The sequence below is a fragment of the Bombus affinis genome, unplaced genomic scaffold, assembly GCF_024516045.1.
Source record: "Bombus affinis isolate iyBomAffi1 unplaced genomic scaffold, iyBomAffi1.2 ctg00000522.1, whole genome shotgun sequence".
NCBI lineage: Eukaryota > Metazoa > Arthropoda > Insecta > Hymenoptera > Apidae > Bombus > Bombus affinis.
Genome location: NW_026109163.1, coordinates 8,429 through 80,517, shown reverse-complemented (window position 1 = coordinate 80,517; position 72,089 = coordinate 8,429). Strand labels below are relative to the sequence as shown.

The following is a 72,089-nucleotide window of genomic DNA, read 5'->3' as shown; positions in this document are numbered from 1 at the left end:
TATATGACGAATAACGTCATATACTGTTACGTTATAACGGATAACGATATAGTTCATAACTACGTGACGTATAACGTTATATACTATTACGTTACTACCTATAACGTTACACTGCATCACTATATGACGTATAACGTCATATAATGTTATAACGTATAACGTTTATTGCCTTACTATATGACGTATAACGTTATGGAGTATTACGTTACAACCTATAACGTTATACTGCGTCACTATATGACGTATAACGTTATATACCATTACGTTATAAGGTATAACGATATATTGCAGCACTATATGAATTATAACCTTATATACTATTACGTTATAAGATATGTCGATTTATTGCATCGCTATATGAAGTATAACCTTATATACTATTAGGTTATAAGGTATAACGTTATATTGCACCACTATATGACGTACAACGTCATATACTATTACGTTATAACATATAACGTTGTACTGCATCACTATATGAAGTATATCGTTATATACTACTACGTTATTACCTATAACGTTATGCTGCATCACTAATAAACGTATAACGTCGTATAGTTTTATAACGTATAACGTTATATTGCATTACTATATGACGTACAACGTTATGGAGTATTATGTTACAATCTATAACGTTATACTGCGTCACTATATGACGTATAACGTCATATAATGTTATAACGTATAACGTTATATTGCCTTACTATATGACGTATAAAGTTATGGAGTATTACGTTACAACCTATAACGTTATACTGCATCACTATATGAAGTATAACCTTATATACTATTACGTTATAAGGTATAACGATATATTGCACCTCTATATTACTTATAACGTTATATTGCATCACTATATGAAGTATAACGTTATATACTAGTACGTTATAACGTATAACGTTATATTGCATCACTATATCACGCATAACGTCATATACTATTACATTATATCGTATAACGTTATAGAGTATTACGCCATAATGTATGACTACATATTGCATCACTATATGACGAATAACGTCATATACTGTTACTTTATAACGTATAACGTTATAATGCATTACTGTAGGACGCATAACGTTATGGAGGGTTACGTTACAACGTATAACGACATATTGCATTACTATGTGACGTATAACGTTACATACTATTACATCATAATGCATAACGTTATATTGCACCACTATATGACTTATAACGTTATATACTATTACGTTATAACGGATAACGATATATTTCATCACTATGTGATATATAACGTTATATACTATTACGTTGTTACCTATAACGTTATACTGCATCACTATATGACGTATAACGTCATATACTGTTATAACGTATAACGTTATATTGCATTACTATATGACGCATAACGTATTGGAGCATTACGTTACAACGTATAACGACATATTGCATTACTATGTGACGTATAACGTTATACTGCATCACTATATGACGTATAACGTTATGTACTATTACGATATAAGGTATAACGTTATATAACATCACTATATCACTTATAACGTTATATTTCGTCACTATATGAAGTATAACGTTATATACTAGTACGCTATAACGCGTAACGCTATATTGCATCACTATATCACTTATAACGTTATACTGCATCACTAATTGACGTATACCGTCATATACTTTTATAACGTATAACGTTATATTGCATTACTATATGACGAATAACGTTATGAAGTATTACGTTACAACCTACAACGTTATACTGCGTCACTATATGACGTATAACGTTGTATACTATTACGTTATAAGGTATATCGATATATTGCCTCACTATATGAAGTATAACCTTATATACTATTACGTTATAAGGTATAACGATATATTGCACCACTATATGACGTATAACGTCATATACTATTACGTTATAACCTATAACGTTGTACTGCACCACTATATGACGTATAACGTTATATACTATTACGTTATAAGGTATAACGTTACATTGCATCACTAAATCACTTATAACGTTATATAGCATCCCTATATGACGTATAACGTTATGAACTATTACGTTATGACGTATAGCGTTATAGAGTATTACCTCATATCGTATAACGATTTATACTATTACGTTATAACGCATAACGTTACATTGCATCACTATATCACTTATAACGTTATATTTCATCACTATATGATGTATAACGTTTATACTATTAGGATATAACTTATAACGTTATATTGCATCACTATATGACGCATAACGTTATGGAGTATTACGTTTTAACGTATAACCTTATATTACATTACTATATGACGTATAACGTTATGGAGTATTACGTTACAACGTCTAACGATATATTGCAACACTATGTGACGTATAACGTTATATACTGTTACGTTATAACATACAACGTTATATTGCATTACTATATGACGCATAACGTTATGGAGCATTACGTTACAACGTATAATGACATATTGCATCACTATGTGATGTATATCGTTATATACTATTGCATTATAACGTATAACGATATATTGCATCACTATGTGACGCACATCGTTATATTGCACCACTATATGACGTATATCGTTATATACTATTACGTTATAACGCATAACGTTATATTGCATCACTATATCACTTATAACGTTATATTGCACCACTATATGACGTATAACGTTATATACTATTGCGTTATAACGTATAGCGATATATTGCATCACTATGTGACGTATAACGTTATATACTATTACGTTTTAATGCATAACGTTATATTGCATCACTATATCACTTATAACGTTATATTGCACCACTATATGACGTATAACGTTATATACAGTTGCGTTATAACCTATAACGTTATATTGCATCACTATATGATGTATAACATTATATACTATTACGTTATAACGTATAACGATATATTGCATCACTATGTGACGTATAACGTTATATACTATTACGTTTTAATGCATAACGTTATATTGCATTACTATATGACGTATAACGTTATGGAGCATTACGTTACAACGTATACCGACATATTGCATAACAATGTGACGTATAACGATATATACTATTGCGTTATAACCTATAACGTTATACTGCATTACTATATGACGTATAACGTTATATACTAATACGCTATTACGTATAACGATATATTGCATCACTTTGTGGCGTATATCGTTATATTGCACCACTATATGACGTATATCGTTATATTCTATTACGTTATAACGGATAACGATATATTTCATCACTATGTGACGTATAACGTTATATACTATTACGTTATGACGCATAACGTTATATTGCATCACTATATCACTTATAACGTTATATTGCACTACTATATGATGTATAACTTCATATAATATTACGTTATAACCTATAACGTTTACTGCATCACTATATGACGTATAACGTTATATACTATTACGTTATACGGTATAACGTTATAAACCATCACTATATCACTTATAACGTTATATTGCATCACTATATGAAGCATAACGTTATATACTAGTACGTTATAACGTATAACGTTATATTGCATCACTATATCACGCATAACGTCATATACTATTACATTATATCGTATAACGTTATAGAGTATTACGCCATAACGTATGACTACATATTATATCACTATACGACGAATAGCGTCATATACTGTTACGTTATAACGTATAACGTTATATTGCATTACTATAGGACGCATAACGTTATGGAGCGATACGTTACAACATATAACGACATATTGCATTACTATGTGACGTATAACGTTATATACTATTGCGTTATAACCTATAACGCTATACTGCATCACTATATGACGAATAACGTCATATACTGTTACGTTATAACGGATAACGATATATTTCATAACTACGTGACGTATAACGTTATATACTATTACGTTACTACCTATAACGTTACACTGCATCACTATATGACGTATAACGTCATATAATGTTATAACCTATAACGTTATATTGCCTTACTATATGACGTATAACGTTATGGAGTATTACGTTACAACCTATAACGTTATACTGCGTCACTATATGACGTATAACGTTATATACTATTACGTTTTAACGCATAACGTTATATTGCATCACTATATCACTTATAACGTTATATTGCACCACTATATGACGTGTAACGTCATATACTATTACGTTATAACCTATAACGGTGCACTGCATCACTATATGACGTATAACGTTATATACTATTACGATATAAGGTAAAACGTTATATTGCACATCAATATCACTTATAACTTTATATTGTATCACTATATGACGCATAACGTCATATACTATTACATTATATCGTATAACGTAATAGAGTATTACGCTATAACGTATGACAACATATTGCATCATTATATGACGAATAACGTCATATACTGTTACGTTATAACGTATAACGTTATATTGCATTACTATATGACGCATAACGTTATGGAGCATTACGTTACAACGTGTAACGACATATTGCATTACTATGTGACGTCTAACGTTATATACCATTGCGTTATAACCTATAACTTTATACTGCATCACTATATGACGCATAACGTTATATACTATTACGTTATAACGTATAACGATATATTGCATCACTATGTGACGTATAACGTTATATACTATTACGTTATAACGCATAACGTTATATTGCATCACGATATCACTTATAACGTTATATTGCACCACTATATGATGTATAACGTTTATACTATTACGTTATAACTTATAACGTTATATTGCATCACTATATGACGTATAACGTTATGGAGTATTACGTTTTAACGTATAACGTTATATTGCATTACTATATGACGTATAACGGTATGGAGTATTACGTTACAACGTATAACGATATATTGCATCACTATGTGACATATAACGTTATATACTATTACGTTTTAACGCATAACGTTATATTGCATCACTATATCACTTATAACGTTATATTGCACCACTATATGACGTATAACGTCAGATACTATTCCGTTATAACCTATAACGTTGTACTGCATCACTATATGACGTATAACGTTATATACTATTACGATATAAGGTAAAACGTTATATTGCACAACTATATCACTTATAACTCTATATTGTATCACTATATGACGCATAACGTCATATACTATCACATTATAACGTATAACGTAATAGAGTATTACGCTATAACGTATGACTACATATTGCATCACTATATGACGAATAACGTCATATAGTGTTACGTTATAACTTATAACGTTATATTGCATTACTATATGACGCATAACGTTATGGCGCATTACGTTACAACGTGTAACGACATATTGCATAACAATGTGACGTATAACGATATATACTATTGCGTTATAACCTATAAGGTTATTCTGCATCACTATATCACTTTTAACGTTATATTGCACCACTATATGACGTACAACGTTATATACTATTACGTTATAACGTATAACGATATATTGCATCACTATGTGACGTATAACGTTATATACTATTACGTTTTAATGCATAACGTTATATTGCATTACTATATGACGTATAACGTTATGGAGCATTACGTTACAACGTATACCGACATATTGCATAACAATGTGACGTATAACGATATATACTATTGCGTTATAACCTATAACGTTATTCTGCATCACTATATCACTTTGAACGTTATATTGCACCACTATATGATGTATAACTTCATATACTATTACGTTATATCCTATAACGTTGTACTGCATCACTATATGACGTATAACGTTATATACTATTACGTTATACGGTATAACGTTATATACCATCACTATATCACTTATAACGTTATATTGCATCACTATATGAAGTATAACGTTATATACTAGTACGTTATAACGTATAACGTTATATTGCATCACTATATCACGCATAACGTCATATACTATTACATTATATCGTATGACGTTATAGAGTATTACGCCATAACGTATGACTACATATTATATCACTATACGACGAATAGCGTCATATACTGTTACGTTATAACTTATAACGTTATATTGCATCACTATATGACGTATAACGTTATGGAGTATTACGTTTTAACGTATAACGTTATATTGCATTACTATATGACGTATAACGGTATGGAGTATTACGTTACAACGTATAACGATATATTGCATCACTATGTGACATATAACGTTATATACTATTACGTTTTAACGCATAACGTTATATTGCATCACTATATCACTTATAACGTTATATTGCACCACTATATGACGTATAACGTCAGATACTATTCCGTTATAACCTATAACGTTGTACTGCATCACTATATGACGTATAACGTTATATACTATTTCGATATAAGGTAAAACGTTATATTGCACAACTATATCACTTATAACTTTATATTGTATCACTATATGACGCATAACGTCATATACTATCACATTATAACGTATAACGTAATAGAGTATTACGCTATAACGTATGACTACATATTGCATCACTATATGACGAATAACGTCATATAGTGTTACGTTATAACTTATAACGTTATATTGCATTACTATATGACGCATAACGTTATGGCGTATTACGTTAGAACGTGCAACGACATATTGCATTACTATATGACGTACAACTTTATATACTATTACTTTATAAGGTATAACGATATATTGCATCACTATATCACTTATAACGTTATATTGCATTACTATATGACGCATAACATTATGGCGCATTACGTTACAACGTGCAACGACATATTGCATTACTATATGACGTACAACTTTATATACTATTACGTTATAAGGTATAACGATATATTGCATCACTATATCACTTATAACGTTATATTGCATTACTATATGACGCATAACGTTATGGCGCATTACGTTACAACGTGTAACGACATATTGCATTACTATATGACGTACAACTTTATATACTATTAGGTTATAACGCATAACGTTATATTGCATCACTATATCACTTATAACGTTATATTGCACCACTATATGACGTATAACGTTATATACTATTGCGTTATAACCTATAACGTTATATTGCATCACTATATGACGTACAACGTTATATACTATTACGTTATAACGTATAACGATATATTGCATCACTATGTGACGTATAACGTTATATACTATTACGTTTTAATGCATAACGTTATATTGCATTACTATATGACGTATAACGTTATGGAGCATTACGTTACAACGTATACCGACATATTGCATAACAATGTGACGTATAACGATATATACTATTGCGTTATAACCTATAACGTTATTCTGCATCACTATATCACTTTTAACGTTATATTGCACCACTATATGATGTATAACTTCATATACTATTACGTTATAACCTATAACGTTGTACTGCATCACTATATGACGTATAACGTTATATACTATTACGTTATACGGTATAACGTTATATACCATCACTATATCACTTATAACGTTATATTGCATCACTATATGAAGTATAACGTTATATACTAGTACGTTATAACGTATAACGTTATATTGCATCACTATATCACGCATAACGTCATATACTATTACATTATATCGTATGACGTTATAGAGTATTACGCCATAACGTATGACTACATATTATATCACTATACGACGAATAGCGTCATATACTGTTACGTTATAACGTATAACGTTATATTGCATTACTATAGGACGCATAACGTTATGGAGCGTTACGTTACAACATATAACGACATATTGCATTACTATATGACGCATAACGTCATATACTATTACCTTATAACGTATAATGTTATAGTGTATTATGCCATAACGTATGACTACATATTGCATCACTATATGACGATTATCGTGATATACTGTTACTTTATAACGTATAACGTTATATTGCACTACTATAGGACGCATAACGTTATGGAGCGTTACGTTACATCGTATAACGACATATTGCATTACTATGTGACGTATAACGTTACATACTATTACGTCATAATGCATAACGTTATATTGCACGACTATATGACGTATAACGTTATATACTATTACGTTATAACGGATAACGATATATTTCATCACTATGTGATGTATAACGTTATATACTATTACGTTGTTACCTATAACGTTATACTGCATCACTATATGACGTATAACATCATATACTGTTATAACGTATAACGTTATATTGCATTACTATATGACGCATAACGTATTGGAGCATTACGTTACAACGTATAACGACATATTGCATTACTATGTGACGTACAACGTTATACTGCATCACTATATGACGTATAACGTTATATACTATTACGATATAAGTTATAACGTTATATAACATCACTATATCACTTATAACGTTATATAACGTCACTATATCACTTATAACGTTATATTTCATCACTATATGAAGTATAACGTTATATACTAGAACGCTATAACGCGTAACGTTATATTGCATCACTATATCTCTTATAACGTTATACTGCATAACTAATTGACGTATAACGTCATATACTTTTATAACGTATAACGTTATATTGCATTACTATATGACGTATAACGTTATGGAGTATTACGTTACAACCTATAACGTTATACTGCGTCACTATATGACGTATAACGTTATATACTATTACGTTATAAGGTATATCGATATATTGCATCACTATATGAAGTATAACCTTATGTACTATTACGTTATAACGTATAACGCTATATTGCATCACTATATGACGTATAACGATATAGACTATTACGTTATATCCTATAACGCTATACTGCATCACTATATGACGTATAACGTTATATACTATTATGTTATAAGGTATAACTATATATTCCATCACTATGTGAAATATAACGTTATATACTTTTAGTTTATAACGCATAACGATATATTGCACCACTATATGACGTATAACTTTATATTGCATCCCTATATCACGTATAACGTTATGGAGCATTACGTTATAACGTATAACGACATAATGCATTACTATGTGACGTATAACGTTATGTGCTATTACGTTATTACCTATAACTTTATACTGCATCACTATATGATGTATAACGTCATATACTGTTATAACGTATAACGTTATATTGCATTTGTTACGTTTCGCTATCCAAATTTTGAAATTTTAAACAATGGAGTAGTTGCTGCCACCAGAAACAGTCTAAGGACTGTTTCAATTAGATATTTCTTGTTAGATTATGTAGCGTTGATTGGAGTTTAGGCCACTGGTCAACAATCTCCACGTTTCGGCTAACCTGCTATGCGCAGGAATACTAGCACGGGAGAGGATTGTTTGGAATAAACAATTATATTATAAATAATTATTAATGGCGGAATTAATGACGAATTATACTAATTATTGATATTATTTATTATTTTAATTATTAATTAATACTAATAATTTAAAGTTGACTCACCTGACGTTGGCCTCCGCTGATGAACGGGCAGACTGCTGGGTGAGTCCGGTTTTCTAAAGATTGACACTTCTATAATTTTTTGTTTTATTCTTTATTTAACTTGAACAGTGTAAACAACAGTGTGTCCGGACGTGTTTAACAATTCGAAATACTAACACAAAACTTGAGCCAACTATTGTTTTAATTCTAACAGACTAATAACAATTATTTTATAATTCGAACTGACTAATAACATTTATATCTCGTAACTCTTAAACTCGATCTGGAACGAACAATTATTCTCTAATCCTAACTTAAATTCTAATTAAATCAACTGAACGAACTGATATCAGACTCACTCAAATTCAATTGAACGACTAACAATTACTCTCCTTATTTTCGCTAAATTCTCCTGAACCAACTAATCACAATTGCTCTATCCTATTTCTTTATTCTAACTGAATTACTCTTCTTTAATTTCGTTAAATTTTCCCGAACGCTAACAATTTCTCTGACTATATTCTAACTGAACCAACTAATGGCAGTTACTCTCTTTTCACAATTACTCTGATTGTTCTAACTGAACCACTGACAATTAATCGCTAACGCTAACGCTAACAATTAATCTGACTCTTCTTTATTTTTCGCTAAATTCTCCCGAACGCTATCAATTACTCTCTCTATTTTATTTTTCGCTAAATTCTCCCGAACGCTAACAATTACTCTCTTACTCTTTTATTCAACTGACCCGCTAACAATTACTCTCTTTTATTCTAACTGGTAACGATTATTCCGATTTGAATTGTGTCGCTACGCTTTTTATAATGACATCCCCAATGGGATGACAGTCACGTGACAGTTCGTTCCGGTGGGAATCGCAATGCTGCAGGTTTCTAGAGTTTCCATGAGAGAACGTGGAGTTTGATGATTACAGGTTATGTTGAGTCATGGACACAAAAGCGTCCGCGCCTGTGCGAACTGTGTGAGTGTGTTTTTAGTATTCTGTCTCATTTCGCATGTTGTTTGTTTCCTTAAACTTGTGAATTTGTATTAGCGCAAGAGGAAGAAGATATGTGAATGGTACGAGATGACGTGATCGACGTGCGTGTGTGAATATGTGCGAGGGATGATGCTGAAGTGGCGGTTTTCCATCCAAATAGGCACAGTGGCACCTTCGTTGGCGTCGTGTCCTGATGATCTTTTGACAATTTGGTTTTATTTGACAATATGAGATATATTTTGCTCCTTGTGGATTTATATGTCCATATTTGCTATATATTAAATCGTGTATATTTTATATTACTTTCTTGTTATTAGGTTATTAGTTGTGTAACTCCAGTTTCTGATCTATGGAAAATGGTGAAACGTCTTCACGAAATACAATTTCATTCGTTTTCCTCCCTTGCATTGGCACGCTGTGAGTGGTGTCGACTTCCAAATGAGGTTTGTGCATCTTGATTATTATGCGTTTAATGATAGATACGGAGGTATCTTTGTCAGAGGTTCCCATGCGGACTGTCTCTGTGTGTATCTTGTTATGATTTCTTTTATTTAGTTCATTCTGTTTCTTTCGTATTTTATTCACTGCATATGATATTTCAGTGCAAGAAGAAGAAGAATTATAAAGAATCCGTAAGTGGCCCTAGAAGACGCAGTCATCGTGTGAGGTGTTGTCGGCAGGAACGAAGAGTCGAAGTTGTTGAAGAAGTCGTGTGACATTTGTATTGTTTCTGGTTATATACAACGCTGATATTTCACATTTCTATGTATATATATATTATTATATTATTATATATTATTATATTAAATCTTCAGTTGGTTTAGTTGAATGTTCAGAAATGTAATTTTTACAAGGTGGTTTTGTATATTGGATGAGTAGTTGTTCGATATAATAATATTTGTATATATATATATACATTTCACAATGTAATTTTCCATTATGTAAAATATATATATGCATATGTATATGTGCGTGTATTGTTATTCTCATTGTTTCTCAGATCGTTAATTGGTTGAATATTCCATAATGTGGATTTCGTATATAATTCTCTAGGTCCGTAGAAATGTAATTCTATATATTTATTTCATTGCGTTTTAATGGTTTAATAACGTATACATACATACATACATATATATATATATATATATATATATATATATATATATATATATATATATATTATGAATTTTTTTCCAAAGATACGCGTACGCATGTGTATATCTATATATGTGTGTGTCGCAGAGTAATCTTGTATACAATTTTCACTTTTATTAGAATGCTGATGTAGTGTAGTATATTTTATTTCTTTTATATTATATTAGATTACCAATTATTCAGATTCACGAAGTAGGTCACACAACAGATATGCATACACGTGTGTGTATATACATGTGTTTTCGCAGACAAAACTCATACATTTGAATCGCGGCTTGTTTTATTCATTGGTTCATTTAATTATTTCATTTTATTTGTATTTTATATGTCATTGCTGATTGGTTGCAGTGTTTCTTCTTATTGATTCATTTATTTCATTTTGATTGTCTGTCGTATAATTCTTTTTATTTTGATTGATTAGTTATTAGTTAATTTATTATTATTGGCCGTGTTTAATTATTCATAAGTTATTGGTTCGTGGCGTCACGTGCGGAACGCGGGACGTGAAACATTACTATATGACGTATAACGTTATGGAATATTACGTTACAACCTATCACGTTATACTGCATCACTATTTGACGTATAACGTCATATACTATTACGTTATAACGTATAACGTTGTACTGCATCACTATATGACGGATAACGTTTTATACTATTACGTTATAAGGTATAACGATATATTGCATCACTATATGAAGTATAACCTTATATACTATTACGTTATAAGGTATAACGATATATTGCACCACTATATGACGTATAACGTATATACTATTACGATATAACGCATAACGTTATATTGCATCACTATATCACTTATAACGTTATATTGCATCACTATATGACGTATAACGTTATGGAGTATTACGTTTTAACGTATAACGTTATATTGCATTACTATATGACCTAAAATGTTATGGAGTATTACGTTACAACGTATAATGATATATTGCATCACTATGTGACGTATAACGTTATATCCTATTACGTCATAACGCATAACGTTATATTGCATCACTATATCACTTATAACGTTACATTGCACCACTATATGACGTATAACGTCATATACTATTACGTTATAACCTACAACGTTGTACTGCATCACTATATGAATTATAACGTTATATCCTATTACGTTATAAGGTATAACGTTATATTGCATCACTATATCACTTATAACGTTATATAGCATCCCTATATGACGTATAACGATATGAACTATTACGAAATAACGTACTTACATAGAAATACTTATAACGTTATATTGCACCACTATATGACGTATAGCGTTATATACTATTGCGTTATAACCTATAACGTTATATTGCATCACTATATGACGTACAACGTTATATTCTATTACGTTATAACGTATAACGATATATTGCATCACTATGTGACGTATAACGTTATATACTACTACGTTTTAATGCATAACGTTATATTGCATTACTATATGACGTATAACGTTATGGAGCATTACGTTACAACGTATACCGACATATTGCATAACAATGTGACGTATAACGATATATACTATTGCGTTATAACCTATAACGTTATTCTGCATCACTATGTGACGTATAACGTTATATACTATTACGCTATAACGTGTAACGATATATTGCATCACTATGTGGCGTATATCGTTATATTGCACCACTATATGACGTATATCGTTATATTCTATTACGTTATAACGGATAACGATATATTTCATCACTATGTGACGTATAACGTTGTATACTATTACGTTATGACGCATAACGTTATATTGCATCACTATATCACTTTTAACGTTATATTGCACCACTATATGATGTATAACTTCATATACTATTACGTTATAACCTATAACGTTGTACTGCATCACTATATGACGTATAACGTTATATACTATTACGTTATACGGTATAACGTTATATACCATCACTATATCACTTATAACGTTATATTGCATCACTATATGAAGTGTAACGTTATATACTAGTACGTTATAACGTATAACGTTATATTGCATCACTATATCACGCATAACGTCATATACTATTACATTATATCGTATAACGTTATAGAGTATTACGCCATAATGTATGACTACATATTGCATCACTATATGACGAATAACGTCATATACTGTTACTTTATAACGTATAACGTTATATTGCATTACTGTAGGACGCATAACGTTATGGAGCGTTACGTTACAACGTATAACGACATATTGCATTACTATGTGACGTATAACGTTACATATTATTACATCATAATGCATAACGTTATATTGCACCACTATATGACTTATAACGTTATATACTATTACGTTATAACGGATAACGATATATTTCATCACTATGTGATGTATAACGTTATATACTATTACGTTGTTACCAATAACGTTATACTGCATCACTATATGACGTATAACGTCATATACTGTTATAACGTATAACGTTATATTGCATTACTATATGACGCATAACGTATTGGAGCATTACGTTACAACGTATAACGACATATTGCATTACTATGTGACGTATAACGTTATACTGCATCACTATATGACGTATAACGTTATATACTATTACGATATAAGGTATAACGTTATATAACATCACTATATCACTTATAACGTTATATTTCATCACTATATGAAGTATAACGTTATATACTAGTACGCTATAACGCGTAACGCTATATTGCATCACTATATCACTTATAACGTTATACTGCATCACTAATTGACGTATACCGTCATATACTTTTATAACGTATAAAGTTATATTGCATTACTATATGACGTATAACGTTATGGAGTATTACGTTACAACCTATAACGTTATACTGCGTCACTATATGACGTATAACGTTATATACTATTACGTTATAAGTTATATCGATATATTGCATCACTATATGAAGTATAACTTTATGTACTCTTACGTTATAAGGTATAACGATATATTGCATCACTATATGAAGTATAACCTTATATACTATTACGTTATAAGGTATAACTATATATTGCACCACTATATGACGTATAACGTCATATACTATTACGTTATAACCTATAACGATGTACTGCATCACTATGTGACGTATAACGTTATATACTATTACGTTATAACGGATAACGATATATTTCCTCACTATGTGGCGTATAACGTTATATACTATTACGTTATTACCTATAACGTTATACTGCATCACTAATTGACGTATAACGTCATATACTTTTATAACGTATAACGCTATATTGCATTACTATATGACGTATAACGTTATATGCTATTACGTTATAAGGTATAACGTTATATTGCATCACTATATGACGTATAACGTTATGGAGTATTACGTTTTAACGTATAACCTTATTTTGCATTACCATATGGCGAATAACGTTATGGAGCATTACGATACAACGTATAACGACATATTGCATTACTATGTGACGTATAACGATATATGCTATTGCGTTATAACCTATAACGTTATACTGCGTCACTATATGACGTATAACGTTATATACTATTACGTTATAAGGTATATCGATATATTTCATCACTATATGAAGTATAACCTTATATAATATTACGTTATAAGGTATAACGATATATTGCACAACTATATGACGTATAACGTCATATACTATTACGTTATAACCTATAACGATGTACTGCATCACTATATGACGTATAACGTTATATAATATTACGTTATAAGGTATAACTATATATTGCATCACTATATGAATAAGCTTATATACTATTACGTTATAAGGTATAACGGTATATTGCACCACTATATGACGTATAACGTCATATACTATTACGTTATAACCTATAACGATGTACTGCATCACTATGTGACGTATAACGTTATATACTATTACGTTATAACGGATAACGATATATTTCCTCACTATGTGGCGTATAACGTTATATACTATTACGTTATTACCTATAACGTTATACTGCATCACTAATTGACGTATAACGTCATATACTTTTATAACGTATAACGCTATATTGCATTACTATATGACGTATAACGTTATGGAGTATTACGTTTTAACGTATGACCTTATATTGCATTACTATATGACGTATAACGTTATGGAGTATTACGTTACAACGTCTAACGATATATTGCAACACTATGTGACGTATAACGTTATATACTATTACGTTATAATGCATAACGTTATATTGCACCACTATATGACGTATAACGTTATGGAGCATTAGGATACAACGTATAACGACATATTGCATTACTATGTGACGTATAACGATATATGCTATTGCGTTATAACCTATAACGTTATACTGCATTACTATATGACGTAAAACGTTATGGATTATTACGTTACAATCTATAACGTTATACTGCGTCACTATATGACGTATAGCGTTATATACTATTACCTTATAAGGTATATCGATATATTGCATCACTGTATGAAGAATAACCTTATATAATCTTACGTTATAAGGTACAACGACATATTGCATCACTATATGAATTATAACCTTATATACTATTATGTTCTAAGGTATAACGATGTACTGCATCACTATGTGACGTATAACGTTATATACTATTGCGTTATAACCTATAACGTTATACTGCACCACTATATGACGTACAACGTCATATACTATTACGTTATAACATATAACGTTGTACTGCATCACTATATGACGTATATCGTTATATACTACTACGTTATTACCAATAACGTTATGCTGCATCACTAATAAACGTATAACGTCGTATAGTTTTATAACGTATAACGTTATATTGCATTACTATATGACGTACAACGTTATGGAGTATTATGTTACAACCTATAACGTTATACTGCGTCACTATATGACGTATAAGGTCATATAATGTTATAACGTATAACGTTATATTGCCTTACTATATGACGTATAACGTTATGGAGTATTACGTTACAACCTATAACGTTATACTGCATCACTATATGAAGTATAACCTTATATACTATTACGTTATAAGGTATAACGATATATTGCATCTCTATATTACTTATAACGTTATGTAGCATCCCTATATGAAGTATAACGTTATGAACTATTACGTTATAACGTATAGTTATAGAGTATTACCTTATATCGTATAACGATTTATACTATTACGTTATAACGCATAACGTTATATTGCATCACTATATCTCTTATAACGTTATATTGCATCACTATATGATATATAACGTTTATACTATTACGTTATAACTTATAACGTTATATTGCATCACTATTTGACGTATAACGTTATGGAGTATTACGTTTTAACGTATAACGTTATATTGCATTACTATATGACGTATAACGTTATGGAGTATTACGTTACAACGCATAACGATATATTGCATCACTATGTGACGTATAACGTTATATACTATTACGTTTTAACGCATAACGTTATATTGCATCACTATACCACTTATAACGTTATATTGCACCACTATATGACGTGTAACGTCATATACTATTACGTTATAACCTATAACGGTGCACTGCATCACTATATGACGTATAACATTATATACTATTACGATATAAGGTAAAACGTTATATTGCACATCAATATCACTTATAACTTTATATTGTATCACTATATGACGCATAACTTCATATACTATTACATTATAACGTATAACGTAATAGAGTATTACGCTATAACGTATGACTACATATTGCATCACTATATGACGAATAACGTCATATACTGTTACGTTATAACGTATAACGTTATATTCCATCACTATATCACTTATACCGTTATATTGCATCACTATGCGACGTATAACGTTATATACTATTACGTTATTACCTATAACGTTATACTGCATCACTATATGACGTATAACGTCATATACTGTTATAACGTATAACGTTATATTGCATTACTATATGACTTGTAACGTTATGGAGTATTACGTTTTAACGTATAACGTTATATTGCATTACTGTATGACGTATAACGTTATGGAGTATTACGTTACAACCTATAACGTTATACTGCGTCACTATATGACGTATAACGTTATATACTATTGCGTTATAAGGTATAACGATATATTGCATCACTATGTGACGTATAATGTTATATACTATTACGTTATAATACATAACGTTATATTGCATCACTATATGACGTATTACGTTATATACTATTACGTAAAAACGGATAACAATATATTTCAACACTATGTGACGTATAAGGTTATATACTATTACGTTATTACCTATAACGTTATGCTGCATCACTATATGACGTATAACGTCATATACTGTTACGTTATAACGTATAACGTTATATTGCATTACTATATGACGCATAACGTTTTGGAGCATTACGTTACAACGTATAACGACATATTGCATGACTATGTGACGTATAACGTTATATACTATTGCGTTGTAACCTATATCGTTATACTGCATCACTATATTACGTATAACGTCATATACTGTTATAACGTATAACGTTAGATTGCTTTACTATATGACATATAACGTTATGTAGTATTAAGTTAAACCTATAACGTTATACTGCGTCACTATATGACGTATAACGTTATATGCTATTACGTTATAAGGTATAACGATATATTGCATCACTATATGACTTTTAACGTCATATACTATTACGTTATAACGTATAACGTTATATTGCATTACTATATGACGCATAACGTTATGGAGCATTACGTTACAAGGTATAACGACATATTGCATTACTATGTGTCGCATAACGATATATACTATTGCGTTATAACCTATAACGTTATACTGCAGTACTATATGACGTATAACGTTATGGAGTATTAAGTAAAACCTATAATGTTATCCTGCGTCACTATATGACGTATAACGTTATATACTATTACGTTATAAGATATAACGACATATTGCATCACTATATGAAGTATAACCTTATATACTATTACGTTATAATGCATAACGTTATATTGCATCACTATATGACGTATAACGTTATATACTATTACGTTATAACGGATATAGGTATATTTCATCACTATGTGACGTATAACATTATATACTATTACGTTATTACCTATAACGTTATACTGCATCACTATATGACGTGTAACGTCAAATACTGTTATAACGTATAATGTTATATTGCATTACTGTATGACGTATAACGTTATGGAGTATTACGTTACAACCTATAACGTTGTACTGCATCACTATATGACGTATAACGTTATATACTACTACGTTATAAGGTATAACGTTATATTGCATCACTATATCACTTATAACGTTATATTGCATCACTATGTAACGTATAACATTATAAACTTTTACGTTAAAATGCATAACGTTACATTTCATCACTTTATGACGTATAACGTTATATAATATTACGTTATAACGGATGACGGTATATTTCATCTATTTGTGACGTATAACCTTATATACTATTACGTTATTACCTATAACGTTATACTGCATCACTATATGATGTATAACGTCATATACTGTTATAACGTATAACGTTAGATGGCATTACTATATGACGTATAACGTTATGGAGTATTAAGTTAAACCTATAACGTTATACTGCGTCACTATATGACGTATAACGTTATATGCTATTACGTTATAACGGATAAAGGTATATTTCATCACTATGTGACGTATAACATTATATACTATTACGTTATTACCTATAACGTTATACTGCGTCACTATATGACGTATAACGTTATATACTATTGCGTTATAAGGTATAACGATATATTGCATCACTATGTGACGTATAATGTTATATAATATTACATTATAATACATAACGTTATATTGCATCACTATATGACGTATTACGTTATATACTATTACGTAAAAACGGATAACAATATATTTCAACACTATGTGACGTATAAGGTTATATACTATTACGTTATTACCTATAACGTTATGCTGCATCACTATATGACGTATAACGTCATATACTGTTACGTTATAACGTATAACGTTATATTGCATTACTATATGACGCATAACGTTTTGGAGCATTACGTTACAACGTATAACGATATATTGCATCACTATGTGACGTATAACGTTATATACTATTACGTTATAAGGTATAACGGTATATTGCATCACTACATGAAGTATAACCTTATATACTATTACGTTACAACGTATAACGAAATATTGCATCGCTATGTGACGTATTACGTTATATACTATTACGTTACAACGCATAACGTTAAATTGCATCACTATATCACTTATAACGTTATATTGCACCACTATATGACGTATAACGTCATATACTATTACGTTAGAACCTATAACGTTGTATTGCATCACTATATGACGTATAACGTTATATACTATTACGTTATTACCTATAACGTTATACTAAAACACTGTATGACGTATTACGTCATATACTGTTATAACGTATAACGTTATATTGCATTACTATATGACGTATAACGTTATATTGCATTACTATATAACTTATGACGTTATAGTGCACCACTATATGACGTATAACGTTATATACTATTACGGTATAACCTATAACGTTGTAAAGCATTACTATATGACGTATAACGTTATATACTATTACGTTATAAGGTATAACGTTATATTGCATCACTATATAACTTATAACGTTATAGTGCACCACTATATGACGTATAACGTCATATACTATTACGTTATAACCTATAACGTTGTACTGCATCACTATATGACGTATAACGTTATATACTATTACGTTATAACGCATAACGTTACATTGCATAACTACATCACTTATAACGTTATATTGCATTACTATGCGACGTATAACGTTATATACTATTACGTTATTACCTATAACGTTATACTGCATCACTATATGACGTATAACGTCATATACTGTTATAACGTATAACGTTATATTGCATTACTATATGACTTGTAACGTTATGGAGTATTACGTTACAACCTATAACGTTATACTGCACCACTATATGACGTATAACGTCATATACTGTTATAACGTATAACGTTATGGAGTATTACGTTACAACCCATAACGTTATACTGCGTCACTATATGACGTATGACGTCATATACTGTTATAACGTATAACGTTATGGAGTATTACGTTACAACCTATAACGTTATACTGCGTCACTATATGACGTATAGCGTTATATACTATTACGTTATAAGGTATAACGATGCACTGCATCACTATATGACATATAACGTTATATACTATTACGTTATAACGGATAACGATATATTTCCTCACTATGTGACGTATAACTTTATATACTATTACGCTATTACCTATAACGTTATATTGCATCACTAATTGACGTATAACGTCATATACTTTTATAACGTATAACGTTATATTGCATTACTATATGACGTATAACGTTATGGAGTATTACGTTACAACCTATAACGTTATACTGCGTCACCATATGACGTATAACGTTATATACTATTACGTTATAAGGTATATCGATATATTGCATCACTATATGAAGTATAACCTTATATACTCTTACGTTATAAGGTATAACGATATATTGCATCATTATATGAAGAATAACCTTATATACTATTACGTTATAAGGTATAACGATATATTGCACCACTATATGACGTATAACGTCATATACTATTACGTTATAACCTATAACGATATACTGCATCACTATATGACGTATAACGTTATATACTATTACGATATAAGGTATGACGTTATATAGCACCTCTATATCACTTATAACGTTATATTGCATCACTATATGAAGTATAACGTTATATACTAGTACGTTATAACCCATAACTTTATATTGCATCACTATAACACTTATAACGTTATATTGCATCACTATATGACGCATAACGTCATATACTATTACATTATAACGTATAGCGTTATAGAGTATTACCAGATATCGTATAACGATTTATACTATTACGTTATAACGCATAACGTTATATTGCATCACTATACCACTTAAAACGTTATATTGCATCACTATATGAAGTATAACGTGTTATACTAGTACGTTATAACGCATAACGTTATATTGTATCACTATATCACTTATAACGTTATATTGCATCACTATGTGATGAAAACCGTTATATACTATTACGTTATAACGCATAACGTTATATTGCATCACTATATGACGCATATCGTCATATACTATTACATTATAACGTATAGCGTTATAGAGTATTACCAGATATCGTATAACGATTTATACTATTACGTTATAACGCATAACGTTATATTGCATCACTATACCACTTATAACGTTATATTGCATCACTATATGAAGTATAACGTTATATACTATTACGTTATAACGCATAACGTTATATTGCATCACTATATCACTTATAACGTTATATAGCATCCCTATATGACGTATAACGTTATGAACTATTACATTTTAACGTATAGCGTTATAGAGTATTACCTTATATCGTATAACGATTTATACTATTACGTTATAACGCATAACGTTATATTGCATAACTACATCACTTATAACGTTATATTGCATCACTATGTGACGTATAACGTTATATACTATTTCGTTATAATGCATAACGTTATATTGCATTGCTATATGACGTATAACGTTAAATACTATTACGTTATGACGGATAAAGATATATTTTATCACTATGTGACGTATAAGGTTATATGCTATTACGTCATTACCTATAACGCTATACTGCATCACTATATGACGTATAACGTCATATACTGTTATAACTTATAACGTTATATTGCATTACTGTATGACGTATAACGTTATGGAGTATTACGTTACAACCTATAACGTTATACTGCGTCACTATATGACGTATAACGTTATATACTATTGCGTTATAAGGTATAACGATATATTGCATCACTATGTGACGTATAATGTTATATACTATTACGTTATAATACATAACGTTATATTGCATCACTATATGACGTATTACGTTATATACTATTACGTAAAAACGGATAACAATATATTTCAACACTATGTGACGTATAAGGTTATATACTATTACGTTATTACCTATAACGTTATGCTGCATCACTATATGACGTATAACGTCATATACTGTTACGTTATAACGTATAACGTTATATTGCATTACTATATGACGCATAACGTTTTGGAGCATTACGTTACAACGTATAACGACATATTGCATGACTATGTGACGTATAACGTTATATACTATTGCGTTGTAACCTATATCGTTATACTGCATCACTATATTACGTATAACGTCATATACTGTTATAACGTATAACGTTAGATTGCTTTACTATATGACATATAACGTTATGTAGTATTAAGTTAAACCTATAACGTTATACTGCGTCACTATATGACGTATAACGTTATATGCTATTACGTTATAAGGTATAACGATATATTGCATCACTATATGACTTTTAACGTCATATACTATTACGTTATAACGTATAACGTTATATTGCATTACTATATGACGCATAACGTTATGGAGCATTACGTTACAAGGTATAACGACATATTGCATTACTATGTGTCGCATAACGATATATACTATTGCGTTATAACCTATAACGTTATACTGCAGTACTATATGACGTATAACGTTATGGAGTATTAAGTAAAACCTATAATGTTATCCTGCGTCACTATATGACGTATAACGTTATATACTATTACGTTATAAGATATAACGACATATTGCATCACTATATGAAGTATAACCTTATATACTATTACGTTATAATGCATAACGTTATATTGCATCACTATATGACGTATAACGTTATATACTATTACGTTATAACGGATATAGGTATATTTCATCACTATGTGACGTATAACATTATATACTATTACGTTATTACCTATAACGTTATACTGCATCACTATATGACGTGTAACGTCAAATACTGTTATAACGTATAATGTTATATTGCATTACTGTATGACGTATAACGTTATGGAGTATTACGTTACAACCTATAACGTTGTACTGCATCACTATATGACGTATAACGTTATATACTACTACGTTATAAGGTATAACGTTATATTGCATCACTATATCACTTATAACGTTATATTGCATCACTATGTAACGTATAACATTATAAACTTTTACGTTAAAATGCATAACGTTACATTTCATCACTTTATGACGTATAACGTTATATAATATTACGTTATAACGGATGACGGTATATTTCATCTATTTGTGACGTATAACCTTATATACTATTACGTTATTACCTATAACGTTATACTGCATCACTATATGATGTATAACGTCATATACTGTTATAACGTATAACGTTAGATGGCATTACTATATGACGTATAACGTTATGGAGTATTAAGTTAAACCTATAACGTTATACTGCGTCACTATATGACGTATAACGTTATATGCTATTACGTTATAACGGATAAAGGTATATTTCATCACTATGTGACGTATAACATTATATACTATTACGTTATTACCTATAACGTTATACTGCGTCACTATATGACGTATAACGTTATATACTATTGCGTTATAAGGTATAACGATATATTGCATCACTATGTGACGTATAATGTTATATAATATTACATTATAATACATAACGTTATATTGCATCACTATATGACGTATTACGTTATATACTATTACGTAAAAACGGATAACAATATATTTCAACACTATGTGACGTATAAGGTTATATACTATTACGTTATTACCTATAACGTTATGCTGCATCACTATATGACGTATAACGTCATATACTGTTACGTTATAACGTATAACGTTATATTGCATTACTATATGACGCATAACGTTTTGGAGCATTACGTTACAACGTATAACGATATATTGCATCACTATGTGACGTATAACGTTATATACTATTACGTTATAAGGTATAACGGTATATTGCATCACTACATGAAGTATAACCTTATATACTATTACGTTACAACGTATAACGAAATATTGCATCGCTATGTGACGTATTACGTTATATACTATTACGTTACAACGCATAACGTTAAATTGCATCACTATATCACTTATAACGTTATATTGCACCACTATATGACGTATAACGTCATATACTATTACGTTAGAACCTATAACGTTGTATTGCATCACTATATGACGTATAACGTTATATACTATTACGTTATTACCTATAACGTTATACTAAATCACTGTATGACGTATTACGTCATATACTGTTATAACGTATAACGTTATATTGCATTACTATATGGCGTATAACGTTATATTGCATTACTATATAACTTATGACGTTATAGTGCACCACTATACGACGTATAACGTTATATACTATTACGGTATAACCTATAACGTTGTAAAGCATTACTATATGACGTATAACGTTATATACTATTACGTTATAAGGTATAACGTTATATTGCATCACTATATAATTTATAACGTTATAGTGCACCACTATATGACGTATAACGTCATATACTATTACGTTATAACCTATAACGTTGTACTGCATCACTATATGACGTATAACGTTATATACTATTACGTTATAACGCATAACGTTACATTGCATAACTACATCACTTATAACGTTATATTGCATTACTATGCGACGTATAACGTTATATACTATTACGTTATTACCTATAACGTTATACTGCATCACTATATGACGTATAACGTCATATACTGTTATAACGTATAACGTTATATTGCATTACTATATGACTTGTAACGTTATGGAGTATTACGTTACAACCTATAACGTTATACTGCACCACTATATGACGTATAACGTCATATACTGTTATAACGTATAACGTTATGGAGTATTACGTTACAACCTATAACGTTACTCTGCGTCACTATATGACGTATGACGTCATATACTGTTATAACGTATAACGTTATGGAGTATTACGTTACAACCTATAACGTTATACTGCGTCACTATATGACGTATAGCGTTATATACTATTACGTTATAAGGTATAACGATGCACTGCATCACTATATGACATATAACGTTATATACTATTACGTTATAACGGATAACGATATATTTCCTCACTATGTGACGTATAACTTTATATACTATTACGCTATTACCTATAACGTTATATTGCATCACTAATTGACGTATAACGTCATATACTTTTATAACGTATAACGTTATATTGCATTACTATATGACGTATAACGTTATGGAGTATTACGTTACAACCTATAACGTTATACTGCGTCACCATATGACGTATAACGTTATATACTATTACGTTATAAGGTATATCGATATATTGCATCACTATATGAAGTATAACCTTATATACTCTTACGTTATAAGGTATAACGATATATTGCATCATTATATGAAGAATAACCTTATATACTATTATGTTATAAGGTATAACGATATATTGCACCACTATATGACGTATAACGTCATATACTATTACGTTATAACCTATAACGATATACTGCATCACTATATGACGTATAACGTTATATACTATTACGATATAAGGTATGACGTTATATAGCACCACTATATCACTTATAACGTTATATTGCATCACTATATGAAGTATAACGTTATATACTAGTACGTTATAACCCATAACTTTATATTGCATCACTATAACACTTATAACGTTATATTGCATCACTATATGACGCATAACGTCATATACTATTACATTATAACGTATAGCGTTATAGAGTATTACCAGATATCGTATAACGATTTATACTATTACGTTATAACGCATAACGTTATATTGCATCACTATACCACTTAAAACGTTATATTGCATCACTATATGAAGTATAACGTGTTATACTAGTACGTTATAACGCATAACGTTATATTGCATCACTATATCACTTATAACGTTATATTGCATCACAATGTGATGAAAACCGTTATATACTATTACGTTATAACGCATAACGTTATATTGCATCACTATATGACGCATAACGTCATATACTATTACATTATAACGTATAGCGTTATAGAGTATTACCAGATATCGTATAACGATTTATACTATTACGTTATAACGCATAACGTTATATTGCATCACTATACCACTTATAACGTTATATTGCATCACTATATGAAGTATAACGTTATATACTATTACGTTATAACGCATAACGTTATATTGCATCACTATATCACTTATAACGTTATATAGCATCCCTATATGACGTATAACGTTATGAACTATTACATTTTAACGTATAGCGTTATAGAGTATTACCTTATATCGTATAACGATTTATACTATTACGTTATAACGCATAACGTTATATTGCATAACTACATCACTTATAACGTTATATTGCATCACTATGTGACGTATAACGTTATATACTATTTCGTTATAATGCATAACGTTATATTGCATTGCTATATGACGTATAACGTTAAATACTATTACGTTATGACGGATAAAGATATATTTTATCACTATGTGACGTATAAGGTTATATGCTATTACGTCATTACCTATAACGCTATGCTGCATCACTATATGACGTATAACGTCATATACTGGTATAACGTATAACATTATATTGCAATACTATATGACGTATAACGTTATGGAGTATTACGTTACAACCAATAACGTTATACTGCGTCACTATATGACGTATAACGTTATATACTATTGCGTTATAAGATATAACGTTATATTGCATCACTATATCACTTATAACGTTATATTGCTTCACTATATCACTTATAACGTTATATTGCATCACTATGTGATGTATAACGTTTATACTGTTACGTTATAACTTACAACGTTATATTGCATCGCTATATCACTCATAACGTTATATTGCATTAGTATATGACGTATAACGTTATGGAGTATTACGTTTTAACGTATATCGTTATATTGCATTACTGTATAATGTACAACGTTATGGAGTATTACGTTACAACGTACAACGATATACTGCATCACTATGTGACGTATAACGTTATATACTATTACGTTATAACTCATAACATTATATTGCATCACTATATCACTTATAACGTTATATCGAATCACTATATGACGCATAACGTCATATACTATTACATTATAACGTATAACGTTATAGAGTATTACAATATATCGTATAACGATTTATACTATTACGTTATAACGCATAACGCTATATTGCATCGCTATACCACTTCTAACGTTATATTGCATCACTATATGACGCATAACGTCATATACTATTACATTATACTGTATAACGTTATAGAGTATTACAATATATCGTATAACGATTTATACTATTACGTTATAACGCATAACGCTATATTGCATCACTATACCACTTATAACGTTATATTGCATCACTATATGAAGTATAACGTTATATACTAGTACGTTTTCACGCATAACGTTATATAGCACCACTATATCACTTATAACGTTATATTGCATCACTATATGAAGTATAACGTTATATACTAGTACGTTATAACCCATAACTTTATATTGCATCACTATATCACTTATAACGTTATACTGCATCACTATATGACGCATAACGTCATATAATATTATATTATAACGTATAGCGTTATAGAGTATTACCAGATATCGTATAACGATTTATACTATTACGTTATAACGCATAACGTTATATTGCATCACTATATCACTTATAACGTTATATTGCACCACTATATGACGTATAACGTCATATACTATTACGTTATAACGCATAACGTTATATTGCATCACTGTATCACTTATAACGTTATATTGCACCACTATATGACGTATAACGTCATATACTATTACGTTATAACGCATAACATTATATTGCATCACTATATCACTTATAACGTAATATCGAATCACTATATGACGCATAACGTCATATACTATTACATTATAACGTATAGCGCTATAGAGTATTACGCCATAACGTATGACTACATATCGCATCACTATATGACGAATAACGTCATATACCGTTATGTTATAACGTATAACGTTATATTGCATTACTATATGACGTATAACGTTATGGAGCATTACGTTACAACGTATACCGACATATTGCATAACAATATGACGTATAACGATATATACTATTGCGTTATAACCTATAACATTATATTGCGTCACTATATGACGTATAACGTTATGGAGTATTACGTTACAACCTATAACGTTATACTGCGTCACTATATGACGTATAACGTTGTATACTATTACGTTATAAGGTAAAACGATATATTGCATCACAATATGAAGTATAACCTTATATACTATTTCGTTATAAGGTATAACGTTATATTGCACCACTATATGACGTATAACTTTATATTGCCTGACTATATGACGTATAAATGTATAGACTATTACGTTATAACGTATAACGTTATATTGCATCTCTATATGACGTATAACGTTTATACTATTACGTTATATCTTATAACGTTATATTGCATCACTATGTGAAGTATAACGTTGTATACTATTACGTTATAACGTATAACGTTATATTGCATCACTATATGAAGTATAACCTTATATACTATTACGTTAATAGGTATAACGGTATATTGCACCACTATATGTCGTATAACGTCATATACCATTACGTTATAACCTATAACGTTGTACTGCATCACTATATGTCGTATAACGTTATATACTATTACGTTATAAGGTATGACGTTATATTGCATCACTATATCACTTATAACGTTATATAGCATCCCTACATGACGTATAACGTTATGAACTATTACCTTATAACGTATAGCGTTATAGAGTATTACCTTACATCGTATAACGATTTATACTATTACGTTATCACGCATAACGTTATATAGCATCACTATATGACGAATAACGTCATATACTGTTACGTTATAACGTATAACGTTATATTGCATTACTATATGACGTATAACGTTATGGAGCAGTACGTTACAACGTATAACGACATATTGCATTACTATGTGACGTATAACGTTATATACTCTTACGTTATAAAGCATAACGTTATATTGCAACACTATGGCACTTATAACGTTATATTGCACCACTATATGACAAATAACGTCATATACTGTTACGTTATAACGTATAACGCTAGATTGCATTACTATATGACGTATAACGTTATGGAGCATTACCTTACAACGTAAAACGACATATTGCATTACTATGTGACGTATAACGTTATATACTATTACGTTATAACCTATAACGTTATACTGCATCACCATGTGACGTATAACGTTATATACTATTACGTTCTTACCTATAACGTTATACTGCACCACTATGTGACGTATAACGTTATATAATATTACGTTATAACGGATAACGATATATTTCATCACTATGAGACTTATAACGTTATATACTACTACGTTACTCCCTATAACGTTATACTGCATCACTATATGACGTATAACGTCATATACTGTTATAACGTATAACGTTATATTGCATTACTATATGACGTATAACGTTATGGAGTATTACGTTACAACCTATAACGTTATACTGCGTCCCTATATGACGTATAACGTTATATACTATTACGTTATAAGGTATAACGATATATTGCATCACTACTTGAAGTGTAACATTATATACTATTACGTTATAAGGTATAACGATATATTGCACCACTATATGACGTATAACGTCATATACTATTGCGTTATAACCTATAACGTTATACTGCATCACTATATGGCGTATAACGTTATATACTATTACGTTATAACGTATAACGATATATTGCGTCACTATATGAAGTATAAACTTATATACTATTCCGTTATAATAACCTATAAAGCTATATATATATATATATATAAAACCTATATATATCCGTTATAACCTATAAAGTTGTACTGCATCACTATATGACGTATAACGTTATATACTATTACGCTATAAGGTATAACGTTATATACTATTACGTTATAAGGTATAACGTTATATTGCATCACTGTATCACTTATAACGTTATATTGCACCACTATATGACGAATAACGTCATATACTATTACGTTATAACCTATAACGTTGTACTGCATCAATATATGACGTATAACGTTATATACTATTACGTTATAAGGTATAACGTTATATTGCATCACTATATCACTTATAACGTTATATTCCATCACTATATTAAGTATAACGTTATATACTAGTACGTTATAACGCATAACGTTATATTGCATCGCTATATCACTTATAACTTTATATTGCATCACTATATGACGCATAACGTCACATAATATTACATTATAACGTATATCGTTATAGGGTATTACACTATAACGTATGACTACATATTGCATCACTATATGACGAATAACGTCATACACTGTTACGTTATAACGTATAACGTTATATTGCATTACTATATGAAGCATAACGTTATGGAGCATTACGTTACAACGTATAACGACATATTGCATGACTATGTGACGTATAACGATATATACTATTGCGTTATAACCTATAACGTTATACAGCATCACTATATGACGCATAACGTTATATACTATTACGTTATAACGTATAACGATATATTGCATCACTATGTGACGTATAACGTTATATACTATTACGTTATAATGCATAACGTTATATTGCATCACTATATAACGTATAACGTTATATACTATTACGTAATAACGGATAACAATATATTTCATCACTATGTGACGTATAACGTTATATACTTTTACGTTATAAGGTATAAGGATATATTGCATCACTATATGACGTATAACGTTATATACTATTACGTTATAAAGCATAACGTTATATTGCATCACTATGGCACTTATAACGTTATATTGCAACACTATATGACGAATAACGTCATATACTGTTACGTCATAACGTATAACGTTAGATTGCATTACTATATGACGTATAACGTTATGGAGCATTACGTTACAACGTATAACGACATATTGCATTACTATGTGACGTATAACGTTATATACTATTACGTTATAACCTATAACGTCATACTGCATCACCATGTGACGTATAACGTTATACTGCACCACTATGTGACGTATAACGTTATATAATATTACGTTATAACGGATAACGATATATTTCATCACTATGAGACATATAACGTTATATACTATTACGTTACTCCCTATAACGTTATACTGCATCACTATATGACGTATAACGTCATATACTGTTATAACGTATAACGTTATATTGCATTACTATATGACGTATATAGTTATGGAGTATTACGTTACAACCTATAACGTTATACTGCGTCACTATATGTCGTATAACGTTATATACTATTACGTTATAAGGTATAAGGATATATTGCATCACTACCTGAAGTATAACCTTATATACTATTACGTTATAAGGTGTAACGATATATTGCACTACTATATGACGTATAACGTCATATACTATTGCGTTATAACCTATAACGTTATACTGCATCACTATATGGCGTATAACGTTATAATACTATTACGTTATAACGTATAACGATATATTGCATCACTATTTGAAGTATAAACTTATATACTATTACGTTATAACCTATAAAGTTGTACTGCATCACTATATGACGTATAACGTTATATACTATTACGTTATAAGGTATGACGTTATATTGCATCACTATATCACTTAAAACGTTATATAGCATCCCTACATGACGTACAACGTTATGAACTATTACCTTATAACGTATAGCGTTATAGAGTATTACCTTATATCGTATAACGATTTATACTATTACGTTATCACGCCTAACGTTATATAGCATCACTATATCACTTATAACGTTATATTGCATCACTGTATGACGCATAACGTCATATACTATTACATTATAACGTATAACGTTATATAGTATTGCGCTATAACGTATGACTACATATTGCATAACTATATGACGAATAACGTCATATACTGTTACTTTATAACGTATAATGTTAGGTTGCATTACTATATGTCGTATAACGTTATGGAGCATTACGTTGCAACGTATAACGACATATTGCATTACTATGTCACGTATAACGTTATATACTACTACGTTATAACCTATAACGTTATACTGCATCACCATGTGACGTATAACGTTATATACTATTACGTTCTTACCTATAACGTTATACTGCACCACTATGTGACGTATGACGTTATATACTTTCACGTTATAAGGTATAACGAGATATTGCATCACTATGTGACGTATAACGTTATATACTATTACGTTATAAAGCATAACGTTATATTGCATCACTATGGCACTTATAACGTTATATTGCACCACTATATGACGAATATCGTCACATAATATTACATTATAACGTATATCGTTATAGGGTATTACGCTATAACGTATGACTACATATTGCATCACTATATGACGAATAACGTCATATACTGTTACGTTATAACGTATAACGTTATTTGCATTACTATATGAAGCATAACGTTAGGGAGCATTATGTTACAACGTATAACGACATATTGCATGACTATGTGACGTATAAAGTTATATACTATTACGTAATGACGGATAACAATATATTTCATCACTATGTGGCGTATAACGTTATATACTATTACGCTATTACCTATAACGTTATACTGCATCACTATATGACGTATAACGTCATATACTGTTGTAGCGTACAAAGTTATATTGCATTACTATATGACGTATAACTTTATGGAGTATTACGTTACAACCTATAATGTTATACTGCGTCACTATATGACTTATAATCTTATATACTATTACATTATAAGGTATAACGAAATATTGCACCACTACATGACGTATAACGTCATATACTATTACGTTATAACCTATAACGTTGTACTGCATCACTATATGACGTATAACGTTATATACTATTACGTTGTAAGGTATAACGATATATCGCATCACTAGATGAAGTATAACCTTATATACTATTACGTTATAAGGTATAACGTTATATTGCATTACTATATGACGCATAACGTTATGGAGCAGTACCTTACAACGTATAACGACATATTGCAGGACTACGTGACGTATAACGTTATATACTATTGCTTTATAACCTATAACGTTATAATACATCACTATATGACGTATAACGATATATACTATTACGTTATAACGTATAACGATATATTGCATCACTATATGAAGTATAAACTTATATAATATTACGTTATAACCTATAACGTTGTACTGCATCACTATATGACGTATAACGTTATATACTATTACGTTATAAGGTATAACGTTATATTCTATTACGTTATAAGGTATAACGTTATATTGCATCACTATATCACTTATAACGTTATATAGCATCCCTATATGACGTATAACGTTATGAACAATTACGTTATAACGTATAGCGTTATAGAGTATTACCTTATACCGTATAACGATTTATACTATTACGTTATAATGCATTACGTTATATTGCAATCACTATATGACGTATATCGTTATATACTATTACGTTATAACGGATAACGATATATTTCACCACTATGTGTCGTATAACTTTATATACTATTACGTTATAATGCATAACGTTATATTGCATTACTATATGACGTATAACGTAGTATACTATTACGTTATAACGGATAACGATATATTTCATCACTATGTGACGTATAACTTTATATACTATTACGTTATAATGCATAACGTTATATTGCATCACTATATGACGTATAACGTTATATACTATTACGCTATAACGGATAACGATATATTTCATCACTATGTGACGTATGACGTTATATACTATTACGTTATTACCTATAACGTTATACTGCATCACTATATGACGTATAACGTCATATACTGTTATAACGTATAACGTTACATTGCATCACTATATCACTTATAACGTTATATAGCATCCCTATATGACGTATAACGTTATGAACTATTACGTTATAACGTATAGCGTTAGAGAGTATTACCTTATATCCTACCACGATTTATACTATTACGTTATAACGTATAACGTTATATTGCATCACTATATCACTTATAACGTTATATTGCATCACTGTATCACTTATAACGTTATATTGCATCACTGCATCACTATATGATGTATAACGTCATATACCATTACGTTATATCTATAACGTAGTACTGCATCACTATATGACGCATAACGTCAAATACTATTACATTAAAACCTATAACGTTATAGAGTATTACGCCATAACGTACGACCACAAGTTAAATTACTATATGACGAATAACGTGATATACTGTTGCGTCATAACGTATAACGTTATATTGCATTACTATATGACGCATAACGTTATGGAGCATTACGTTACAACGTATAACGATATATTGCATTACTATGTGACGTATAATTGTATATACTATTGCGTTATTACCTATAACGTTATACAGCATCACTATATGATGTATAACGTCATATACTGTTATAACGTATAACGTTATATTGCATTACTATATGACGTATAAAGTTATGGAGTATTACGTTACAATCTATAACGTTATACTGCGTCACTACATGACGTATAACGTTATATACTATTACGTTATAAGGTATAACGATATATTGCATCACTATATGAAGTATAACCTTATATACTATTACGTTATAAGGTATAACGATATATCGCACCACTACATGACGTATAACGTCATATACTGTTACGTTATAACCTATAACGTTGTACTGCTTCACTATATGACGTATAACGTTATATACTATTACGTTATAAGGTATAACGTTATGTTGCATCACTAAATGACTTATAGCGTTATATCGCATCCCTATATGACGTATAACGTTATGGAGTATTACTTTACAACGTATAACGATTTATTGCATCTCTATGTGACGTAAAACGATATATACTATTACGTTATAACGCATAACGTTATATTGCATCACTATATCACTTATAACGTTATATTGCACCACTATATGACGTATAACGTCATATACTATTACGTTATAACCTATAACGTTGTACTGCATCATTACATGCCTTATAACGATATATACTATTACGTTATAACGGATAACGATATATTTCATCACTACGTGACGTATAACGTTATATACTTTTACGTTATTACCTATAACGTTATACAGCATCACTATATGACGTATAACGTCATATACTGTTATAACGTGTAACGTTATATTGCATTACTATATGTCGTATAACGTTATGGAGTATTACGTTACAATCTATAACGTTATACTGCGTCACTATATGACGTATAAAGTTATATACTATTACGTTATAAGGTATAACGATATATTGCATCACTATATGAAGTATGACTTTATATACTATTACCTTATATGGTATAACGATATATTGCACCACTATATCACTTATAACGTTATATTGCATCACTATATCACTTATAACGTTATATTGCATCCCTATATGACGTATAACGATATGAACTATTACGTTATAACGTATAGCGTTATAGAGTATTACCTTATATCGTATAACGATTTATACTATTACGTTATAACGCATAACGTTGTACTGCATCACTATATGACGTATAAAGTTATATACTATTACGTTATAAGGTATAACGATATATTGCATCACTATATGAAGTATAACTTTATATACTATTACCTTATATGGTATAACGATATATTGCACCACTATGTGACGTATAACGTTACATACTATTACGTCATAATGCATAACGTTATATTGCACCACTATATGACGTATAAGGTTATATACTATTACGTTATAACGGATAACGATATATTTCATCACTATGTGATGTATAACGTTATATACTATTACGTTGTTACCTATAACGTTATACTGCATCACTATATGACGTATAACGTCATATACTGTTATAACGTATAACGTTATATTGCATTACTATATGACGCATAACGTATTGGAGCATTACGTTACAACGTATAACGACATATTGCATTACTATGTGACGTATAACGTTATACTGCATCACTATATGACGTATAACGTCTTATACTATTACGATATAATGTATAACGTTATATAACATCACTATATCACTTATAACGTTATATTTCATCACTATATGAAGTATAACGTTATATACTAGTACGCTATAACGCGTAACGTTATATTGCATCACTATATCACTTATAACGTTATACTGCATCACTAATTGACGTATAACGTCATATACTTTTATAACGTATAACGTTATATTGCATTACTATATGACGTGTAACGTTATGGAGTATTACGTTACAACCTATAACGTTATACTGCGTCACTATATGACGTATAACGTTATATACTATTACGTTATAAGGTATATCGATATATTGCATCACTATATGAAGTATAACCTTATGTACTATTACGTTATAACGTATAACGCTATATTGCATCACTATATGACGTATAACGATATAGACTATTACGTTATATCCTATAGCGCTATACTGCATCACTATATGACGTATAACGTTATATACTATTATGTTATAAGGTATAACTATATATTCCATCACTGTGTGAAATATAACGTTATATACTTTTAGGTTATAACGCATAACGATATATTGCACCACTATATGACGTATAACTTTATATTGCATCGCTATATCACGTATAACGTTATGGAGTATTACGTTATAACGTATAACGACATAATGCATTACTATGTGACGTATAACGTTATGTGCTATTACGTTATTACCTATTACTTTATACTGCATCACTATATGACGTATAACGTCATATACTGTTATAACGTATAACGTTATATTGCATTTGTTACGTTTCGCTATCCAAATGTTGAAATTTTAAACAATGTAGTAGTCGCTGCCACCAGAAACAGTCTAAGGACTGTTTCAATTAGATATTTCTTGTTAGATTATGTAGCGTTGATTGGAGTTTAGGCCACTGGTCAACAATCTCCACGTTTCGGCTAACCTGCTATGCGCAGGAATACTAGCACGGGAGAGGATTGTTTGGAATAAACAATTATATTATAAATAATTATTAATGGCGGAATTAATGACGAATTATACTAATTAGTGATATTATTTATTATTTTAATTATTAATTAATACTAATAATTTAAAGTTGACTCACCTGACGTTGGCCTCCGCTGATGAACGGGCAGACTGCTGGGTGAGTCCGGTTTTATAAAGATGGACACTTCTATAATATTTTGTTTTAATCTTTATTTAACTTGAACAGTGTAAACAACAGTGCGTCCGGACGTGTTTAACAATTCGAAATACTAACACAAAACTTGAGCCAACTATTGTTTTAATTCTAACTGACTAATAACAATTATTTTATAATTCGAACTGACTAATAACATTTATATCTCGTAATTCTTAAACTCGAACTGGAACGAGCAATTATTCTCTAATCCTAACTTAAATTCTAATTAAATCTACTGAACGAACTGATATCAGACTCACTCAAATTCAATTGAACGACTAACAATTACTCTCCTTATTTTCGCTAAATTCTCCTGAACCAACTAATCACAATTGCTCTATCCTATTTCTTTATTCTAACTGAATTACTCTTCTTTAATTTCGTTAAATTTTCCCGAACGCTAACAATTTCTCTGACTATATTCTAACTGAACCAACTAATGGCAGTTACTCTCTTTTCACAATTACTCTGATTGTTCTAACTGAACCACTAACAATTAATCGCTAACGCTAACGCTAACAATTAATCTGACTCTTCTTTATTTTTCGCTAAATTCTCCCGAACGCTATCAATTACTCTCTCTATTTTATTTTTCGCTAAATTCTCCCGAACGCTAACAATTACTCTCTTACTCTTTTATTCAACTGACCCGCTAACAATTACTCTCTTTTATTCTAACTGGTAACGATTATTCCGATTTGAATTGTGTCGCTACGCTTTTTATAATGACATCCCCAATGGGATGACAGTCACGTAACAGTTCGTTCCGGTGGGAATCGCAATGCTGCAGGTTTCTAGAGTTTCCATGAGAGAACGTGGAGTTTGATGATTACAGGTTATGTTGAGTCATGGACACAAAAGCGTCCGCACCTGTGCGAACTGTGTGAGTGTGTTTTTAGTATTCTGTCTCGTTTCGCATGTTGTTTGTTTCCTTAAACTTGTGAATTTGTTTTAGCGCAAGAGGAGGAAGATATGTGAATGGTACGAGATGACGTGATCGACGTGCGTGTGTGAATATGTGCGAGGGATGATGCTGAAGTGGCGGTTTTCCATCCAAATAGGCACAGTGGCACCTTCGTTGGCGTCGTGTCCTGATGATCATTTGACAATTTGGTTTTATTTGACAATATGAGATATATTTTGCTCCTTGTAGATTTATATGTCCATATTTGCTATATATTAAATCGTGTATATTTTATATTACTTTCTTGTTATTAGGTTATTAGTTGTGTAACTCCAGTTTCTGATCTATGGAAAGTGGTGAAACGTCTTCACGAAATACAATTTCATTCGTTTTCCTCCCTTGCATTGGCACGCTGTGAGTGGTGTCGACTTCCAGATGAGGTTTGTGCATCTTGATTATTATGCATTTAATGATAGATACTTTGTCAGAGGTTCCCATGCGGATTGTCTCGGTGTGTATCTTGTTATGATTTCTTTTATTTAGTTCATCCTGCTTCTTTCGTGTTTTGTTCACTGCATATGATATTTCAGTGCAAGAAGAAGAAGAATTGTAAAGAATCCGTAAGTGGCCCTAGAAGACGCAGTCATCGTGTGAGGTGTTGTCGGCAGGAACGAAGAGTCGAAGTTGTTGAAGAAGTCGTGTGACATTTGTATTGTTTCCGGTTATATACAACGCTATTTCACATATCTATGTATATATATATATTATTATATTATTATATATTATTATACTAAATCTTCAGTTGGTTTAGTTGAATGTTCAGTAATGTAATTTTTACAAGGTGGTTTTATATATTAGATGAGTAGTTGTTCGATATAATAATACGTGTATATATATATACATTTCACAATGTAATTTTCCATTATGTAAAATATATATATGCATATGTATATGTGCGCGTATTGTTATTCTCATTGTTTCTCGGATCGTTAATTGGTTGAATATTCCATAATGTGGATTTCGTATATAATTCTCTAGGTTCGTAGAAATGTAAATCTATATATTTATTTCTTTGCGTTTTAATGGTTTAATAACGTATACATACATATATATATATATATATATATATATATATATATATATATATATATATATATATATATGTATGTATATTGTATGTGTATTGGGAAAAATTCATAATATATATATATATATATATATATATATATATTATGAATTTTTCCCAAAGATACGCGTACGCATGTGTATATCTATATATGTGTGTGTCGCAGAGTAATCTTGTATACAATTTTCACTTTTATTAGAATGCTGATGTAGTGTAGTATATTTTATTTCTTTTATATTTTATTAGATTACCAATTATTCAGATTCACGAAGTAGGTCACACACACAGATATGCATACACGTGTGTGTATATACATGTGTTTTCGCAGAGAAATCTCATACATTTGAATCGCGGCTTGTTTTATTTATTGGTTCATTTAATTACTTCATTTTATTTGTATTTTATATGTCATTGCTGATTGGTTGTAGTGTTTCTTCTTATTGATTCATTTATTTCATTTTGATTGTCTGTCGTATAATTCTTTTTATTTTGATTGGTTAGTTATTAGTTAATTTATTATTATTGGTCGTGTTTAATTATTCATAAGTTATTGGTTCGTGGCGTCACGTGCGGAACGCGGGACGTGACACCTCCGCCCTTGGTGTTCAAATTTCCGAAGGAAATTTGACTGATCGTAGCAGATGTAGTTGCGATTGGTTGTTGGTCCATCCTAACGGGCAACAGCGCGAACTACAATTCCTTACATCAAAAGATTTCTTTGGGGTTATTGTGTCGTGTTAAGATTGACATTTATGCATTGCAGACAAAATATCGCGGGTTGGAGTTTTGTTATTTGTATTTCACACAATCTACAACGCGCTCTTTGAATTTGTGTGCATAAAAACGTGTTGGAGGGTCTTCGTATGGGTCGCGATAGCCTAAGTCTAGATTATCGTACCCGTCTTTTTATTATTTTTTTATTAGAAATATAATTTATTTGTGAGGTATTAAAGTTACTACATACATGCGTTGATTGGTGGTGGATGTCCCTAATATGTGGTGACTTTTGCCAATATCGAATTAATTATCTATCTGTTAATTATTTTTAACTTTATTTTAGTAGGTGACGTGTAATTCAAATAAAATTAATATTATTTATGTATATGTGTTTCATTGCGCGTGCGTAAGGTCTATTCCCTATTCGTGACAATCTAAGATGGCCGTTCATGAATGTCTCTAGTATATGGTGAATTTTATTCATGCGGTTTTGTTATTTATTTGTTAATTATTTGTGACTTTATTTTAGCAGTTGACGTATAATTGAAGTGGGAATAATATTATTCTGTATTTATTTTAGTGTGTATAATTATTGCATGTAGTTCATTGCGCATGCGTGAGAACTGCTTCACGCTCGCGACGGATTTCCAAAATGGATGTTTGTGTACATCTTAAATAAGAGTGTGGTGTTTTGTAAATTTGTTTGATATTGTAATAATTGTTTTGTTACTTAGTTTCAACTCCGTTCTAGTGAAGTGTCAACGTCTAGTTTTGTGTTCGTCGTAATGTGTATGTTTAATTTAACATTGTTTTGTATTTGTTGTAATATGTGTATATATACTGTGTGTTATTTTAATGTAATAGCGTGTGGATTATATCGTTGTCGAAAATATTAATTACTAATAGAATCGTTTCACTGTTTAACTATAAGGTAGTTTATATTTATGTAGCTTTTGTTTAATTGGTTTAATCTAATGCGTGCATAGTGTCACCAGTCACCACTGTGTAATATAACCTTATTTCTTTATACGTAATTTAATATAGTAATGCTGTAATAGCTTAACACAATATGATAATTCCTAATTTTAATCATGTTTGATTATTAATGCTCGGCTAATCTATCTTGATTAATTCCTAGCCTATTTCTATTTTATTAGCTATTTCTATATCTTCCCTATTAATCTGTTGTTACTTAGTAATTATGTGATTTATTATTAGTGATTTATTATTATTTCATATTTGTATAGTATAATTTTTTGAGCTAATCTATGTATTATTGGTTAAAACTTGTTTATTGAATTATTACCGTTTGTAGTTTCTCAAATCCTATTCCTTCGATGCTGCGTTACCGTGTGTAAGGCATCATCCGGTTTTCATTATATTCAAAATACTTACTACAGATACCTTTATTTATCCTATATTTGTGAGTATAAACATATCATTTAGTTAATTAATTCAATATGCACGTAGTGCATTGTGTGAGCGACCGCTATTGTGCATTACAAATCTGTTTCTATATGTGAGGTATAATAATAATCGTGTAATGTAAGTCGAGACTAATTCATGTATTATAGATTAGAACTTGCACACTATATTATTACTGTTCATAGTTACTTCGTCTTTATTCTCCAAGTCTACACGCTACGTCGCTCACGCAAGACACCTACCCGACGTAATTTGCAATCTTGTTGTAAGTTTTAATAGTATTATTTCTTTTCATATATGTCAAGGCAATTGAGGCCAGTTCTTGCATTCGTTTCAGCTGGCAGTCGTATTCTATGTTCTACGGAGTGGATCCATAATTTATCTCTGCGGAATTCCTGCATGTACACTTCCTTCTACAATGATTAATTGTGGACTAGGTACTTTTTACTTTCACTGCCTTTAATTATGTTATTGAATTAACATGTTTTATAGAACGCAAATAGTAATCTTTCTTTTGTTTTTAGGTTTCCACTATCTGCACTATTCGACAAGCAGTGTCGCACTTACTTTGGTTTAACCACGATATTGTTATAATCGTTTAGTACTATTATATTTTGTATTAAGGTAATTGAGGTTAATTCTTCCATTTGTTTCAGATGGCTGTCATACGTTATGTTTTACGAATATGGGCTTATGGCCTGTCTTTGCATATACACTTCCTTTTACAATAGTTAATTGTTCACAAGGTACTTTTCACTTTCACCGTTTTAATCACTTTATTGAATTAATACATTTTATATTTGAGTAATGTTTAGAAAGTACATAGTAATTTCCTTTTCTTTTTAGGTTTCCATTATCCGCATTATTCGACGAGCAGCACTACACTACATACTACTGTATTGTGTTACCTTCTGAAAACGTTTCGTTTATTGTTTATTTCGGTTATGCGCTAATTTTAACTTATTTAAGTGCACTGTTCGCGGAATCCCTTTCACTTCAATCATGACGTTTTGGTTTTCTAAAATTTCTAACACTCTATGCGGTCCCGAATATTGGTCGGAAAATTTTCCTCTTCTGGGTTCCTTTAATAGATATACTAGATCTCCTATTTTGAAATTTTGCGGGTTGATTCGTCTGTCATAGTATTCTTTTGACTTTAATTTGGATTTTATCAGATTTTCTCTTGCCATTTGTTGAACGGTGACGATTTTATCGAACAGGTCTCTGAGATACTCTGCATATGTTGGTTCCATATTCTCCTCGGTTATCATCTCGCCAGTAGGTTCTCTGGCTAAGTGCCCAAAGACTAGTTCGTGTGGGGAGAATTTTGTTCCTTCGTGTACGGAGGTATTGTAGGAGAACATGGCTAATTCCACCCATTCGTCCCAGTTTCTGGAATTTTCGATGTACAGGTTGAGGTATTCAGTTAATACGTGGTGAGATCTTTCGATGGAGCCGTTGCTTTGTGGATGGTATGCTGACGTGGTATACCTTTTTATGCGAAATCTTTTTGCTACCTTTTTCATCAGCGAGGATGTAAAATTTGCTCCCTGATCAGTAAGGATAGCCCTCGGTGAACCGAATCGGCAAATGAATTGTTTTACGAAAACGTCAGCTATCTCGGCCGAAGAGATTCCTGCCATCGGGATCCCGATTGAATATTTTGCCAGTAAGTCTTGGATAGTTAATATGTATTTATTTCCCTTTTGTGTCTGTGGTAATGGACCGACGATATCCATACTAATTTTATCGAACGCTTTACCTGGTGTGTCTGTGAGCACCATGGGTTGCCTTGTTTTTATTCTGGTTAACTTTTTCAATTGGCATTCTTTGCATGTTCTCACGTATTCCTGGATTTCTTTCTTCATGGTTTTCCAATAGTAGTATTGTCGTACTCTTTGGTAAGTTTTTGTTACTCTCTTATGTCCTGCTACAGGTGATTCGTGCTTTTCTCGTATTATATTGCTTCGCGCTTCCACCGGTGGGATAATTATTTCCCTGGTACAGATGGTAATAGCTATGGTTTCTCCCATGAATACTTCTTTCAGTTTCCTGATTGTATATCGCCAAGGTATTTCTTCCAGGTTTGTTTTGCTGATGCTAAAGGACGTTAATTGGTTTTCTTTTACCACATCCAGTAAAGATTTCAATGAGTTCAATATATTTTCTGGCGTTATTGGAGAGTTTCGATCTTCCTTTACGGGTAGGGACACGATGTATTTTCCGGAATCTTGATTCAATATTACTCTTCCCAACATTAAATCTCTATAATACGGCAGTTTTCCTGCTTCCTTCATTTCTAAGGCCCCTTTATCTATCGGAGTGCCATGTATATCGACGAATATTATTCTATGGTCGTTTACTCTCGTAATCGAGTCTCGCGTTTCCAAGATTCTTAGCTCTGAAAGTACCGCAGGCATTGCGTCCTTTCCTTGTTGCTGAATTGGTTCGGAAATTGTTATAGGGGGTTCTTCTTCATTCGTTTTATCGATGTCGGTTATCTCTTGAGTGATTGTTTCCTCGTCTGTGTTTACGTCGATTTCGGCTAATGCGTGGTCAAAATGTTTTGTGGGTGTTTCTTCTATGGTGACGTGTTTTCGAATGGAAATTTTTTCTTGTTTTCCTGGTCTATTGTGTTGCGATAGTTCGCGTGGTTTAACTTCAAACGTGGGGGAGTCTTCGGTTAGTGTGTCTAGTTCAAATCTCTTGGGTGCGGGATATCGACTCGGTGAATCTTCCTCTCTTTTCCTGATTGGCAAACAAACCTCAGGGGGGTTTCTAGATAAGGCGTCTGCATTCGCGTTTGCCTTACCTTCTTTGTGTATAATGTCGAATTCGAAATCCGCCAATTTTAGTTTCCACTTCCAAATTCTTGAAGTAGGATCTTTGATAGAATGCATCCACACCAGAGGTTTATGATCGGTTATAATGGTGAATTTTCTCCCGTACAAATACGGTCGGAAGTGCATTGCGCTGTAAACCATCGCTAGGCATTCCTTTTCTATCGTGGAATAATTTTGTTCGGCGGGGTTCAATAATCTTGAGGCGTATGCGATCGGTAGGTCTTTTCCGATAGGTCCTTGGCTTAGTACGCCGCCCACGGCATATCCAGATGCGTCTGTCGTGAGATTGAATGGTTGAGAGAAGTCCGGGTACTGCAAAATGGGTTCTGTTATAAGGGCTGTTTTCAAGGTGTTGAATGCATCTTCTTGGTTTTCCGTCCACTTGAACGCAACGTCCTTTTTTAGTAATTGCGTCAATGGTTTCGCAACCTTGGAGAAATTGGGTATGAACCTTCGGTAATATCCAGCTAATCCCAAAAATTGTTTAACATTTTTTGATTTCCTTGGCCGTGGAAAATTTGAAACTGCCTCGATTTTCTTTGGGTCAGGTTTAACTCCATTCTCACTGATTACATGTCCCAAATATTTTACTTCGTGCCGTAAGAATTCGCACTTGTCCGGTTGCAGTTGCAATTTAGCTCTCCGCAATCTGTCCATAAGTCGATTAAATTTAATCTCATGTTCGTGAATGGATGTGGAATAAATTACTATATCATCCAGATAAACGAACAGCTCTATTCCTTGCAACCCTGACAGTATCGAATTCATCAACCGCTGGAACGTTGCTGGTGCATTTTTCAGTCCGAAAGGCATTCGTTTGAACTGAAAATGACCATATGGCGTCGAGAATGCAGTTTTGTGGGCATCTTTCGCTGACATACGGATTTGGTGGAACCCAGATGCTAGATCGAACGTGGAAAAGTATTTCGCACTTCCCAATTGGTCCAATATTTCAGTGATATTGGGTAGTGGATAGGCATCGCCTATTGTTTTGTCATTTAATTTCCTGTAATCAATAACCATTCTCCATCGTTTATTACCTTGAGAGTCCGGTTTCTTCGGCACGATCCATAATGGGGAGTTATACGGAGATGTCGATGATTCCACAACGTCCGTTTCTAGTAGTTCTTGAATCTGGCGGTTTATTTCTTCCCGATGTACGGGAGGATACCGGTATTGTTTAACATTGATCGGTATCTCATCTGTGGTAGCAATTTCGTGTTGTAAAACGTCTGTTCCTTCTAGTGTCTCCCCTGGGAGATGAAATCTATCTTGATTCTTCCGTATTAGCGCTTCGACGTTCCTCTTTTCTTCTTCATTTAAATGCTCTAGTCGCAATAATTCCATTATTTTGTCGAACCTATTTCCCTCAGATGCTGAAACGGCGTTGCACGTAGTATGAGAGGGCGGAGTAGGAGTTGCAAATTTTTTTATTACTATTGTGGGTACGGTAAATTCGTAATCCCTCGAGGTGGTATTAATTATTCTTAAATAACCACGTCCCTTATGGTTTTTCACGACCGCATTTCCGAAATAGACTCCCTTAATCGGTTCGATTTTGGGGATGAATCCCTCAATTTCCTCCGGATTTGCGATATTTATGGTACAGGGTACCGAACTTCGTTTCGGCACAATTATCTTTTCTTTTGTATCAAACGGGATGTAGATATCCCCCCATTTGATATGTTTTTGCCCGTAATCCAAACGGGCTCTGTATTTTGCAAAAAATTCGGAACCTAAGATTCCGTCTTGATTGATCAGCAGGGAATCATCAACTACATGGAAAGTAACGGGGTGGCCCGCAACCTGTATTATTGTCTGCCCTAGGGTGACCAGGCTCGTTGCCGTAATTCCTCGAACTTCAATTATCTCTTGCTCGTTGATGATCGCTGACTCGGGTAAGGCAGGTTTCTTGATAATGTTAATTTCTGATCCGGAGTCTAGCAGTAGGTTCGCCTTCGTTTTCAAATCCGGGGAGACTATTCTCGCGGTAGGAGTATTTGAGGTTTCTTTTATTTCTATTGAAACCATCCGGAAAGGTCGACGTCCGAATCTGAGTCCAACACCCGGTGATACTTGTTTGCTTTCTTGTAACCCTCTTTCTTCGTTGATCGTTGGTTCTCCAGATTTCTTAACTGTTCTTGAGCACGACTGGATGATGGTTTTACCGGAATGTTCGTCGGTTTTACGGGAGTCGTTTGTCGCGTTCGGTTGACTACCGTGAGATCCGGTCTTCTCGTCGTAGCTTGTTCTCTTGAGCGGTTTATGGCGTTGCTCCTTCGAGGTTCGCTCCCTCCCCTCGAAGGATTCGTCTCGTTTCCCGACTGCCCTGACGCGTAAGGCACAATTATTCCAGCGTCCACCCTTGCTTTGAATTTGTAGCAGTCTCTTACTAGATGCCCAGGCTTCTTACAGTAGTTACACATTATAAAATTTTGTCTAGGGACGTTCGGATGATTTTGCGCCGGCGGCACGAATCTTCGATCCTGGCGGTTATTTCCGTTGATATCGCGATTGTTGTTGTCGTTGTTAGGGCGAGAGGCGTTCCAGTTAAGACTGTTTGGGTTCCCTAGTCGTTGACATCGCGATCTGATATTTATTTGTTTCAGTTCTCTCGTAGCTCTCACGGCTTGGCAAAACGCGTCGTCTAGGGATTGATATCCGGCTAATTTTACCCGCATAAATACCTCGTTTGGGAGTCCTTTAACGAAGGCTTCTGTCGTGTCCCAATCTATAGTGTCTTGGACATCCGCGGACACGGTATCAAATCCGCATCTTTCCTCGTCCATTATTGCTAGCCTGAGATTTTTGATGCGATCTATGTAATCTAAGATCTCTTCCCCCGGTCGTTGAAACACCGTCGCTAGTTCACCTCTGTATTCGTTAATTGTTTTTCCCGGACCGAACATATTTTTTAACCTATTTCCGAAATCGTTCAGGGTTAATACTACACCGTCCTCTACGGCGAGAAACGCGTGTCCGCGTAGTTTGTTCATCAATAATTTTACTAGGTAGGGTTCTTGACTTCTTGGCACCATACTTCGAGCTCGTTCGCATACCCTTCAAAATTGAAATACCGGTGGTCGATGGCCGTCGAACACTGGCACTGACTCGATCGCGTCTTTGAGTTTAATTGGTTGAAAATTATCATTAATGGGTCTTATTCCTCGCGGAATTAACGGCGTCGATGTGGGAATTTCGGTATCTCTCGATTCCCTACTTGCATGCAGGTCTTCTTCCACTCTGCTTAGACTTGCATTAATGTCGGTTAGTACGCGAAAATTCTCGTCCCACGCTTTCAATTTTTCCGACAACAACGTAATCGTGTCCTCGTTTAGTGAGTCTCGTGCGACCGCCATGTTTTTTTTCCTTTCTTTTTGTATATGTTTATGTGTATGTTTCAGTTAATAAATTGAAAAAACTTTAAACCTATGAGCGTATGTTATTGTTTATACCAACTGTAATCCTCCGTGGAGCGTATCCCACCGCTGCCACCAAAATTTTTATCTATATATATATATATTGTTACGTTTCGCTATCGAAATTTTGAAATTTTAAACAATGTAGTAGTCGCTGCCACCAGAAACAGTCTAAGGACTGTTTCAATTAGATATTTCTTGTTAGATTATGTAGCGTTGATCGGAGTTTAGGCCACTGGTCAACAATCTCCACGTTTCGGCTAACCTGCTATGCGCAGGAATACTAGCACGGGAGAGGATTGTTTGGAATAAACAATTATATTATAAATAATTATTACAGGCGGAATTAATGACGAATTATACTAATCATTGATATTATTTATTATTTTAATTATTAATTATTAATAATAATTAAAGTTGACTCACCTGACGTTGGTCTCCGCTGATGAACGGGCAGGCCGCTGGGGTGATTCCGGTTTTACAAAGATCGACACTTCTATAATTTTTCGTTTTAATCTTTATTTAATTTGAACAGTGTAAACAACAGTGTGTCCGGACGTGTTTAACAATTCGAAATTCTAACACAAAAACTTGAGCCAACTATTGTTTTAATTCTAACTGACTAATAACAATTATTTTATAATTCGAACTGACTAATAACATTTATATCTCGTAATTCTTAAACTCGAACTGGAACGAACAATTATTCTCTAATCCTAACTTAAATTCTAATTAAATCAACTGAACGAACTGATATCAGACTCACTCAAATTCAATTGAACGACTAACAATTTCTCTCCTTATTTTCGCTAAATTCTCCTGAACCAACTAATCACAATTGCTCTATCCTATTTCTTTATTCTAACTGAATTACTCTTCTTTAATTTCGTTAAATTTTCCCGAACGCTAACAATTTCTCTGACTATATTCTAACTGAACCAACTAATGGCAGTTACTCTCTTTTGACAATTACTCTGATTGTTCTAACTGAACCACTAACAATTAATCGCTAACGCTAACGCTAACAATTAATCTGACTCTTCTTTATTTTTCGCTAAATTCTCCCGAACCGCTAACAATTACTCTCTTCTATTCCTTTATTCAACTGACCCGCTAACAATTACTCTCTTTTATTCTAACTGGTAACGATTACTCCGTTTTATTCTAACTGGTAACGATTACTCCGTTTTATTCTAACTGGTAACGATTACTCCGTTTTATTCTAACTGGTAACGATTACTCCGTTTTATTCTAACTGGTAACGATTACTCCGTTTTATTCTAACTGGTAACGATTACTCCCTTTTATTCTAACTGGTAACGATTACTCCGTTTTATTCTAACTGGTAACGATTACTCCCTTTTATTCTAACTGGTAACGATTACTCCGATTTGAATTGTGTCGCTACGCTTTTTATAATGACATCCCCAATGGGATGGCAGTCACGTGACAGTTCGTTCCGGTGGGAATCGCAATGTTGCAGGTTTTTAGAGTTTCCATGAGAGAACGTGGAGTTTGATGATTACAGGTTATGTTGAGTCATGGACACAAAAGCGTCCGCACCTGTGCGAACTGTGTGAGTGTGTTTTTAGTATTCTGTCTCGTTTCGCATGTTGTTTGTTTCCTTAAACTTGTGAATTTGTTTTAGCGCAAGAGGAGGAAGATATGTGAATGGTACGAGATGACGTGATCGACGTGCGTTTGTGAATATGTGCGAGGGATGATGCTGAAGTGGCGGTTTTCCATCCAAATAGGCACAGTGGCACCTTCGTTGGCGTCGTGTCCTGATGATCATTTGACAATTTGGTTTTATTTGACAATATGAGATATATTTTGCTCCTTGTAGATTTATATGTCCATATTTGCTATATATTAAATCGTGTATATTTTATATTACTTTCTTGTTATTAGGTTATTAGTTGTGTAACTCCAGTTTCTGATCTATGGAAAGTGGTGAAACGTCTTCACGAAATACAATTTCATTCGTTTTCCTCCCTTGCATTGGCACGCTGTGAGTGGTGTCGACTTCCAGATGAGGTTTGTGCATCTTGATTATTATGCATTTAATGATAGATACTTTGTCAGAGGTTCCCATGCGGATTGTCTCGGTGTGTATCTTGTTATGATTTCTTTTATTTAGTTCATCCTGCTTCTTTCGTGTTTTATTCACTGCATATGATATTTCAGTGCAAGAAGAAGAAGAATTGTAAAGAATCCGTAAGTGGCCCTAGAAGACGCAGTCATCGTGTGAGGTGTTGTCGGCAGGAACGAAGAGTCGAAGTTGTTGAAGAAGTCGTGTGACATTTGTATTGTTTCCGGTTATATACAACGCTATTTCACATATCTATGTATATATATATATTATTATATTATTATATATTATTATACTAAATCTTCAGTTGGTTTAGTTGAATGTTCAGTAATGTAATTTTTACAAGGTGGTTTTGAATATTAGATGAGTAGTTGTTCGATATAATAATACGTGTATATATATATATACATTTCACAATGTAATTTTCCATTATGTAAAATATATATATGCATATGTATATGTGCGCGTATTGTTATTCTCATTGTTTCTCGGATCGTTAATTGGTTGAATATTCCATAATGTGGATTTCGTATATAATTCTCTAGGTTCGTAGAAATGTAAATCTATATATTTATTTCTTTGCGTTTTAATGGTTTAATAACGTATACACACACACACATATATATATATATATATATATATATATATATATATATATATGTCGGGTTGGCGTTACGATTAGAGTTAGGGTTAAGGGCGTAAACGAATCCCTATTGACACTAGACGTGATCACTATGCAATAGAGGAGATATTTACTAGTGCAAACATGACCATGTTGGAATTGGACAAGTAATCGCGATAATTTGATACTCGAGAAGCTAATGACAATGATCTTAGGCTCAATAACGAATCCACGGTCAACGGGATGACGAACTCTACTCTTCTTTAGCGTCTAAGTTGTACTCAATGTTAATGCATGGGGCAATCACTACGTATCCGAGAGTTACTTGAATCGTCGTCGAGATCGTACCGGAGAGTAACTCTCCGTCTCGACGATGCCGTCGAGGAAAACTATAATGGGTGGGTCTAAGGACATGAGATCCTCGGATTCGTCAAAGAAAGCTTTCGTTCCAAAGGTGAGGGAAATTAGCGCTGTTGCTAATTGGTCGATCTCCATATCGGCGTTTTGAAAGAGATGCTGGCCGCCCTTGAGGGGAGGTTGTTGACGGGGGCATCGTTCGTGGAAGATAGGCTTCTCCTATCGTCCCGTAGTTGCAACAAGGACTGTTTGTCTAAATGAAGAACTTTGCTTGACTAAATCTTAAGATTTATTGCGGGTCCTCAAGTTAGCTAAACATACTGCGGAGGTATATTGACATCTGGAGATCATCTTACCCGAAGGATAGGATCTGCGTGTGGCGAGCCACGGAACAGAAACCTTTGAAATATTTACTGCCACGTGTCGCTACGGCTATTTCTTTAAAGGAGAGGTATAGAGTTACTCTGTGCCTTTGTTAGATAAAACGTTCATCCCTTGACCGCGGCTACGTTCGGCGACTGGTTGTCGCCTCGAGCCCAAGCTCACTATCATAAACCTCGAACAATCGGAGCGACATTTGTTTAATCTAAATTACGACATTACGGTATTCCCGAGAATCCAAGGAGAGGTTCCGGTGTTTTTCCATCTCCGACACGGCCATTCTGACTATCACACGTCCTCGGGTGCAACTACAAGATTGAGTCTTTCTAACATTAGGTTCGGTACAATTAGCATGTCTACAATTTAACTTAATGTCTAAATAAGCTGAGGGTCCAGTGTAACAACAAAATTTTGTTCGGAGGTTTGACAACAAAAGGAATAGAAGAGCACATGAATTAGTAACGTTGTAATTAGTATTGGAAGTGCTAGTTGCATCCTGTGGGTTATCAGTCGGGTCATAACGGCGAAATGGACCAGTCTCGATTTCGCGCCCCAATGGATCTCGTTTTTCTAGATCGCACGACCGCACCAAACTTCGTAACACTATAGCTCATGGTGCGCGTGAACACATCACTTGCCCCTTAGTCGAGCTTCATAACACTATAGCTCATGGTGCGCGTGAACACATCACTTGCCCCTTTACCAAGCTTCATAACTCTATAGCTCATGGTGCGCGTGAACACATCACTTGCCCCTTTACCAAGCTTCATAACACTATAGCTCATGGTGCGCGTGAACACATCACTTGCCCCTTTACCAAGCTTCATAACTCTATAGCTCATGGTGCGCGTGAACACATCACTTGCCCCTTTACCAAGCTTCATAACATACTCCGTAAGGTGCTACGGTCTTTGTGCTAAGGATCTTCCGAGATCGAGGTGCTCATGTCGTCGTGGTCACTGTTATTGCCGTCACTACCGACGTCCAACTCAGCGGGAACGCGACTGTCCGGCATTTTTCTTAATCTGTCGTGATTGTCTTTATACGATCGTTTGCCGTCTAGCGTTTTTAAAATATATCTATCTCCTTCCAAAATCTCGGTTATTACGAATGGACCCTTGAATTTTGGCTTTAGCTTGGTTTGGTTTCTTTTCTCATTTTTGCGTAGTACGAAATCGCCGAGGTTAAACCTAACCACTTTAGCTTTGTTTCTATCAAAATCTTTCTTTGTTGTACTGGGCTTTACTCTCTATGTTCTATACAGCCTGCTGTCTTACATCAGGGATATCGACTTCCTTTTCTTCGATATTGTCGGGTAGTAATAGGTCGTACGGTCTCGCTGTTCTACCGATTAGTAGTTGTAAAGGGCTCGAATTAGTCACGCGGTTGGTGGTGCAGTTCAACGCTAGCTGTATTTCCCCAATCGCGTCTTGCCACGGCCGCCCGGTCGTTTCTACTGTCGTGAACGTATTTTCAATGTACGCATAACACGCTCTACCTGTCTATTAGCTCTATCATCGGTCGCTATCGAGTGAACTTTAATTCGTTTGCTTTCGCAGAATTCTCGAAATTCATTACCCTTAGAACATCTTTCCTGATCTGCTATTATCCGGCAGGGACTTCCGAATAAAATATAGCGGGTTTAAGTGCTTTAATGGTGTTACGGAAATCTATCTTACGAGTACGATGCAGGTATACGAATTTAGTGAACACATCGATCAAAACAATGACGTACTCCTTTGAATCGCTTTTACCACTCAACTTGCCTGTTATGTTCATGTGGACCGTATGCCAGGGTATGCTGGTCTTAGGTATAGGATGTAGTTCGGCTTGTATCTTACCTGAACTAGCTTTCGAAACTTGACAAGCATGACAGTTCTCAATGAATCGGCGAACGTACTTCGCCATCCCTTCGAACCAGTAATACTCGTACAGTCTCTCGAGCGTTTTCTCCCAACCTAAGTGCATAATTGACTGGTGCACATAGTTAATAACAGACTATCTAAAACCTCTTAGGACTATAGGTAAACAGAGAGTCCTGCCTTTTCTTTGTATCCTACGGTAAAGAGTACCGGACCGTAATTCGTATGTATTCGCGATGTCTTCCGCGAGCTCATCGTTTTGCAATTTCTTGACGATTCCCAAGGTTTGAGAATCACGACGTTGTTCGGCTAATCGCCAGTATTCCGATATTTCGGCCAGATTGATTTCTTTCTCCGCAATTTTATCAATTTTACGGTGGTCTAAATCTACGGGGTTTCGCGAGAAGAAATCTACGTGGGCTGTCCGTTTACTTTCCAGATACATAATGTCAAAAAAACAAAAGTCTGCAAGTAGGCCCATCACCGATGGTTCCTGTCATTTAAATGTACTTTGTTACTCGACGCTTTCGACGAGTCGCAATCTGTGACGACAAGAAATTCCCGTCCATGTAGATAGTGACGGAAACGCTCGACTGCGTTTACGACTGCTAACGTCTCTAGTTCGTAGGAATTATACCTAGATTCTGCGAGGGTAGTTCTTTTACTGTAATACTCTATTACTTTGCCTTTACCTTCAACTTGATGCGTCAAAATCGCCCCGTAACTCTCTCCGAGCTAGCGTCAGTATGTAGTTCTATCGGGTAATTGGGGTCGAATATCATTAACACCGGCGCGTCGGTCAGGGCGGAAACTGCCTGTTGTCTTATTTTCTCGTGCCTATCTGTCCAAGTTATATTTCTGTTATTTGAGATGAGCGCATACAGGGGTTTCATCACCTGTGAGAATTTAGGGATGAACTTTCGGAAGTACGAAGCTAACCCTATGAACTGCCTGAACTGTGTGACGGCTGTTGGCACAGGTAAAAAGCTTAAGGTGTGTATTTTACCCGGGTTCGGACGAACTTCTTCGTTATGAATTACATATCTCAAATAGAGCACCGATGTCTTTAGAAAAGAACAGTTCGCAATGTTAACAGAGAATCCTGCTTTTACGAGGGTATCTAATACGGTGTTCAATCTTCCTAAAGCTTGATCTATCGAGTCGGCAATAATTAGAACGTTATCGAAATAAATAACAACGTACGAATGAGCGAGGTCGCCTAGGGCCTTGCGAATGGCCCTCCGAAAGACGGACGGCGCAATTCTTCAGTTCAAACGGCATCGTTATCTACTCATATTGTCTGTCGGGAGTAACGAACGCTGTATACTCCGCTGAATTAGGATAAGTAGGAATTTGGTGAAACCCGCTGGCCATATCCAGGCTAATAAAATATCTCGCCTCTTGCAATCTCGCGACTTGATCCGCAATAAGGAGTAAAGGGTACCGATCCGCGACGGTACTTTGATTTAGTTCTCGGGGATCCACTCATAATCTATCTGAGCCGTGTTCTTCTTCACGAGTTACGTAGGGCTCGCGAATGGCGAATTACTAGGCCTTATGATCTTTGCTTTAATTAAAACGCTTATTTTCTCACGTACCGCTCTTCGGTCTTCCTCGCTAAATCTATAAGGACTTCCTCGTACGGTGATGTTAGGATCAATTAATCGTATTTCTAACCGGCCTGTATTTACGCGAATACGTAGGGAATCCGTAACGAATGAATCTTTGAATTTGTCGAGAAGAGAAATTGATCGACTTTTATTATTACCATGTACATCAATGTCAGCTTCATTAACGACGATCTCGTTTGCAGTGGTTTCCTTACAGACATTAATTATTTTTGTTTTACACATAGCGAGGCTATTTTGTGTAATGTTACGTCAAAACCCAGACTTAGAGTTCCACAACTAATCGCGATATCATATTTTAGATAACTATCAGCAAGGACATGAGAAATTATCTTCGATGTAAAAATCATTAATACACGCGATGAACAAATGGGAGGCGTATGTTTAATACAAGTATTTCCTGCTCCTCGCATTACTAATATGTCAGTCATTCTTTTGCCAGAAATCTCGAGGTCACGGACTCTTTAATTAGTGAACGCTCGGCTCCCGAATCGGAGTAAAAATGGAAACGACTCACCCTGATGACTTGATCTAACCGATGATGCTTCCAGTACGTAGAAGTCGACTCGCCACTCGTTATTGAGATTATGGTTTTCTTTCATAATCAGGTTAACAGTTGCGCCCCGTGCAGCGGGGTCGGAACGTGCGATTTTAAGGGTTAAAACGTGGTAGCGAAAACTTGTTAGGTTTCACACTCGATTTTGCACTAGCGACTGGGTTACTCGCGCACGATGGTCGTAAGTTCTAGCACTGTTATAATCGGCACTGATCCCACTTCTGATGTCGGGTTGGCGTTACGATTAGAGTTAGGGTTAAGGGCGTAAACGAATCCCTATTGACACTAGACGTGATCACTATGCAATAGAGGAGATATTTACTAGTGCAAACATGACCATGTTGGAATTGGACAAGTAATCGCGATAATTTGATACTCGAGAAGCTAATGACAATGATCTTAGGCTCAATAACGAATCCACGGTCAACGGGATGACGAACTCTACTCTTCTTTAGCGTCTAAGTTGTACTCAATGTTAATGCATGGGGCAATCACTACGTATCCGAGAGTTACTTGAATCGTCGTCGAGATCGTACCGGAGAGTAACTCTCCGTCTCGACGATGCCGTCGAGGAAAACTATAATGGGTGGGTCTAAGGACATGAGATCCTCGGATTCGTCAAAGAAAGCTTTCGTTCCAAAGGTGAGGGAAATTAGCGCTGTTGCTAATTGGTCGATCTCCATATCGGCGTTTTGAAAGAGATGCTGGCCGCCCTTGAGGGGAGGTTGTTGACGGGGGCATCGTTCGTGGAAGATAGGCTTCTCCTATCGTCCCGTAGTTGCAACAAGGACTGTTTGTCTAAATGAAGAACTTTGCTTGACTAAATCTTAAGATTTATTGCGGGTCCTCAAGTTAGCTAAACATACTGCGGAGGTATATTGACATCTGGAGATCATCTTACCCGAAGGATAGGATCTGCGTGTGGCGAGCCACGGAACAGAAACCTTTGAAATATTTACTGCCACGTGTCGCTACGGCTATTTCTTTAAAGGAGAGGTATAGAGTTACTCTGTGCCTTTGTTAGATAAAACGTTCATCCCTTGACCGCGGCTACGTTCGGCGACTGGTTGTCGCCTCGAGCCCAAGCTCACTATCATAAACCTCGAACAATCGGAGCGACATTTGTTTAATCTAAATTACGACATTACGGTATTCCCGAGAATCCAAGGAGAGGTTCCGGTGTTTTTCCATCTCCGACATATATATTATGAATTTTTCCCAAAGATACGCGTACGCATGTGTATATCTATATATGTGTGTGTCGCAGAGTAATCTTGTATACAATTTTCACTTTTATTAGAATGCTGATGTAGTGTAGTATATTTTATTTCTTTTATATTTTATTAGATTACCAATTATTCAGATTCACGAAGTAGGTCACACACACAGATATGCATACACGTGTGTGTATATACATGTGTTTTCGCAGAGAAATCTCATACATTTGAATCGCGGCTTGTTTTATTTATTGGTTCATTTAATTATTTCATTTTATTTGTATTTTATATGTCATTGCTGATTGGTTGTAGTGTTTCTTCTTACTGATTCATTTATTTCATTTTGATTGTCTGTCGTATAATTCTTTTTATTTTGATTGGTTAGTTATTAGTTAATTTATTATTATTGGTCGTGTTTAATTATTCATAAGTTATTGGTTCGTGGCGTCACGTGCGGAACGCGGGACGTGACACAGCATCACTATATGACGTACAACGTTATATACTATTACGTTATAAGGTATAACTATATATTCCATCACTATGTGAAGTATAACGTTGTATACTATTACGTTATAACGTATAACGTTATATTGCATCTCTATATGACGTATAACGTATTATTGCATCTCTATATGACGTATAACGTTTATACTATTACGTTATAACTTATAACGTTATATTGCATCACTATATGATGTATAACCTTTTATACTATTACGTTATAAGATATAACTATATATTCCATCACTATGTGAAGTATAACGTTGTATACTATTAAGTTACAACGTATACCGTCATATTGCATCTCTATCTGACGTATAACTTTATATTGCATCACTATACGACGTATAACGATATAGACTATTATGTTATAACCTATATCGCTATACTGCATGACTATATGACGTATAACGTTATATACTATTACGTTATAACGTATAACGATATATTGTATCACTATATGATGTCTAACGTTATACACTATTACATTATAACGTATAACGGTATATTGCATCACTATATGATGAATAACGTTATATACTATTACGTTATATCGTATAACGCTATATTGCATCACTATATGACGTATAACGATATAGAATATTACGTTATACCCTATAACGTTATACTGCACCACTATATGACGTATAACGTCATATACTGTTATAACGTATAACGTTATATTGCATCACTATATCACTTATAACGTTATATCATCCCTATATGACGTATAACGTTATATACTATTACGTTATAAGGTATAACGTTACATTGCATCACTTATAACGTTATATAGCATCCCTATATGACGTATAACGTTATGAACTATTACGTTATAACGTATAGCGTTATAGATTATTACCTTATATCGTACAACGATTTATGTTATTACGTTATAACGCATAACGTTATATTGCATCACTATATGATGTATAACGTTTATACTATTACGTTATAACTTATAACGTTATATTGCATTACTATATGACGTATAACGTTAAGGAGTATTACGTTTCAACGTATAACGTTATATACTATTACGTTATAACGCATAACGATAGATTGCACCACTATACGACGTATCACTTTATATTGCATCACTATATGACGTACAACGTTATATACTTTTAGGTTATAACGTATAACGATATATTGCACCACTATATGACGTATAACTTTATATTGCATCACTATATGAAGCATAACCTTATATACTATTACGTTATAACGTATAACGACATAATGCATTACTATGTGACGTGCGACGTTATATACTATTACGTTATAACCTACCACGTTATACTGCATCACTATATGACTTATAACGATATAGACCATTACGTTATAACGTATAACATTATATTGCATCACTATATGACGCATAACGTCACATAATATTACATTATAACGTATATCGTTATAGGGTATTACGCTATAACGTATGACTACATATTGCATCACTATATGAAGAATAACGTCATATACTGTTACGTTATAACGTATAACGTTATATTGCATTACTATATGAAGCATAACGTTATGGAGCATTACGTTACAACGTATAACGACATATTGCATGACTATGTGACGTATAACGATATATACTATTGCGTTATAACCTATAACGTTATACAGCATCACTATATGACGTATAACGTTATATACTATTACGTTATAACGTATAACGATATATTGCATCACTATGTGACGTATAACGTTATATACTATTACGTTATAATGCATAACGTTATATTGCATCACTATATAACGTATAACGTTATATACTATTACGTAATGACGGATAACAATATATTTCATCACTATGTGACGTATAACGTTATATACTATTACGCTATTACCTATAACGTTATACTGCATCACTATATGACGTATAACGTCATATACTGTTGTAACGTATAAAGTTATATTGCATTACTATATGACGTATAACGTTATGGAGTATTACGTTACAACCTATAATGTTATGCTGCATCACTATATGACGTATAACGTTATATACTATTACGTTATAGTGTATAACGGTATATTGCATCACTATATGAAGTATAACCTTATATACTATTACGTTACAAGGTATAACGATATATTGCATCACCATATGAAATTTAACCTTATATACTATTACGTTATAAGGTATAACGATATATTGCACCACTATATGACGTATAACGTCATATACTATTACGTTACAACCTATAACGTTATACTGCGTCACTATATGACGTATAACGTTATATACTATTACGTTATAACGTATAACGATATATTGCATCACTATATGAAGTATAAACTTATATATTATTACGTTATAACATATAACGTTGTACTGCATCACTATATGACGTATGACGTTATATACTTTTACGTTATAAGGTATAACGACATATTGCATGACTATGTGACGTATAACGATATAAACTATTGCGTTATAACCTATAACGTTATACAGCATCACTATATGACGTATAACGTTATATACTATTACGTTATAACGTATAACGATATATTGCATCACTATATGACGTATAACGTTATATACTATTACGTTATAACGTATAACGATATATTGCATCACTATGTGACGTATAACGTTATATACTATTACGTTATAACGCATAACGTTATATTGCATCACGATATCACTTATAACGTTATATTGCATCACTATATCACTTATAACGACATATTGCATCACTATGTGACGTATAACGATATATACTATTACGTTATAACGCATAACGTTATATTGCATCACTATATCAATAATAACGTTATATTGCAATACTATATGACGTATAACATTATGGAGTATTACGTTACAACATATAAAGATATACTGCGTCACTATATGACGTATAACGTCATATACTAATACGTTATAAGGTATAACGATATATTGCATCACTATATGAAGTATAACCTTATATACTATTACGTTATAAGGTATAACGGTATATTGCGTCACTATATGAAGTATAACCATATATACTATTACGTTATAAGGTATAACGATATATTGCTTCACTATATGAAGTATAACCTTATATACTATTACATTATCAGTTATATCGCTATATTGCACCACTACATGACGTATAACATCATATACTACTACATTATAACCTATAACGTTGTACTGCATCACTATATGACGTATAACGTTATATACTATTACGTTATAAGTTTTAACGTTATATTGCATCACTATATCACTTATAACGTTATATAGCATCCCCATATGACGTATAAAGTTATGAACTATTACGTTATAACGTATAGCGTTATATTGCATCACTATATCACTTATAACGTTATATTGCATCACTATATCACTTATAACGTTATATTGCATCACTATATGAAGGATATCCTTATATGCTATTACGTTATAACGCATAACGATATATTGCACCACTATATGATGTATAACTTTATATTGCATCACTCTATCACGTATAACGTTATGGAGTATTACGTTATAACGTATAACAACATAATGCATTACTATGTGGCGTGTGACGTTATATACTATTACGTTCTAACCTATAACGTTATACTGCATCACTATGTGAAGAGTAACGTTATATACTATTACGTTATAACGGATAACGATATATTGCACCACTATATGACGTATAACTTTATATCGCCTCACTATATGACTTATAAATATATAGACTATTACGTTATAACCTATAACGTTATATTGCATCTCTATAAGACGTATAACGATGTATTGCATCACTATATGATGTCTAACGTTATATACTATTACGTTATAACGTATAACGCTATATTGCATCACTATATGACGTATAACGATATAGACTATTACGTTATAACCTATAACGCTATACTGCATCACTATATGACGTATACCGCTACATACTATTACGTTATAAGGTTTAACTATATATTCCATCACTATGTGAAGTATAACGTTATATACTACTACGTTATAACGCATAACTATATATTGCACCACTATATGACGTATAACTTTATATCGTCTCACTATATGACTTATAAATATATAGACTATTACGTTATAACGTATAACGTTATATTGCATCTCTATAAGACGTATAACGTATTATAGCATCACTATATGAAGTATAACGTTGTATACTATTACGTTATAACGCATAACGTTATATTGCATCACTATATCACATACAACGTTATATTGCATCACTATACGACGTATAACGTCATATACTGTTACGTTATAACGTATAACGTTATATTGCATCACTATATCACGTATAACGTTATATTGCGTCACTATATCACGTATAACATTACGGATTATTACGTTATAACGTATAACGACTTAAGGCATTACTATGTGACGTGTGACGTTACATACTATTACGTTATAACCTGTAACGTTATACTGCATAACTATGTGAAGTATAACGTTATATGCTATTACGTTATAACGCATAACGATATATTGCACCACTATATGACGTATAACTTTATATTGCCTCACTATATGACTTATAAATATATAGACTATTACGTTATAACGTATAACGTTATATTGCATCTCTATATGACGTATAACGTATTATTGCATCACTATATGAAGTATAAAGTTGTATACTATTATGTTATAACGTATACCGTTATATTGCAGCTCTATATGACGTATAACTTTATATTGCATCACTATATGACGTATAACAATATAGACTATTACGTTATAACGTATAACGTTATATTGCATCTCTGTATGAAGTATAACGTATTATTGAATCACTATATGACATATAACGTTGATACTATAACGTCATAACTTATAACGTTATATGGCATCACTATATGAAGTATATATATACTATTACTTATATACTATTACGTTATAAGGTATAACGATGTATTGCATCACTATATCACTTATAACGTTATATTTCATCACTATATGACGCATAACGTTATATACTATTACGTTATAACGTATAAAGATGTATTGCATCACTATATGATGTCTAACTTTATATACTATTACGTTATACTTTATACGTTATACTATACTATATACTATATACTATACTATATACTTAGTACATAGTACTTAGTACTTAGTAACTTATAGTATATACTTTATACTATATACTATACGTTATACTTTATATACTATTACGTTATAACGTATAACGCTATATTGCATCACTATATGACGTATACCGCTATATACTATTACGTGATAAGGTATAACTATATATTCCATCACTATGTGAAGTATAACGTTAAATACTACTACGTTATAACGCATAACTATATATTGCACTACTATATGACGTATAACTTTATATCGCCTCACTATATGACTTATAAATATATAGACTATCACGTTATAACGTATAACGTTATATTGCATCTCTATAAGACGTATAACGTATTATTGCATCACTATATGAAGTATAACGTTGTATACTATTACGTTATAACGTATACCGTTATATTGCATCTCTATATGGAGTATAACCTTATATACTATTACGTTATAACGCATAACGTTATATTGCATCACTATATCACATACAAAGTTATATTGCATCACTATAAGACGTATAACGCCATATACTGTTACGTTATAACGTATAACGTTATATTGCATCACTATATCACGTATAACGTTATATTGCATCACTATATCACGTATCATATTATGAAGTATTACGTTATAACGTATAACGACATTAGGCATTACTATGTGACGTGTGACGTTACATACTATTACGTTATAACCTATAACGTTATACTGCATAACTATGTGAAGTATAACGTTATATACTATTACGTTATAACGCATAACGATATATTGCACCACTATATGACGTATAACTTTATATTGCCTCGCTATATGACTTATAGATATATAGACTATTACATTATAACGTATAACGTTATATTGCATCTCTATATGACGTATAACTTTATATTGCATCACTATATGACGTATAACGGTATAGACTATTACGTTATAACGTATAACGTTATATTGCATTTCTGTATGAAGTATAACGTATTATTGAATCACTATATGACATATAACGTTGATACTATAACGTTATAACTTATAACGTTATATTGCATCACTATATCACGTATAACGTTACGGAGTATTACGTTATAACGTATAACGACATAATGCATTACTATGTGACGTACAACGTTATATAATATCACGTTATAACCTGTAACGTTATACTGCATCACTATAAGACGTATAACGTTATATACAATCACGTTATAAGGTATAACGATGTATTGCATCACTATATCACTTATAACGTTATATTTCATCACTATATGACGCATAGCGTCATATACTACTATGTTATAACGTAGAACGTTATACTGCACCACGATATGACGTATAACTTTATATTGCATCACTATATGACGTATAACGTTATATACTATTACGTTACAAGGTATAACTATATATTCCATCACTATATCACGTATAACGTTATATTGTAGCACTATATCACGTATAACATTATGGAGTATTACGTTATAACGTATAACGACATAAGGCATTACTATGTGACGTGTGACGTTATATACTATTACGTTATAACGTATAACGATATACTGCATAACTATGTGAAGTATAACGTTATATACTATTACGTTATAACGCATAACGATATATTGCACCACTATATGACGTATAACTTTATATTGCCTCACTATATGACTTATAAATATATAGACTATTACGTTATAACGTATACCGTTATATTGCATCTCTATATGACGTATAACTTTATATTGCATCACTATACGACGTATAACGATATAGACTATTACGTTATAACCTATATCGTTATACTGCATGACTATATGACGTATAACATATTATAGAATCACTATATGACTTATAACGTTGATACTATAACGTTATAACCTATAACGTTATATTGCATCACTATATGAAGTATAACGTTATATACTATTACGTTATAGCGTATAACGATATATTGCACCACTATATGACGTATCACTTTATATTGTATCAATATATGACGTACAACGTTATATAATATTACGTTATAAGGTATAACGATAGATTGCACCACTATATGACGTATAACTTTATATTGTATCACTATATCACGTATAACGTTATGGAATATTACGTTATAACGTATAACGACATAATGCATTACTATGTGACGTGTGACGTTATATACTATTACGATATAACCTACAACGTTATACTGCATCACTATATGACATACAACGTTATATACTATTACGTTATAAGGTATAACGATATATTGCATCACTATATCACTTATAACGTTATATTGCATCTCTGTGTGACGTATAACGTCATATACTGTTATAACGTATAACGTTATATTGATTCACTATATCACTTATAACGTTATATCATCCATATATGACGTATAACGTTATACACTATTACGTTATAAGGTATAACGTTATATTGCATCACTTATAACGTTATATAGCAACCCTATATGACGTATAACGTTATGAACTACTACGTTATAACGTATAGCGTTATAGATTATTACCTTATATCGTACAACGATTTAAACTATTACGTTTTAAGGCATAACGTTATATTGCATCACTATATGATGTATAACGTTTATACTATTACGTTATAACTTATAACGTTATATTGCATTACTATATGACGTATAACGTTATGGAGTATTACGTTACAACTTATAACGTTATATACTATTACGTTATAACTCAAAACGTTATATTGCATCACTATATCACTTATAACGTTATATTGCACCACTATATGACGCATAACGTCATATACTATAACTTTATAACCTATAACGTTTTACTGCATCACTATATGACGTATAACGTTTTATACTAATACGTTATAAGGTATAACGTTATATAGCATCACTATATGACTTATAACGTTATATTGAGTCACCATATGAAGTATAACGTTATATATTACTACGTTATAGCGTATAACGATATATTGCACCACAATATGAAGCATCACATTAAATTGCATCACTTTATGACGTATAACGTTATATACTATTACGTTATAACGTATAACGATGTATTGCATCACTATGTGATGTCTAACGTTATATACTATTTCGTTATAACGTATAACGCTTTATTGCATCACTATATGGCGTATAGCGATATAGACTATTACGTTATAACCTATAACGCTATACTGCATCACTATATGACGTATAACGTTATATACTATTACGCTAAAAGTTATAACTATATATTCCATCACTATGTGAAGTACAACGCTATATACTATTACGTTATAACGCATAACGATATATTGCACCACTATATGACGTATAACGTTATACTGCATCTCTGTATGACGTATAACGTATTATTGAGTCACTATATGACGTATAACGTTGATACTATTACGTTAAAACTTATAACGTTATATTGCATCACTATATGAAGTATAACCTTATATACTATTACGTTATAACGCATAACGTTATATTGTATCACTATATCACATGCAACGTTATATTGCATCACTATAAGACGTATAACGACATATACTGTTACGTTATAACGCATAACGTTATATTGCATCACTATATCACGTATAACGTTATTTTGCATCACTATATGACGGACAACGTTATATGCTATTACGTTATAATGTATAACGATATATTGCATCACTATATCACTCACAACGTTATATTGCATCACTATATGACGTATAACGTTATATACTATTACGTTATAATGCATAACGTTATATTGCACCACTATATCACTTACAACGATATATTGCATCACTATATGACGTATAACGTCATATACTGTTACGTTATAACGTATAACGATATATTGCACCACTATATGACGTATAACTTTATATACTATTACGTTATAACGTATACCGTTATATTGCATCTCTATATGGCGTATAACTTTATATTGCATCACTATATGACGTATAACGATATAGACTATTCCGTTATAACATATAACGTTATATTGCATCTCTATATGACGTATAACGTATTATTGAATCACTATATGACGTATAACGTTGATACTATTACGTTATAACTTATAACGTTATATTGCATCACTATATGATGTATAACCTTTTATACTATTACGTTATAAGGTATAACTGTATATTCCATCACTATGTGAAGTATAACGTTGTATACTATTACGTTACAACGTATACCGTCATATTGCATCTCTATCTGACGTATAACTTTATATTGCATCACTATACGACGTATAACGATATAGACTATTACGTTATAACCTATATCGTTATACTGCGTGACTATATGACGTATGACGTTATATAAAATATTGCGTTATAACGTATAACATCATATTGCATCTCTATATGACGTATAACGTTATATACTATTACGTTATAACTTATAACGTCATATTGCATCTCTATATGACGTATAACTTTATATTGCATCTCTATATGACGTATAGCGTTATATTGCAACACTATATGACGTATAACGTTATATACTATTACGTTATAACGGATAACAATATATTTCATCACTGTGTGACGTATAACGTTAAGAACTATTACGTTATAACGCATACCGTTATGTTGCATCTCTATTTGACATATAACTTTATATTGCACCACTATATGACGTACAACGTTATAAACTATTACGTTATAAGGTATAACGTTATATTGCATCACTATATGAAGTATAACGTTATATACTATTACTTTATAACGCATAACGACATATTGCAATACTATATGACGTATAACTTTATTTTGCATCACTGTATGACGTATAACGATACAGACTATTACGTTATATCGTATAATGTTATATTGCATCTCTGTATGACGTATAACGTATTATTGAATCACTATATGACGTATAACGTTGATACTATTACGTTAAAACGTATAACGATATATTGCACCACTATATGACGTATAACTTTATATACTATTACGTTATAACGTATACCGTTATATTGCATCTCTATATGACGTATAACGTTATATACTATTACGTTATAACTTATAACGTCATATTGCATCTCTATATGACGTATAACTTTATATTGCATCTCTATATGACGTATAACGTTATATTGCATCACTATATGACGTATAACGTCATATACTGTTACGTTATAACGTATAACGATATATTGCACCACTATATGACGTATAACTTTATATACTATTACGTTATAACGTATACCGTTATATTGCATCTCTATATGGCGTATAACTTTATATTGCATCACTATATGACGTATAACGATATAGACTATTCCGTTATAACATATAACGTTATATTGCAGCTCTATATGACGTATAACGTATTATTGAATCACTATATGACGTATAACGTTGATACTATTACGTTATAACTTATAACGATATACTGCATCACTATATGACGGACAACGTTATATACTATTACGTTATAAGGTATAACGTTATATTGCACCACTATATGAAGTATAACGTTATATACTATTACTTTATAACGCATAACGACATATTGCACTACTATATGTCGTATAACTTTATTTTGCATCACTGTATGACGTATAACGATATAGACTATTACGTTATAATGCATAACGTTATATTGCATCACTATATGACGTATAACGTTATATACTATTGCGTTATAACGGATAACGATATATTTCATAACTATGTGACGTATAACGTTATATACTATTACGTTATTACCTATAACGTTATATACTATTACGTTATTACCTATAACGTTACATACTATTACGTTATTACCTATAACGTTATACTGCATCTCTATATGACGTATAACGTCATATACTGTTATAAGGTATAACGTTATATTGCATCACTATATCACTTATAACGTTATATAGCATCCCCATATGACGTATAACGTTAAGAACTATTACGTTATAACGTATACCGTTATGTTGCATCTCTATTTGACATATAACTTTATATTGCATCACTATATGACGTACAACGTTATATACTATTACGTTATAACGAAAAACGATATACTGCATAACTATGTGAAGTATAACGTTATATACTATTACGTTATAACGCATAACGATTTATTGCACCACTATATGACGTATAACTTTATATTGCCTCACTATATGACTTATAAATATATAGACTATTACGTTATAACGTATACCGTTATATTGCATCTCTATATGACGTATAACGTATTATTGAATCACTATATGACGAATAACGTTGATACTATTACGTTATAACTTATAACGTTATATTGCATCACGATATGATGTATAACGTTTTATACTATTACGTTATAAGGTATAACTATATATTCCATCACTATGTGAAGTATAACGCTGTATACTATTACGTTACAACGTATACCGTCATATTGCATCCCTATCTGACTTATAACTTTATATTGCATCACTATACGACGTATAACGATATAGACTACTACGTTATTACCTATATCGTTATACTGCATGACTATATGACGTATAACGTTATATAAAATATTGCGTTATAACGTATAACATTATATTGCATCTCTATATGACGTATAACGTTATATACTATTACGTTATAACTTATAACGTTATATTGCATCTCTATATGACGTATAACTTTATATTGCATCTCTATATGACGTATAACGTTATATTGCAACACTATATGACGTATAACGTTATATACTATTACGTTATAACGGATAACGATATATTTCATCACTGTGTGACGTATAACGTTAAGAATTATTACGTTATAACGCATACCGTTATGTTGCATCTCTATTTGACATATAACTTTATATTGCATCACTATATGACGTACAACGTTATAAACTATTACGTTATAAGGTATAACGTTATATTGCATCACTATATGAAGTATAACGTTATATACTATTACTTTATAACGCATAACGACATATTGCACTACTATATGTCGTATAACTTTATTTTGCATCACTGTATGACGTATAACGATATAGACTATTACGTTATAATGCATAACGTTAAATTGCATCACTATATGACGTATAACGTTATATACTATTACGTTACAACGGATAACGATATATTTCATCACTATGTGACGTATAACGTTATATACTATCACGTTATTACCTATAACGTTATATACTATTACGTTATTACCTATAACGTTATACTGCATCTCTATATGACGTATAACGTCATATACTGTTATAACGTATAACGTTATATTGCATCACTATATCACTTATAACGTTATATTGCATCACTATATGAAGGATATCCTTATATGCTATTACGTTATAACGCATAACGATATATTGCACCACTATATGATGTATAACTTTATATTGCATCACTCTATCACGTATAACGTTATGGAGTATTACGTTATAACGTATAACAACATAATGCATTACTATGTGGCGTGTGACGATATATACTATTACGTTCTAACCTATAACGTTATACTGCATCACTATGTGAAGTATAACGTTATATACTATTACGTTATAACGGATAACGATATATTGCACCACTATATGACGTATAACTTTATATCGCCCCACTATATGACTTATAAATATATAGACTATTACGTTATAACGTATAACGTTATATTGCATCTCTATATGACGTATAACGTATTATTGCATCACTATATGAAGTATAACGTTGTATGCTATTACGTTATAACGTATACCGTTATATTGTAACACTATATGACGTATAACTTTATATCGCCTCACTATATGACTTATAAATATATAGACTATTACGTTATAACCTATAACGTTATATTGCATCTCTATAAGACGTATAACATATTATTGTATCACTATATGACGTATAACGTTATATACTATTACGTTATAACGTATAACGATGTATTGCATCACTATATGATGTCTAACGTTATATACTATTACGTTATAACGTATAACGCTATATTGCATCACTATATGACGTATAACGATATAGACTATTACGTTATAACCTATAACGCTATACTGCATCACTATATGACGTATACCGCTACATACTATTACGTTATAAGGTTTAACTATATATTCCATCACTATGTGAAGTATAACGTTATATACTACTACGTTATAACGCATAACTATATATTGCACCACTATATGACGTATAACTTTATATCGTCTCACTATATGACTTATAAATATATAGACTATTACGTTATAACGTATAACGTTATATTGCATCTCTATAAGACGTATAACGTATTATAGCATCACTATATGAAGTATAACGTTGTATACTATTACGTTATAACGCATAACGTTATATTGCATCACTATATCACATACAACGTTATATTGCATCACTATACGACGTATAACGTCATATACTGTTACGTTATAACGTATAACGTTATATTGCATCACTATATCACGTATAACGTTATATTGCGTCACTATATCACGTATAACATTATGGATTATTACGTTATAACGTATAACGACTTAAGGCATTACTATGTGACGTGTGACGTTACATACTATTACGTTATAACCTGTAACGATATACTGCATAACTATGTGAATTATAACGTTATATGCTATTACGTTATAACGCATAACGATATATTGCACCACTATATGACGTATAACTTTATATTGCCTCACTATATGGCTTATAAATATATAGACTATTACGTTATAACGTATAACGTTATATTGCATCTCTATATGACGTATAACGTATTATTGCATCACTATATGAAGTATAAAGTTGTATACTATTATGTTATAACGTATACCGTTATATTGCAGCTCTATATGACGTATAACGATATAGACTATTACGTTATAACGTATAACGTTATATTGCATCTCTGTATGAAGTATAACGTATTATTGAATCACTATATGACATATAACGTTGATACTATAACGTCATAACTTATAACGTTATATTGCATCACTATATGAAGTATATATATACTATTACTTATATACTATTACGTTATAAGGTATAACGATGTATTGCATCACTATATCACTTATAACGTTATATTTCATCACTATATGACGCATAACGTTATATACTATTACGTTATAACGTATAAAGATGTATTGCATCACTATATGATGTCTAACTTTATATACTACTACGTTATAACGTATAACGCTATATTGCATCACTATATGACGTATACCGCTATATACTATTACGTGATAAGGTATAACTATATATTCCATCACTATGTGAAGTATAACGTTAAATACTACTACGTTATAACGCATAACTATATATTGCACTACTATATGACGTATAACTTTATATCGCCTCACTATATGACTTATAAATATATAGACTATCACGTTATAACGTATAACGTTATATTGCATCTCTATAAGACGTATAACGTATTATTGCATCACTATATGAAGTATAACGTTGTATACTATTACGTTATAACGTATACCGTTATATTGCATCT

The 72,089-nt window shown here is 32.1% G+C and overlaps 1 protein-coding gene across 5 annotated transcripts; it reads left to right on the top strand.

The window, feature by feature from the left end:
* Positions 1 to 38,822: 38,822 nt before the first annotated feature.
* On the top strand, positions 38,823 to 50,079 carry LOC126928090 (uncharacterized). 5 transcript variants are annotated; one of them, XM_050743982.1, is made up of 7 exons: positions 41,091 to 41,338; positions 42,285 to 42,364; positions 42,437 to 42,536; positions 42,756 to 42,845; positions 42,946 to 42,995; positions 49,890 to 49,935; positions 50,010 to 50,047. In XM_050743982.1, the coding sequence occupies exons 1-7, from the start codon at positions 41,287 to 41,289 to the stop codon at positions 50,030 to 50,032; spliced, it is 441 nt and encodes a 146-aa protein (XP_050599939.1). In that variant the 5' UTR covers positions 41,091 to 41,286; the 3' UTR covers positions 50,033 to 50,047. The 5 variants fall into 5 exon arrangements, 2 of the variants coding, with proteins under 2 accessions (XP_050599939.1, XP_050599941.1); XM_050743984.1 differs by lacking the exon at positions 42,285 to 42,364 and having other exon boundaries at positions 49,890 to 49,937; positions 50,010 to 50,079; XR_007716271.1 differs by lacking the exons at positions 41,091 to 41,338; positions 42,285 to 42,364; positions 49,890 to 49,935; positions 50,010 to 50,047 and adding exons at positions 38,823 to 39,271; positions 39,422 to 39,582 and having other exon boundaries at positions 42,624 to 42,845; positions 42,946 to 44,011.
* The last annotated feature ends 22,010 nt before the right edge of the window (positions 50,080 to 72,089 follow it).

What these genes read in the sequence shown, in the direction of transcription:
- LOC126928090 (XM_050743982.1), top strand. Translation starts at nt 41,287, where the DNA reads ATGCGTGAGAACTGCTTCACGCTCGCGACGGATTTCCAAAATGGATGT. An exon ending in TTTCCAAAATGGATGTTTGT is followed by an intron (nt 41,339 to 42,284) that starts GTACATCTTAAA and finishes TACTGTTCATAG; the next exon opens with TTACTTCGTCTTTATTCTCC. An exon ending in ACGTAATTTGCAATCTTGTT is followed by an intron (nt 42,365 to 42,436) that starts GTAAGTTTTAAT and finishes CATTCGTTTCAG; the next exon opens with CTGGCAGTCGTATTCTATGT.